We start from the raw sequence: 72,089 nt of genomic DNA on the forward strand, positions 1-72,089 counted from the left end.
ACATACGATGGAATGTTAGTGAAAACCATGCCCGATGAATGCCCATCAGGGGCGAGCCCCTTTAGCAGTGCCAAACTCTTAGGTGCATCGCCAACCAATGAATTGTTTGAGAGATCCAAGTAGCAAAGGTGGTGAAGCTCACCAATCCACGATGGGATGGTGCCCACCAATTGGTTGCCGGACAAATCAAGCACCTCCATTTTCTTGCATTGAGACAACCATTCCGGAACCCTGCCCTTGAGAGCACAATCACCAAGGGCCAGCACCTCGAGGCTCTTGAACCCGCCAATAATACCATCGCCTAGTAGCTCCTCACCACCGAAATTCTTGGTGAGAATCAGCGTGGTGAGGTTCTGGCACCCACGCAACACGGTGAGTACCCCTGAGATGTTTTGAAAGTTGTTGGAGCCAAGGTCGAGCTCCTCGAGCCGTGCAAGGCCTGCAAGGGAGGTTCCTGGGATGGGCCCCACAAGGCCGCGCCTGGGGAGGTGCAGTGCCGTGACACGGCCACTGGCGGCATCACAGCTCACACCTTCCCAGCTGCAGCATGCGGCGCCGAACCACGTGGCCTGGAGGAGGACACCCCCGCCGCTGAGGTTCCTAACAAAGTCTTGCAGCGCACGAAGGTCGTCGGGGTGGCACGAAGTCGCGTGCGCCTCGGGCAAGAGAAATGCCAAGAAGAAGATGGGGAGGAGCAGTAGGCAGCATTTGGCCATGGGATTCATTGAGGTCGAGTGAGTGATTGGCAAGTGCTCCCTCTTGGTGTTGTACAAACTGCTAGGGTGATGAATGGTGTCTTATAGGGTGTGCGTTGCAGCAAGTGGTAGTGAGTGGCCAGGCCACGTACTACAAGTAAGTGCCCGCCACACTTAATTTTGATTTTGGTGCTTGAAGATCTTTTTTTTTCGATGCTTGATGATCTGTGTCGACTCTTGAGTGAAATTCGTGGGTGGCAGCTCCTCTTCCTCATCTAGCTTATATTTACTTGTTTGTGGCCCATTCATGTTTGTCTACTCTTCTTCTTATCTTAAGCTGGCCGACTACTGATGCAAGGATTTGTTTTTCTTATATCAACTTGTTCAAACGCGTCACCTTCCTCCTAATTGAAATTATTAATGTGCGACAGACGATGAATAGATTGAATGTTTCTTCTCGAACAAAAAAGTCCACCGAGAGTTACCACTCAACCGGTAGCTGGCGTAGCACACAACTGGCTCTTCTCTCCGTTCGATTGTGGCTGTCTAGAGTCTGTGTCTGTGTTTTTCGTTTAACTGAGATAGATTTAGGCTTTTATTTGTTTTGTTTTTCTCTTGGCTCACATGATTGAAATTGGCTTGGTCGCTCTACTTGTTGTGTGCATCGGAAAACAATGGAGAGACTTCCCATCAATAAAATGATACTTGATTAAGAAATATGAGTCCCTGAAGAAAAAGGGTGGGAGGGCGGGAAAAAGAAAGGCAACTTGGGACGGATGAAACAAACACCGTTGAGAAAACTTAGAATTGATCACGCGAATGTTGAAATGACCGGATCCACTTGAAGAGAAGCACGTCGGTTGGAAGAGAATTGGCATGACATCTCGATGATCAAGAAGGCTTAGTATCCACATAGAAATATGAGAGCACCGCTTAGGGGAGGTATGGAATCGACACTTGACATTGAAGCAACTCGAATACCACGAAACAAAACAAAAACAAATGATTTGACTTGCAAAATAAGACGGAAACAAACATATGACAGAGATTTCGCCCAAAGTGTTCGTGATGAGGCCCACGGGCACGACGTACAGCGGACGTCACGAATGACAAACAAGACGTCCCCGAATCGGCATAGCCAAGGATTCTTTAAGACGTCTCGCGACCACTGTAAATCGACCGTGAAAAGCGAACCACTAGACATTGGACCCCAATCTCAAATCATACATCTGTCGAAAAGATATTCTAGGAGTTACTTGAATTCCCACTTATAAACTCCTGAAACTTTCTAGTTATGCAATCTGGTGTTGGGGATACGGGGGACGCAATATATCTCACCCAAACTAACATTACCTAGATCCAGCTGTATCCATCCGTCAACACATAACCAAGAAACCTTAGGAAATCGTTTACCTCAACCTTCGAAAAGCATCCGTTATACGAGTAATGGCAATACTCCCGAACTCCCGCCTCAGTACTGGGTGGCGTCGAGGTAATCTCACCAACAACTGCATAAAAGAGATTTTCGATGTCGGCGAAAAAAACTCAGGTATTCCCCGGGACACTGGCACAACCCCTAAATGGAGGCACCAAGAACAATGTTCTCGTCACAAAACCATCGGAACGATTCCAAGATACCCGCATGATAAAAAAAATTAGTGAAATTTGAGGAGAGGAGAGTCAAAATTTCTACGTCAGGGGGCCTCACCAGAGCGACGAAGGGACTGAGGAGTAAAAGAATCCTACTCTCTGATATATAATCCTAAGACTCAAAACATTTTTTTCTAGACTCAACAACGCCAGCGATTCGATCAAGCAGGGGGCTCCTAAGTCGGGGATGGCTCTGAATACCAACTTGTAACACCCACGATGCGGCTATATCTCCCATGTGTCGAGGCACGACTTGGAGAGATAACCGCATGGTGGTTTTGTCGCAAGAAGGGTCATCTTCACACAATCCCATTTAATGAAAAAGAATGAGATAAAGAGTTGGCTTACAATCGCCACTTCACACAATACATAAATTAAACATACATCATTCAGAGTACACACATATGTCCGACTACGAAACCAAAATAAGTGAAGACAACCCCAAATGCTAGATCCCCGATCGTTCCAACTGGGCTCCACTACTGATCATTAGTAAACGAAACATAGTAACGGCCAAGGTCCTCGTCGAACTCCCACTTGAGTTCGGTTGTGTCACCTGCACTGGTATCGTCGGCACCTGCAACTGTTTTGGAGGTATCTGTGAGTCACGAGGACTCAGCAATCTCACACCCGCGAGATCAAGACTATTTAAGCTTATGGGTAGGAGAAGGTAGTGAGGTGGAGCTGCAGCAAACACTAAGCATATATGGTGGCTAACATACGCAAATAAGAGCGAGAAGAGAAGCAACGCAACGGTCGTGAAGCTAGAAGTGATCAAGAAGTGATTCTGAAACTACTTACGCACAACCATAACACAAGAACCGTGTTCACTTCCCGGACTCCGCCGAAGAGAGACAATCACGGTTACACACGCGGTTGATGCATTTTAATTAAGTCAAGTGTCAAGTTCTCTACAACCGGACATTAACAAATTCCCATCTGCCACATAACCGCGGGCACGGCTCTCGAAAGTTTATACCCTGCAGGGGTGTCCCAACTTAGCCCATCACAAGCTCTCACGGTCAACGAAGGATATTCCTTCTCCCGGGAAGACCCGATCAGGCTTGGAATCCCGGTTACAAGACATTTCGACAATGGTAAAACAAGACCAGCAAGACCACCCGACTGTGCCGACAAATCCCGATAGGAGCTGCACATATCTCATTCTCAGGGCACACCGGATGAGCGAAGTGTACAGGTACCAACGTAACCCAAGTTGCCAAGGGACGGTCCCGCACGGTGCTCTAGTTTGGACCAACACTTAGAGAAGCATTGGCCCGAGGGGGGCTAAAATAAAGATGACCCTCGGGTTAATTACTCCCAAGGAAAAGGTAATAGGTTGTTAGGCAAATGGTAAAACCAATGTTGGGCCTTGCTGGAGGAGTTTTATTCAAGGCAAACTGTCAAGGGGGTCCCATAAATCACCCAACCGCGTAAGGGACGCAAAATCAAGGAACATAACACCGGTATGACGGAAACTAGGGCGACAAGAGTGGAACAAAACACCAGGCATAAGGCCGAGCCTTCCACCCTTTACCAAGTATATAGATGCATTAATTAAATAAGAGATATTGTGATATCCCAACATATACATGTTCCAACATGGAGCAAACTTCATCTTCACCTGCAACTAGCAACGCTATAAGAGGGGCTGAGCAAAAGCGGTAACATAGCCAAACAACGGTTTGCTAGGAAAGGTGGGTTAGAGGCTTGACATGGCAATATGGGAGGCATGATATAGCAAGTGGTAGGTAGCGCGGCATAGCAATAGAGCGAACAACTAGCAAGCAAGGATAGAAGTGATTTCGAGGGTATGGTCATCTTGCCTGAAATCCCGCTAGGAAGAAGAACGAGTCCATGAAGTAGACGAACCAACGTAGTCGAACGAATCCTCACCAACGCAACGTAACCGGAACTATCAAGGAGAAGCACAACCGAAAAGAAGCAAACAACATGGTAAACACACAAGCATAAGCATGGCATGATGCACAACCAAGGATGATGCATGTCCGGTTTAAAGATGCATGGCATGGCAAAGTGCAACAAACAATACTACCAATTAAGTGGAGCTCAATATGCAACGAGTTGCATATTGACGAAACACCACATTAAGTTATTTAGTTCTCTCTCGATTATGTACCCAACAATATTAAATTTTGATTAACATGGCAAGAGGTGAAGCATAGTAAAACTATCTATTTAAGCAAGTTTAAATGAGGCCGGAAACAAACAACATTTCCGGAAGATCCTCATATGCATATTTTGGAATTGGTACTGTTCTGCCCTAAACCATATTTTAATGTTGTAAGCAGTAAAACAAAGTTCACCAAGTTAATCTATGCATTTTTCTAGACAGTTAGTTATGAAATAAAGCATTTTAGCATGGCATTTGTGCAAATTAAATGTAAACTGCAACTTAAACATTTTTAACATGGATGAAAGTTGGATATTATGAAACTAGACAGAATTCTAAGCATTTTACATATATGAAGTATTTTAAACCGATGCACAGTTAATTAGTTATTGAATGCATGAACATGAGGTTTTTTTTGTAAAACTGGCACTCTCTGGAAAAAATAGCTAAATCGCAGCAGCATGAAAAAATACACAACGGGCTGAATCTGGTTGGCCCAATCGGCGGAAAAACAGAGGGGCGCTGGGGTGTGGCCTCACCCATGGGCTTCGGCCCGGTTCGATGGAGAGGGAGGCTGGAAGGGGCGCTGGGCCTTGGTCAACGCGGGGCTGTGGTCGACGAGCGAGGCAGCGAGCGCTGCTCGACCTGAAGCAGGGGACGAAGGGGAAGCAGAGGCGCAGGATTGCGATGGCGCTGGTGGCCTCCGGTGGTGTGACGCGATGACCTGGAAGCTGGGACGCAGGGCCTCGCCGGATCTGACGGAGACGGCGATGAACAGAGCAGGGCGGTGACGATGGCTGCTGTTATAGAGAGAGATCGAGAGTGAGCGGAGGCAGGAGTAAGAAAATAAAGGAGAAGGGAGGAGCAGGGGAACGGCGGCCTGGACCTAGATGGCGACGCGAGGACTTGACGTGGGGAGCCGGTCTGACGAGGAGGCCAGGGATGGCTCGTTCTGGCTGGAGCCGAGGCGTGGAACGAGGCAGGATGGAGCTTCAGGTTCGGGTGGCCATGGCGGGGAGGTGCTCCGGGAAGACGATGGTGGCGGGCGGAGGCGACCTCCGGTGACGCGGGAGAGGTAAGGGAGGCCGGACGGCGCAACGGATCCAGGCGATGGGGCGGTGGTGAAACTCCTAGGCCATGGCGGCCTCCTTCGGTTCCCTGTCCAAAACGAGAGAGAGAGAGAGAGAGCTGAGAGATAGAACGAGGCAGGGAGAGAGAAAAACAACGGGGAAGCAGAGGAAGCCGGCGCTCATCTGCTAGTTTGGTCGGCCGGCGGCGGGGCTGTCGGGGTGGCCGTCGTGGTGCGGCTGCAGCAGGTACGGGGACGAGAAGGAGCTGCTGGTTGGGTGGATCGATGGATTGGGCAGCGCTGAAAACGAGGGAGATGGTCGGGTCGGCTGGATCGGGAGGGATCCCGAGGAAAACGGAGTGGCGACGGCGCGAGGGAAGGGTGGACGGGACAGACTTGACTAGGGTTTAGGCTGACTATAAATAGTAGGTTGATTTTTGGGTAGGCGCTAGCTCATCCCTACGATCATAATCGGACGGATGGGAAAAAATAGGTAGGAAGTCCAAATAATAAAACAGAGATGTCTTATAGACGTTTGGGGATGATCCGAATCCAACGGTCATGACTGCCCGGGTCGGGTTCGGAGAAGTTTCGGACACGCACGCGAGGGGTTTGAGTATTGTGTAGAGAGGGTCACACGGTCGGGCAACAAAAGAATGGTCGGTCTTGAGAAAGGTCAACAGAGACGAGGAAGAAGCGGCAACTAGCAACGGGTGCAAGTTTTAGAAAACATGCGATGCAATGCGGATGATGCCATGATGAAATGGAACAAACAAATAAATACACACGACGATAACGAAAAAACAAGGAAGGCGTCTGGAGCATCGGTCTTGGGGCGTTACAACACTCCGCCACTACAAGAGGATCTCGTCCCGAGATCTAGGATGGCACCGGAGAGAAGCAGAAAAGAAAGAGAAGAGGTAAATCTAAGTTGCTTCTTGTACAAACGAGTGAAACCAAAGAACCTTGAGAGGTTAAACAATTTTGATAAAAGAATACAACAGAGATGAACGAGATTACAAACACTCCGTTAGAAAAGGGGAACAAGGAACATTATGAGAACCTTGTGGGTTGAAAGACATGAAACAAGGGCTTAACGAACCAAAAGAATATGAAACCACACCAGTATAACGAGATAGCCAAGGAACAAGAATGACATAATTTTGCCAGCACTCCGGTTGAAAAAGAGAAGGAAAACTTGATAAGATGAAAATAAATTGAAGAGATGACACAACACTCCGGTTAAATGGATAAGCAAGGAAAGAAGATGATCTTGACAAAACAAGAAGATGGATCGAAGCGAGCAATATCACAATGCCTCCGGTAGAAATGAAAGAATGCAATGAAAAGAACGGAGAAGAAAACAACATGTTCTACCTTAAGTGAATTTGAGAGAGCATCCTTAAAAGAAGGATAGAACGGAGTTGTTGAAAGATCAACAAAGAAAGGATATGATCTTCGTGGGCTTATGGAGACATCTCAAAACTTGAGGTGAAATTCTGCCACTAACGAAAACAATTGCTTGCTTGAGATCAACAAAGAGATGAAAACTTCTCTCGCCGAGAGGATAGGAGAAAACTTGGATCATTGATAGACACCACAATTAGCAACATTCCTTCGAGAAGGATTTAAGTGAAATCTATACCAAGATAACTCCAACAAAGAGATTATTATGGGTTGAAACAACTCATGGACGAAGAAAATATGATGGGTTTAAATATCTCATTCTTGAAAGCTTGTGAATCATGAAACATGAAGAAAATTATCAAGAATGACATAACACCACCTCAACAAATAAGAGAGAAAGAGTTGCACTTCGGAATGCAAGATGAAGAATACTTGAACTCCCCAAAACAAAACATGTGTTGAGCACCATGTTTATTTTTGAGTATAGCTTGGCGGATCATAACTTCGAGAGAAATCGTGGAGAGAAATTGAAGAATGAAAAGAATCCTTGATGAACCACCATGTAGAGCCTCGATGAAGAACTCCGGTAATAAAAGGATGATAAAAGGAAGAGAAGTTGAGAACACAAGGTGAAGCTTTGCGATGATTTAGATGGAGCTTCGCGACGAGATAATGCAGAAAACTTGGAACTCCGGAAAAGAAAAAATAAAGGATCTCGAACCGAGAATGTGACATGATGAACAACTCTGGAAAGAAGAAATTAGATCACTTGGATGAAAGAAGAATAAGAATTATGTCTTGCCTATCCTTCACCAATTTAAATTGATGACAAGCAACGGATTTGGCATACCACTTATTCTTCTTGAGGGATTAAGGATAGACATAGCACAAACTTGGGAAAAGCTTTAATAAACCACCGGTAGGATTCGGAAAGAACGAATTAATTGATACGATAACAATGGAAGAGGAATGTTGAAAGAACCACCGTAAGAATTGAAAATGAAAGTAGCAAAGGCACAATTCACCGGGAAGAATTGGAAAACGAATGAAGATACTTGAGGGGATTTAGATACATCAGAATGAAGAGATCATGAACTGATTAGAGGATATTTGAACGATTCACCCATACGATTTGGAGAACGATAGCTACACGCTGAGAATGAATAATTATGAGATGATGGGCTCCGGAGAATCAAACTGAAAAGACTCCTGAATTGCTCCGGATGGGTGAAAAGAATTCTCACAATCAAAACAATTATGAGGATGGCACGAAGCTAGAACCATGAATCTTCACAAGAGCGAACACGATTTAGAGGAAAACTCTTCTTCAGACTTCAAAAGCTGAGAATGACGACGAGAAACACCACCATGAATTGTTGAGATACTCCGGGATGAAAAATATAAAGGTTGGACCAATGATGAAAAGAATTTGAAAGATCTTGGAGAAAGACATTTGACTGATGGTAATTCATTCTTACGTTAAACTTTGAAATGCATTTGAGAATAACTCCAGAAAAATAGAAGAGTCAGGTAAGATCCTGGGAAAAAGACCTGTGGGTTAGGGCCCACTCAAAAGATACACCGTTGAACAATTTAAAAGAGAGATTGCCCCGGTTGAATTGAATGGCTTGAATGAGATAACAACCTCGAAATAGCTTGAACGGATCTTGAATGAAAACACGAATCTCCTGAGATATCTTCAACACTCAGGAACAAATGAATAGCGAGAGGTGAAATATTAAGAGATACACCGTCATACGAAAGCACTTGAAATGGGGAAGGGGATAAGATCAACACCTGCAACTTGAATTGAATCTACCGGAAAGAGTACGAGAATGAAGAATGATACACTTGAAGCTTCGTTAGTATCTTCCTGAGAATCACCGGATAAGAACATTGACGGAAAAGAATGGAGAGACTTCCCATCAATAAAATGATACTTGATTAAGAAATATGAGTCCCTGAAGAAAAAGGGTGGGAGGGCGGGAAAAACAAAGGCAACTTGGGACGGATGAAACAAACACCATTGAGAAAACTTAGAATTGATCACGCGAATGTTGAAATGATCGGATCCACTTGAAGAGAAGCACGTCGGTTGGAAGAGAATTGGCATGACATCTCGATGATCAAGAAGGCTTAGTATCCACATAGAAATATGAGATAACAGCTTAGGAAAGGTATGGAATCAACACTTGGCATTGAAGCAACTCGAATACCACGAAACAAAACAAAAACAAAGGATTTGGCTTGCAAAATAAGACGGAAACAAACATATGATAGAGCTTTCGCCCAAAGTGTTCGTGATGAGGCCCCACGGGCACGACGTATAGCGGACGTCACGAATGACAAACAAGACGTCCCCGAATCAGCATAGCCAAGGATTCTTTAAGACGTCTTGCGACCACTCTAAATCGACCCTGAAAAGCGAACCACTAGACATTGCACCCCAATCTCAAATCATACATGTGTCGAAAAGATATTCTAGGAGCTACTTGAATTCCCACTTATAAACTCCCGAAACTTTCTGGTTATGCAATCTGGTGTTGGGGATACAGGGTGTAAGGGCATATTTATCCCTAAGATGTTTTGGTGATTGATGACAATGCTTTTGCGGACTAATCGTGTGCATTGAGTGTTTTCAGAGATTCATCCTTTTGGCACGAGACGATTCCCTCCCCTCGGAGCTTGAAGCGAAGACGGTGTAGTCCTTTCAAATTAGTTTGGTGGACTAGTTTCATAGGGATCATCGTACTATCAAGAGGGGGTCCGCTTTGGAAAGGCTAGGGCGGAATCATCACGTACACTTCCTTTGCCCCCCCCTCCGAGCCTTTCCGCTTCTATGATGGGCTCGTTCCTCTCTTTGGTGTGCCCCCTCTGGTCCCAGCGGTAGTACCGCGGGCCGGAGCGGTAGTACCGCTTGGGTGCTATAAGCGGTAGTACCGCGCCAGAGCGGTAGTACCGCTCTGGAGCGGTCGTACCGCTGGTAGCCCCAACCATAGTACCGCTGCGGTCTCGTGCTAGTACCGCCTCAATTCGAGTGGTCTTTTTTCGTGCCGGATTTTACGGTACTAGCCACGGCAGTGGGGGCTGTAGTACCGCTCGCATGCGGTAGTACCGCCCTACCACCGTGGGAGTACCGCTCTGGGCCCAGCGGCAGTACCGCGAGGGGGAGCGGTAGTACCGCTTATAGGGGCAAGCGGTAGTACCGCTGGCCAAGCGGTAGTACCGCTCTCTGCGTGGCTGAAGTGGGGGTAACAGTTGGATTGTTCCCCCCACTATATAAGGGGGTCTTCTTCCCCAAAGTTGACTTACCTCTTCCCCCAAAAGCTCCATTGTTGCTCCAAGCTCCATTTTCGCCCGATCTCTCTCCCTAGCCAATCAAACTTGTTGATTTGCTCGGGATTGGTTGAGAAGGCCACGATCTACACTTCCACCAAGAGAAATTTGATTCCCCCCACTTATCCCTAGCGGATCTTGTTACTCTTGGGTGTTTGAGCACCCTAGACGGTTGAGGTCACCGCGGAGCCATAGTCCATTGTGGTGAAGCTTTGTGGTGTCGTTGGGAGCCTCGAATTAAGTTGTGGAGATTGCCCCAACCTTCTTTGTAAAGGTCCGGTCGCCGCCTTCAAGGGCACCAATAGTGGAATCACGGCATCTCGCATCGTGTGAGGGCGTGAGGAGAATACGGTGGCCCTAGTGGCTTCTTGGGGAGCATTGTGCCTCCACACCGCTCTAACGGAGACGTACTTCCCCTCAAAAGGAAGGAACTTCGGTAACACATCCTCGTCTCCACCGGCTCCACTCTTGGTTATCTCTTACCTTTACTTGTGCGCGCTTATATTGTGTTGTATCCCTTCCTTGCGTGTGTGCTAGTTGTTGTTGCATCATATAGGTTGCCCACCTAGTTGCATATCTAGACAACCTCCTTTGATGTGAAGTTTAAATTGGTAAAGAAAAGCTAAAAATTGTTAGTTGCCTATTCACCCGCCCCCTCTACTCAACTATATCGATCCTTTCAATTGGTATCAGAGCCTCGTCTCTTTATTAAGGACTTTACCGTCCAAAGAGTACGGTTGACGTCGTAGACGGTGTGGAGGAGCACTCCGGTGTGAATCCGGTCTCGTCTACGGGAGATGGGGGAACCGCGGTCTCTCGTGAGGAATTCAATGTGGCGTTGGACACATTGAAAACCTCCATGACGACCGAGGTCGAAAGCATGTTAATAAATTCTTAGAAGGGCTTAAACTTTCCACTGCACCGTTGAAAGTGGGTGATCCGGCTAACAAGGTGACGGATGCTACCTCCGACAAGGGGGAAGCTACTAGCGAGAATGCTCCTTCTTCTAGTGGTAAAAATGGGACCGGCATCTTTGCCCATGTGGAACCTCCACCTGTCTATGGTGGACCGCTCCCTTCCACTCATTTGAATCATGCCGGCCCAGCCCCTAAGATTGAGAAGAATGTAGATTTTGATTCTTGGGTCTATCGTTTTAAGCGTCATTTAAATCATGTGAACACTAACCTTTGGAGAATCATTGAAGAAGGTTTTTATCCGCATGACCGAAGTAATTTCACTCCTAGAGAAGTTGTGGATCATCAATTCAATGAGAATGCTCTCTTCATCATCCAAGAAGCAATCCCACCCGAAGATCTTCCTCATCTCCGGCCTTACACCGTGGCCAAAGATGCATGGCTCCAAGATGTTTCCCTCTATCGGGGAAGCGCAAGCATTCAACGCTCCAACTATGAAGTGGTGCAAGATGAAGCCGACGAGTTTGCAATGAAAGAAGATGAGGAACCTCGTGAGCTTTTTCGGAGAGTAACCAAACTCGCGGTCTCGCTCCGAGATCATGGAAGTAAGGACACGGATGACAATTGGATCAAGCGCAAGTTCCTCAAGGCAATGATGCCCTACCACAAAGCCATGTCCTCCGTAATTCGTCAAAGGCCGGACTTTCACACCTTGTCCTCAAGTGAAGTGTTGGATGAGTTTGTGGCTATGAGCATCTTGGACAAGACCGTCGACAATGCGGTTCTTCGCTCTCAAAGAGTTAAGAAGCCCAACCTTGCTCTAAAGGCCAAGGTTAGTATGGAGGAAGAGGATGAAGAGGAAGAAGAGGAGGGCAACCTCGAAGATACGAAGTATGCCTATCATGAACACATGGCCCTTGCTTCAAGGAAATTTTGGAGCAAGAAGAACACAAGGCCAAACTTCAACAAGAGCAATTCAAGTGGCGCAAAGGGCAAGCAACGAGTGAGAACTTGCTTCAATTGTGGCAATGTGAGCCACTTTGTTGCGGAGTGCCCTTACGAGAAGAGGGAAGACAATGGTGGCAAGCTCATTAGAAAGGACAAGGCCAAGTCGTTCCCCAACAAGAGCAACTTCACCAAGAAGACTCCTCCCAAGGCATTAGTGGTACAAGAAGAGTACAACAAGGATGATGACGATGATGAAGATGATGAGTCGGTTGCCATGGCCTCCGTTGCCATTGCGAAGACTCCACGGATGTCTCTCTTCGACTCACCCAATGAGAACATCACCGCCAAGTGCCTCATGGCTAAAGCCACCAATAAGGTAACCTCCAACATCAAAACTACCATCATTAATCATCCTTCTTCGACGGATAGCATTGATGAACATGAGGGGACAAATGTGGAGGAAAATGAGTTTGAGACCTTTATGGGTAAACTCAAGGGTAAATCCAAGAAGCACTTCGTTGCTCTCTTGGAACAACTTGGTGAAGCCAATGACATGATCGAGGCTCACGAAGATACCATCTCTAAGATGGAGGGGCATAGTCGTGACTATGCCGATGAGATTTCGGATCTTTCCAATGCTCTTGACGAAGAGCGTGGTCTTCGTTTGGCTCTTGAGGAGTCATACAACGATGATCATGCTAAGTTAAAGAAAGATCTTGATCATGCTCTTGTTGCGTCTCGTGTGCTAAACTCCGAGAAGGCAAAACTTGGGGTTGATCTTGCTAGACTTAAAGAGGAGTTTGACATTCTCGACAAGGCTCACAAAGTCTTGAAGGGCCTTCATGCTAGCCTCAAGGAGTCTCATGATCAACTCCAAGTAATGCTAACTAAGGAGAAAGCCACCTTTCCTCATATGGTGTTAATTGATAACGCAAATGCTACTAACCCTTGTTGTGAGCATGTGCATCTTGTTGAGGAGAATGCTAAGTTGAAGGAGAAACTTGAGAAAGGCCTTTTGTCATGCATACAAGGTGAGAAGAACCTCAACGACCTTTTGAGAAACCAAAAGGAAGTTGTGGCCAAGGAGGGGATTGGGTTCGCACCCAAGCCCAAGAACAAGAAGAAGAATGACAAGACCAAACGATCTCCTCCTCTCAAGCAAACTTTTGTGAAGGAGGGAGAGGGTGCTTCCAAGGAGAAGAAGAGCAATGTGAAGGGTGACGGTGTCAAGAAGGGCAATACCACCCCATCCAACAAAGCCGGCGACTTTAATCCTTCTTATGTGTTATGCCGTGCAAGTGATGGGCATGTTTATGCCAAATTTGTTGGTTCTCCTCATGAGTATATTGAATGGTCCATTTGGGTTCCTAAGACCCTTGTTACTAACATCAAAGGACCCATTACAAAATGGGTACCTAAAACCAAGCATTGATCTCTTGTAGGTGTTTGCTTCCGGTGGGGGATCATGGTTGCTCGATAGTGGAGCTACAAATCATATGACCGGAAGCAAGGACTTGGTGGTGGACGTGCACAAGATTCCATCTATGCCCACCAATGTCGAGTGGGGTGATGCCTCGTCTTCTAAGGTATTGGGACTCGGCAAAGGTGTCATTTCTCATGATCTCACGATCGAGAAGGTCATGCTAGTTGAGTCCCTTGCATACAATTTACTTTCGTTCGTCAACTTGCTACCATGGGCTTTGCCACTTTCTTTGATATTGATACCGTGGCCCTCTTGTGGAGCAAGACTCTTAAAGTAGCCTTTGTTGGGCATGTCGAGAACGGTCTCTATGTGATTAAATTTTCGGAGCGACCCACTAAGACCGCGACATGCCTAATGGCTAAAGTTGACGTGGGATGGCTTTGGCATCGCCGTTTAGCCCATGTCAATATGAAATCTTTGCAAAGTCTTCTCAAGGGGGACCATGTCCGTGGACTAACGAACGTTAGTTTTGCTAAAGATCGTGCTTGCAGTGCTTGTATCTTAGGAAAGCTTCATGAGAAGGCTCACCCTCCCACGACTCTCATTTACTCGAAGAGGCCTTTGGAGCTCCTTCATTTGGATCTCTTTGGGCCTCCATCCTTTGATAGTCTTGGGGGTAGAAAGTATTGCTTGGTAATTGTGGATGACTATTCAAGATACACATGGGTGTATTTCTTCAAGAGGAAGAGTGAGACCCAACAAACAGTCATTGACTTTGCAAATGAAGCCCAACGTTAACACAATGCAAAGATCTTGACAATAAGAAGTGACAACGGCACCGAGTTCAAGAACTACACCTTGGATGAGTTTCTTAGTGATGAGGAGATCAAGCATCAATATTCCGCACCTTACACCCCTCAACAAAATGGTGTTGCGGAGAGGAAGAACCGGACATTGATGGATGCGGCAAGGACCATGATGGCGGAGTTCAAGTCTCCATACAACTTTTGGGCCGAAGCCATCAACACCGCGTGTCATGCTTCAAATCGGCTCTATCTCCGCAAAGGCTTGAACAAGACTCCATATGAGATACTCACCAGTAACAAGCCCAACCTCAAGTACTTTCGGGTGTTCGGGTGTAAGTGTTTCATTCTCAAGAAAGGTGTTCGTTTGTCTAAATTTGAGACTAGAGCTCATGAGGGCATATTTGTTGGTTATGCTACAAACTCCCATGCTTACCGTGTTCTCAATAAGTCCACGGACTTATTGAGGAGACGTGTAACATGGAGTTTGATGAGAATAACAGCTCCCAAGTGGAGCAAAGTGGTACTTGTGATGTAGGTGATGAAATTCCTCCCCAAGCCATAAGAAGAATGGGTGTTGGTTATATCCTACCCATTGAGGAACCCCTTGTGGCCGAAGGAGAAGGACAATGCTCCACTCAAGTGGAGCCATCACCAACCCAAGACCCACACGCTTCCGAAGAACAAAGTGAAGGCCCTCAACCTCATGAACAAGATCAAGGGCAAGATCAACCTCAAGATGGTGGTGATCCACCAAATGATGCCCGAGGTCAAGTTCTTGCCCTCGAGCAAGTTCAAGTTCAAGAACAAGCTCAAGACGACGCTCAAGATGATCAAGTAACCCCTCCTCAGTTCACTTCCGAGGAGGAATTGGAGCGTCGTGCCGCTAAGATCGCTTCCAAGCTCACCACCAAAGGTCATCTCATGGAGAATGTGGTTGGAAGCCTAAGAAAGGGGGTAAGCACCCGTAAACAATTAGCAAACTATTGTGAACATCATGCGTTTGTTTCTTGTGTCGAACCCCAAAAGGTTTATGAAGCGCTCTAGGACCCGGATTGGCTCAATGCCATGCATGAAGAACCCAACAACTTCGAACATAACCAGGTGTGGAAATTAGTGCCAAGGCCAACCGGGAACCATAATGTCATTGGAACCAAGTGGATATTCAAGAACAAGCAAGATGCTCATGGGAACATTGTTCGCAACAAGGCTCGTTTGGTGGCACAAGGCTACTCCCAAGTCGAGGGTATCGACTACGGTGAAACCTTTGCCCCCGTCGGTCGCCTTGAATCTATTCGTTTGTTGATTGCTTATGCTTCTCATCATAATTTCACGTTGCAACAAATGGATGTGAAGAGCGCTTTTCTTAATGGTCCCATAAGTGAGTTGGTGTATGTCAAACAACCCCCCGGGTTCGAAGATCCCTATTTCCCCGATCATGTGTATCAACTCCACAAGGCGCTCTATGGCCTTAAACAAGCCCCACGTGCGTGGTATGAGCATCTTAGGGAGTTGTTACAAGATCGTGGATTCGAAATCGGGAAAATCGACCCCACTCTTTTTACTAAGAAGGTAAAAGGGGAGTTGTTTGTGTGCCAACTATATGTTGATGATATTATTTTTGGTTCCCCTAACAAAGCCTTCAATGAAGAATTTGCCGCTCTCATGACCTCAAAGTTCAAGATGTCTATGATGAGAGAGTTGAAGTTCTTTCTCGGATTCGAAATCAAACAAAGAAGAGAAGGAACCTTCATCAACCAAGCCAAATACACTCAAGACATGCTAAAGAGATTCAAGCTAAGTGATGTCAAGCCGGCTTCCACTCCAATGCCCACCAAGTGCCAACTTGACATTGATCCCAATGGTAAAGCGGTGGATCAAAAGGTATATCGCTCCATGATTGGATCCTTGCTTTACCTTTGTGCATCTAGACCGGATATCATGTTGAGTGTGGGAATTTGTGCACGGTTTCAAGCCGCACCTAAGGAAATCCACTTTGTGGCGGTTAAGTGAATCTTTCAATATTTGGCTCATACCCCAAACTTTGGCTTATGGTACCCAAGAGGAGCAAACTTCAAGCTTGTAGGTTATTCGGACTCCGATTAGGCGGGAGACAAAGTGGATAGGAAGTCCACTTCCGGAGGGTGCCAATTTCTTGGTTGCTCTTTGGTAAGTTGGTCTTCTAAAAAGCAAAGTTGTGTGTCTCTCTCATCCACCGAAGCGGAGTATGTGGCGGCCGGGAGTTGTTGTGCACAACTCTTATGGATGAGGCAAACTTTAAAGGATTACAGTGTCATTTGTGACAAAGTGCCTCTTTGGTGTGACAATGAAAGTGCCATCAAGATTTCTCTCAACCCGGTGCAACACTTCAAGACGAAGCATATTGAGATTCGGTATCACTTCATCCGGGATCATATTAGGCGAGGGGAGATCGAGCTCAACTATGTCAACACTCATGATAACCTTGTAGATATTTTCACGAAGCCATTGGATGAAGCAAGATTTCGCGAGTTAAGGCATGAGCTAAATATCATTGATTCGAGCAATGTGGTTTGAACCTTTGCACACCCCTCACATTCATCATGCATTCCTGTCTAGGTGTAGGCATGCACTTAGGGGGAGTGTTGTTCTCTCAATGAACTCTTCCTCCCCCCATAATGCATAAACTAATCTCACTCTTTCACATTAGCCATTTTTGATGGTACTTGTGCTTCAAAGACGAGCTTTGGTCATGGGCCCAAGGATAATTCTTCGCGGTGCCATACCAATTGACTCAAACATAGGTGGCCTCGGCCACCGCCCTCTCGTATAGAGGCGTGTGGTTCCTGTTCTCTTGATGGTGCTCTTGTTGGTCTTCTTGCCGTCGTTTCCCGTCTTTCGTTTTGCGCCATAGGTGTTGAGTCTTGTTTTGAGTTGCGCTGGGCGGTACTACCGTTGTGAAGGCGCGGTACTACCGTGTCACGACCGGTTTTTCAATAAAATAATTATTGAGAGACCAATCCCTTTTACGGACCAGTAAGGAAGAATTCCTTCTCACTGGTAGACAATATCTTGGTCACAGAAGAAAAATACCAGGAGTACTGAATATAATACAAGGTTGAGCGGAGGATGCCCAACAATTTATTACATGCACGCCGCTAAAACAAGACGGCGGATAGGGTGGCATACTACTAACTTACGATAATAACGGTGGTGGAAATATCACCGCAAAGCGAGTGATATGACTCCTGAAGACTACAGCTCATCGAGCGTCGGAGTGAGGCTCGAGGAGACTTATTGCGGGTGGCGGAAGCGTATATAAAACAAGTGACCAATATCCGGGATCGTGCAGGACTGACTGGGACTCCTCTAGGCGTTGGACGCGCTATCAAACTCTTCATCCAAGAGATCGCCTTCGTCAACATCTGGCCAAATCAACAAGCCAGGTGAGTACTATGAAAGTACTCGCAAGACAGTTCGGACATAAGATATAACAAATGTAAACATGAAGCATATGAACAATTTATCCAGTGCGTTCAGACATAGAGATAATTAAATACTGGGTGCCAAGCGAGGGTCTGAATGACGCCTCGAGCGGAAACTGCAGAATAGTAATACTGGTGCCAAACGAGTGTCTGAATGACTCCTCGAGAGGAAAATGCAGAATAATAATACTGGTGCCAAACGAGTGTCTGAAAGACTCCCCGAGAGGAAAATGCAGAATAATAATGCCACAGTCGGGCGTCGGGGCGACACCACATAAAGGGCTTATAACAAAAATAAAGGCAGTGCGTGCCACAGTCGGACGTCGGAGCGACATCACATAAAGGGCTTATATTTAAAGCAAGAAGCAAGAACGCGCCACAGTCGGACGTCTGCGCGACGTCGCATAAAGGGCTTATGTTGCAGTTTAATAATTCAATACTTCGGGAACATAAATTATCACAAGCACGAGACAAACATAAAGTTAGTCCATCCACAGGAATAACAATAAATCTGGATTTACCACTTGAGCTTGTTCACCGGGGACAAGTTTTCCACGCGGATAGATATGGATATACTGATCACTCTACTAGATCATGGATACGATGATTTGGAAGGATTTGACTCTGCAGAGTTTGTACTTAAGCACAGCCAACGGATTTCAGTAGTCACGGGGACTAGTTCCGTTTACGGTGTTTTGGAAGAAACACGTCTGACCAGTACACACCCAATTTAGCATTCCGAAGCCAGGGATCACCCTCAGCAACGTTCATGAAAAACCTTGAGACGGGGAGGCTACAACCTCGTGTAGCATGGGATCAAATTTCTATACACGCGCTCTAAGTGGGTGCCCCCCCCTCTCGGTCCCAACCGGAAACACCCATGCCTCCTGACCGGATGACTGGCTTTAATCCTGGGCCAAGGTACCATCATCCCGGCCTCTCTGTTTGGTGTGTACACGGAAAGAGGTTACCAACTTACTAAACCGCATCCTGGCAAATGAAACATGTGGTAGCACGGGAGGGGGAAAGAACGATAACGTGACTCCGTCCACGTTAACGTCGGAAAAAGTCGGATGACGCAAGGCTGGCATGCTACAACAGTACCACCTTGCTGCCCTTCATGTCACCACATGATTAGGCCATCTCTCATCAGAGATCATCGCAACTTCGGGACATGCGGGTAGTTGCCTTACAAGCAACGAGGTATTTATCGACACTCACATGCCACGCACAAACTTTCAAGCAAACATGCAAAACACTCATCATATCAAATGTTCAAACATGCTTGCCTGGTTCGGAGAAGTCGGAGTCTAGCTCGGCGTAGTTCGCGGCTCCATCACTTCTCCCGGAACCTACGGCAATAACGAAAACGGGTACTAACGTGAAAACCAACGCGTGCACAGAAACTTCTCCAAAAAATTTCCAAATAAATCTCATAAAAAACTAGACAAATTTTAAGAATGTCAGAAAAAGAATCACTCAAAAATTCCTTTTTATTAAAAAGTTATAAAGGTTTCTGTCCAGGGACCCATCTGTAATGAAACAGAAAAGTCCCAGGGTTTAAACTGAGAAAACAGAAAACGCTTCAATTGGAAATGCGCAAGCTCAAGAGGGAAAGCGTATTTTCCCGAAGGCGCCAACAGAAAACGTTTCGCGTGGGGAAACAGAAGAGAGGCTGACAGGGGGTCCCACGTGTCAGGTTTAAAAAGCTCGCCGGCGCCCGAAGACTGCGGTGGACGCCGGCGTCGAACCACGGCGAGTTAGGAGGATCGGAGGGTACCAAGAGCTTCAGCTTGTTCTTCCGCGTCGGTGGGTGGTGGACTCGACCAACGGGGAGCACCACGTCGACGGCGACACTTTCTCCGGCGGACGGCGGTTCGGATGAGGGTGGAGAACTCCGGTGGAGGGCTGCAAAGACCGAATTGAAGCGCGGGTCAGAAGGAGGGATGCATAGAGAAGCTATTGGCAAGAGATGGGAGGCGGAGGTGCACACACGGGGGCGAATCGAGCTGGATCCCGTGCCGGGTCGCGGCGGCCGGAGTCGAGGAAGGAGACCTCCTCGGGGCTCTTCCAGTGGCCAGGCGTGCTCTAGGTGGAGTGCAGGGATGATGTGTGCTCGAGTTGAAGCTCGGGGCCGCTATTTATAGGCGGATCGACGGGGTGGCCGTGAACGGAGAATCTCCGGCGAGCGATTACGGCGATGCAGTGGATTGGCAGGAGGTTTGAGTGGCCAGGCAGCATCAGTGGAGGTTACTGGTGCCATCCCACAGCTAAACGGAGTTGGTCTTGGCGTAATGGCGTCGGTCCACGGTGAGATGGCCGCACGGGCTCGACGGCGGCAGAGAGCGCGCTCCGCGCCCTGCGGTTCACGACGGGAGTGGCAGCGGGTTCGGGGGAGTGGAAGGCTACGCGGCGAGCTCCGGTGGTTTGGGCGGCGCTGGGTGGCGCTGTCGGCGCCGTGCCTCCCGCTGGCGGCCGCAAAGCCGCCGCTGGCGTGGGTCACGGGGCGGCGCACCTTCTGCTGCTCGTCGCCGACGTCCGCAAGGTGCCAGGCACTCGTGCGGTGCAGGAACAAGGGGGAGGGGACGAGGAGCAAGGCGACATCGAGGCACTGTCGAGATCGACAACCAGCTCTGAAGAAAACGACAGTAGCACTGAACTGAATCTCTAAACTTTCTGAACTTGACAATGACAGTGCACTGCAGGTGTTCGACAGAAAGATTTGGCAATGAGATGAATTTTTCTGGAGCTGGCACTTGGTGAGGTGACCACTCAATGCACCCAGAGGCTGCCTGATTTTTCTTGGAATTTTTGGAAAAGAATTTGAATGAATTTCACCAAATTTGACAAATCTGGTCCAAACTTGCAGCAAGTGTAGTTTGAAAATTTTGAATTGAAGACCAGTGGATCTTCCTGGATCCTGGTTGAGGGTTCATAGGACTAGGAGGGGAAAAAGGTTTGGGGGCAAAAATCAAAACAGAAAATGGAGTTCCTTTGTAAATCACCAAGGGCTAGAATAGAAGACAGAAATTTATTTGAATGAGATTTGAATGGGAAAAGAACATAGGGGAGGTTCAACTTGCTGGATTAGATGCCAAACATGATCCAAACATGAGGGGAGGTTTTGGAGAGTGGGTTTGCACTAAGGCCATGGCAAGAGAGAAAGGTTGAAAGTGGCAAAGGATTATTCCAAAAGCCATAGTGCAAATTTCAAAGAGATTTCCAAAAGGCATTTTCCCAAGTGAAAAGCATTTTGTCTTGAGTCTAAAAGAAAAGCAAGAACCTCCAAGACCAAAAACAGATCTTGGGTGAATCCAAATAAAAATTTTGCCATAAGAAAAATATTTGAGAGGGAGAGTTCTTTTGAAGAAAATTTTAAATCACCTTCCTCAAGTCAATAAAATTCTTTTGAAAAATCCAAATAAAAACTTGGGTGTCACATACCCATTTGCTTCGTCCCCTGGTTCCTCTTCCTCTCTCTCCAGCGCCATCTCGCCGCGGGAGGGCTCCGGCGGCCCTCCGTCTCCGGACCGTTCCTTTCCATTTCCTTCGTTGGAGTCGATCCCCACCTCGTCCTCTTGCCATGGATGCCGGTATTGCCCCCGTTCCTCTTCTCTTCTTGTCTAGTTTTCAGATCTTGCGTTTTAGGGGCAATAGTAGTTGCATCTCTAGATTTTTGGCCAAATCTAGGCTTGAGTAGGTTGGAGAAGGCAACTAGACTCTTTGGATTGATGTTTGGTAGGTTTAGTTTTGAATTTGGCATCCCCGGTAGTGCCGGATCTGACCACGGCAGTAGGGATTCTCCGTGCCCCGTCTCGGGCGGTACTACCGCCCATCTGGCGCGGTACTACCGCTGCGGGGGCACGGTACTACCGCTGGTGCGGTACTGCCGCTGTGCAGGCACGGTACTACCACCGGAGCCCAGTTCCATCGTTTCCTACCACATGTTGATCCATATTTGTTCTGCTTATTTGGTTTTGATCGCTCCTTCTGGTTGTTTCTCGTGTCCATGTGTTTGGTTCCAGGTGATGAACATCATGAGCAGCAAGTCCGCCGTGTCAACCCCGGGCGTTCAACGTCAAAGCGGTACCGCTCATCTGAGACTGCAGGTGGTTCTTCCAGTGCTCCACCGCCGCCAGTGGGTGCTTCCTCAAGTGCTAATCCTCCTCTCAAGAAGAAGACTGCCAACCGGCCGAAGCCAGGTGGCAAGAAGGTGACTGAGATGTCTAGCAAGGAATTCTGGGACAGGCGTCGCCGCAACCCATATGAGGAAGACCAAGAACCCAACCTTGTCAATCGCCCGTTCTGGAACCGGTTTCAGTATGCCACCTACTTTGATGTGATCAAGGCTAAGAAGAACCTCTTTGTCAATGTTCATTCCATCAACACGGATTCTATGGAGAAGGACCCTGAGTACTTTGGTGATGCCCTTCAAATGTGCTCTCAGTTGAACATTCTCAGGATCATGCAGTTCGACAAGGACTTTGATGCAGATTTGCTGGCACAGTTCTTTGCCACTGTCCACCTAGGAACTGATGAAGACAGGACTCTGACTTGGATGACTACTAGCTGTCAAGTGGTAGGCCTTCATGGGGTTGCTTGAGGTGGAAGATCAAGGGCTCAAGACTCCAGTCGGTTTTCGTCCTCACCAAAATGTTACCTCCACTCACAAGCAAGCCCTCTGGCCCTACTGTACTCGGAAGGTCAACCCTGAGACCAGGAAGGAAACCTATGAGTTGTCTGCCTATCTGGACATCCTTCACCGTATCTTCCGCGAGACTCTCTTCCCTCGTATCGGGAATCTGGACATGGTACACTCTTATCTCGTGGACATGCTTCTCTTCTGCCAGCGTGATAAGGAAGCAAACACTGGCGAGTCCCTGGACATCTCTCATGTCATGTGGTCTGAACTTCTTGCTGCTATTTCTGAGCGCAAGTGCCCGATTTATGGTCCGTTCATTATGTTGCTCATTGAGAAGGCCTGGAGACGTACCTATCCTGAGGAGCCGCTGGAAACTGGAGAGTTGGTTTCTCATGAGATCAAGCGTCTGCGGAAGAAGGATAATTGGGGCATTCCTAGATCTGGAGTTCCATCTTCTGCTGCTGCCATGGAGATCGAGGGCGAGGCTGATGCCGATGATGACGATGAGGACTATGTGCCTTCTGGGACAGAGCCTTCTGTGGCAGAGCCCTCTTGGGCAAAGAAGCTCAAACACAAGATGAAGAAGCTGTTCTGCATGGAGTCTCACGGTCAGTACATGACTCATGTGGCTGAGAAGAAGGCAAGGGGACGTCATAAGGAGCTCATGCGTCAGTTGGGTGCGACAGTCACCAGCGGCTCTGAGGATCAGATCACTGAGGAGGAGGAGTGGATCCAGCAGCACTGTCCGTGGACCGATTCAGATGCCGAGCAGTTTCCGGCCGAGGACGGCGGCGCAGATGATCACGCAGAGCCCTGATGTTCGAGATCCTCAGCTTGCTCTCACCTGGAGCCGTAGGTTTGCTCTTTGCCCCTTTTGGTGTCTCGATGCCAAAGGGGGGGAGAGTTTAGGGATTTGCGTCGTTGTGTTGCGAGTGTGTCGTCTTTGACTTTGTGCTTTCGTTGTGTGTCGTCTTTGACTTTGTGCTTTCGTTGTGTTTGCTACTTTGGGCTGTGTTTGGTTTTGTGTTCAGTGAGACCTTATTTCAAGTCATATGGTGTGAGACATATGCTACCCTATCCTTTTCATATCTTGATCTTTGTCTCTAGTCATTTGGTATCTCATGAGTTGCATGCTTTATTATGTTATATATCCTGCTATCTTGTATCTCGCTTAGGTTGTTGGTCTCTAAAATAAAGGGGGAGTGTTGATCCTAGTATGTGTGTCGTGCAGTCCAAAGCACTTATCTTGATGGCACACATCTAGGGGGAGCCCGTCTATATTTTAGAGATTTGGGGTTTGCTTATGTCCTTTGTCTTTTCCCAGTTGTGCAAATCCCGTATTGTCATCAATCCACAAAAAGGGGGAGATTGTAAGGGTATATTTATCCCTAAGATGTTTTGGTGATTGATGACAATGCTTTTGTGGACTAATCGTGTGCATTGAGTGTTTTCAGAGATTCATCCTTTTGGCACGAGACGATTCCCTCCCCTCGAAGCTTGAAGCGAAGACGGTGTAGTCCTTTCAAATTAGTTTGGTGGACTAGTTTCATAGGGATCATCATACTATCAAGAGGGGGTCCGCTTTGGAAAGGCTAGGGCAGAATCATCACGTACACTTCCTTTGCCCCCCCTCCGAGCCTTTCCGCTTCTATGATGGGCTCGTTCCTCTCTTCAGTGTGCCCTCTCTGGTCCCAGCGGTAGTACCGCGGGCCGGAGCGGTAGTACCGCTTGGGTGCTATAAGCGGTAGTACCGCGCCAGAGCGGTAGTACCGCTCTGGAGCGGTAGTACCACTGGTAGCCCCCAGCTGTAGTACCGCTGCGGTCTCGTGCTAGTACCGCCTCGATTCGAGTGGTCTTTTTTCATGTCGGGTTTTACGGTACTAGCCACGGCAGTGGGGGTTGTAGTACTGCTCGCATGCGGTAGTACCGCCCTGCCACCGCGGTAGTACCGCTCTGGGCCCAGCAGCAGTACTGCGAGGGGGAGCGGTAGTACCGCTTATATGGGCAAGCGGTAGTACCGCTGGCCAAGCGGTAGTACCGCTCTCTGCGCGGCTGAAGTGGGGGTAACGGTTGGATTGTTCCCCCCACTATATAAGGGGGTCTTCTTCCCCAAAGTTGACTTACCTCTTCCCCCAAAAGCTCCATTGTTGCTCCAAGCTCCATTTTCACCCGATCTCTCTCCCTAGCCAATCAAACTTGTTGATTTGCTCGGGATTGGTTGAGAAGGCCACGATCTACACTTCCACCAAGAGAAATTTGATTCCCCCCACTTATCCCTAGCGGATCTTGTTACTCTTGGGTGTTTGAGCACCCTAGATGGTTGAGGTCACCGCGGAGCCATAGTCCATTGTGGTGAAGCTTTGTGGTGTTGTTGGGAGCCTCCAATTAAGTTGTGGAGATTGCCCCAACCTTGTTTGTAAAGGTCCGGTCGCCGCCTTCAAGGGCACCAATAATGGAATCACGACATCTCGCATTGTGTGAGGGCGTGAGGAGAATACGGTGGCCCTAGTGACTTCTTGGGGAGCATTGTGCCTCCACACCGCTCTAACGGAGACGTACTTCCCCTCAAAAGGAAGGAACTTCGGTAACACATCCTCGTCTCCACCGGCTCCACTCTTGGTTATCTCTTACCTTTACTTGTGCGCTTATATTGTGTTGTATCCCTTCCTTGCGTGTGTGCTAGTTGTTGTTGCATCATATAGGTTGACCACCTAGTTGCATATCTAGACAACCTACTTTGATGCAAAGTTCAAATTGGTAAAGAAAAGCTAAAAATTGTTAGTTGCCTATTCACCCCCCCCCTCTAGTCAACTATATCGATCCTTTCACAGGGGACGCAATATATCTCACCCAAGCTAACAATACCTAGATCCAGCTGTATCCATCCGTCAACACATAACCAAGAAACCTTCGGAAATCGTTTACCTCAACCTTCAAAAAGCATCCGTTATACGAGTTATGGCAATACTCCCGAACTCCCGCCCCAGTACTGGGTGGCGTCGAGGTAATCTCACCAACAACTGCATAAAAGAGATTTTCGATGTCGGCGAAAAAAACTCAGGTATTCCAGAACTGCAACAATAAAATTGTGATGACAACACCTCGGAGCTCAACTCCCCGGGACACTGCCACAACCCCTAAATGTCAGGAGGCACCAAGAAAAATGTTCTCGTCACAAAACCATCGGAACGATTCCAAGATACCCGCGTGATCCTAATTTTTTTTTAGTGAAATTTGAGGAGAGGAGAGTCAAAATTTCTACGTCGGGGGGCCTCACCAGAGCGACGAAGGGACTGGGGAGTAAAAGAATCCTACTCTCCGATATATATAATCCTAAGACTCAAAACATTTTTTTCTAGACTCAACAATGCCAGCGATTCGATCAAGCAGGGGGCTCCTAAGTCGGGGATGGCTCTGAATACCAACTTGTAACGCCCACGATGCGGCTATATCTCCCACGTGTTGAGGCATGACTTGGAGGCATAACCGCATGGTGGTTTTGTCGCAAGAAGGGTCATCTTCACACAATCCCATGTAATGAACAAGAATGGGATAAAGAGTTGGCTTACAATCGCCACTTCACACAATACATAAATTAAACATACATCATTCAGAGTACACACATATGTCCGACTACGGAACCAAAAGAAAAGAAGACAACCCCAAATGCTAGATCCCCGATCGTCCCAACTGGGCTCCACTACTGATCATCAGGAAACGAAACATAGTAACGGCCAAGGTCCTCGTCGAACTCCCACTTGAGTTCGGTTGCGTCACCTGCACTGGTATCATCGGCACCTACAACTGTTTTGGAGGTATCTGTGAGTCACGAGGACTCAGCAATCTCACACCCGCGAGATCCAGACTATTTAAGCTTATGGGTAGGAGAAGGTAGTGAGGTGGAGCTGCAGCAAGCACTAAGCATATATGGTGGCTAACATACACAAATAAGAGCGAGAAGAGAAGCAACGCAATGGTCGTGAAGCTAGAAGTGATCAAGAAGTGATCCTGAAACTACTTACGCACAACCATAACACAAGAACCGTGTTCACTTCCCGGACTCCGCCGAAAAGAGACGATCACGGTTACACACGCGGTTGATGCATTTTAATTAAGTCAAGTGTCAAGTTCTCTACAACCGGACATTAACAAATTCCCATCTGCCACATAACCGCGGGCACAGCTCTCGAAAGTTTATACCCTGCAGGGGTGTCCCAACTTAGCCCATCACAAGCTCTCACGGTCAACGAAGGATATTCCGTCTCCCGGGAAGACCCGATCAGGCTCGGAATCCCGGTTACAAGACATTTCGACAATGGTGAAACAAGACCAGCAAAACCACCCGACTGTGCCGACAAATCCCGATAGGAGCTGCACATATCTCGTTCTCAGGGCACACGGGGTGAGCGAAGCGTACAGGTACCAACGTAACCCAAGTTGCCAAGGGACGGTCCCGCACGGTGCTCTAGTTTGGACCAACACTTAGAGAAGCATTGGCCCGAGGGGGGCTAAAATAAAGATGACCCTCGGGTTAATTACTCCCAAGGAAAAGGTAATAGGTTGTTAGGCAAATGGTAAAACCAATGTTGGGCCTTGCTGGAGGAGTTTTATTCAAGGCGAACTGTCAAGGGGGTCCCATAAATCACCCAACCGCGTAAGGGACGCAAAATCAAGGAACATAACACCGGTATGACGGAAACTAGGGCGACAAGAGTGGAACAAAACACCAGGCATAAGGCCGAGCCTTCCACCCTTTACCAAGTATATAGATGCATTATTTAAATAAGAGATATTGTGATATCCTAACATATCCATGTTCCAACATGGAGCAAACTTCATCTTCACCTGCAACTAGCAACGCTATAAGAGGGGCTGAGCAAAAGCGGTAACATAGCCAAACAACGGTTTGCTAGGAAAGGTGGGTTAGAGGCTTGAAATGGCAATATGGGAGGCATGATATAGCAAGTGGTAGGTAGCGCGGCATAGCAATAGAGCGAACAACTAGCAAGCAAAGATAGAAGTGATTTCGAGGGTATGGTCATCTTGCCTGAAATCCCGCTAGGAAGAAGAACGAGTCCATGAAGTAGACGAACCAACATAGTCGAACGAATCCTCACCAACGCAATGTAACCGTAACTATCAAGGAGAAGCACAACCGGAAAGAAGCAAACACCATGGTAAACACACAAGCATAAACATGGCATGATGCACAACCAAGGATGATGCATGTCCGTGTAGCGACCCGACCCGAATGGATCAAGTCTCTGTGCTTAAGTGTCATCCCTGGATCCGTATGCTGACACACACAGTACTCGAGGATTTATAACAGAGGTAAATCACATGTATAAAGTAACATAAATACTATTACCTCAATCCAAATAGCGGAAGTAACAAGGTTGTGGATTCCCATCAACACCAACGGCAAAGTTGAGTGTAGAAATCGTAACCCTAACGTATCACTTACTCGTTGTACGAACCTGCAACATGAGACGTTGCAGCCACAAAGGGTCAGTGCATTGAATGTACTAGCAAATTCACACCATAGGATAATGAATGAATAATAGCTATCACTACATGCATATTTGGCTGGTGGAAAAGCTCTATGGTTACTGTTTTGCGAAAAGCCAATTTTTCCCTACTGCAAAGGAATAAATTTTATTTAACTATCATGGTGGTTGTTAAACATTGAGAATGGTTGACAGCATTCTCAATCCCAATTAAGTATCATCATCAAAACCCAACAAAATTAATTAAAGTAACATGATGAGATTCACATGAAAATCCAGATACTAGATACTCAAGTTGTCCATAACCGGGGACACGGCTAATCATAATTAGTTTTTACACTCTGCAGAGGTTTGCGCACTTTTCCCCACAAGACTCGATCCCCTCCGTTGGGATTCTTGCACTTCATGGTGTTTGAGAAACGGATGACCGAGAGACAGTCTTTCAGAAGCGTTAACTCCCTACTCCGGGTAGACAGTACCACCTACATCCCCTACATCTGATAGTCTACCTCTTCAAGAGCTCACACAACCTACCCAACTATGCTAGAGCCCATAATAGCTTGTGGCTGCACACGGAAGTTTCTAGCATGAATAATCTCATGATCCCTTTGAACCTGGGTGGCGGTCTAAAAGAAAAACAGGCAATCCTGGAATACCACCAGGTACCTCAATCCACCCAGATGTGTGTTTTAGTTGCCACCTTAAGTTTGACCATTAATTAACAATCTCACATCTGTCATGGTAACACTCAAACCCAATCCACGTCTACTAGCATAGCACTACCTCATCTACTTCCCAAACCCACAAGTTAAGAGATCCTCCTCATGCAATGTTTGAGGGTGAAACTAATGCATAAAAACTGGGTATGAAAGGGATATGATCAAAGTGTGAACTTGCCTGCAATGTTGATGAAGATGATTCGCACTCAAAACTCTTGATAGTTCTACTCGTCACACTCCGGTCAATCTATCCCGAGCAAGCAATAGTAACCATACATAAGCAATCAAGCAAAAGAATCGAAGAAAAGATCACGGAAAACTTCAAAAACAAGCAAATAATTCTTGCAACATAAAACAGTTTCTAACAGTACCAAAATTAGGTGGATTTGGCCTTATCAGAAAGTTTAGGTCAAGAGCTTCGCTTTGCAAAAAGAGTCAACTCAAACGGAGTTACGGAACTTAAGTTATGAACAAAAGAAGTTTGAATATGAATTTGAACAAATTTCGAAATTTGAAAATTTCAAAAGTTGACGTGACAGTTTAACTGGATAGGTGAAAACAAGGCGAAATTATAGGCGCTGGTTTCATCTAATTTGGATGAACGAGTAAAAAGTTATGGCTATTTGACAAATCAGGGCCAATCTGTTTTGCAGAAGAAAAATAGCTACGGCTAAAAAAAATTAGGTCTAACGCATAAATATAGAGAACGAATAAATATACCTAAAAGACGACTTCGGAGTGGGGAGACAACTTCCAAAAGTCCCACCGGAGAGGAGAAATATATTTTTCTTTAGTAAATCTAGTCAATCCAAAATATTGATTTAAACCGAATCGGATGATTTTTGAAGTCTCTATGGGTGTATATTTATTGGTGGAAAAAAGATTTAAAGGTCAAAGGCTAGGCAATGTGGGACTAAACATAGACGAAAAACAAAAAAAGAGAAGAGAAAAGCGCATGGGCCTAAAGCTTTGGCCGGCCGCGCGCGTGCGTGCGGTAGTTTTTTTTTTCAAACACTAAAAGAAGGAAGAAAGAACAAAATTAAGAAAAAGAAAAATAATTTTTTTCTGCAAACATAACCAAAAAAAATAACATGGGCCGGCATGGGTGCACTGTGCACGTAGGCGACGGATAAAATTTGGGCGGCACGTACAGTTTTTTTATTAGAAACAGAAAGGAAAACTGTATAACGAAAACAAAAATAAAATTGTACATAGGCATATTATATATCAAAATTTTCAGAAAAAGATTTTCTACGACATGCTCATTTTCTAGAGTCAATAAAAATATAAAACAAATTCAGATAAAGCAAAGAGTGCTACTGCTGCAATAAAACCTCATAAAAATCATTTTAAAAATACCGAAATGATTTCAAATTAATTTTTCTCTAATTTTCTATTTTAGGGAATCATGTTACTATATTTTCCATATATTTTTATTTGGAGAAAAATAATTTGAATAAAACCCAAATACTCCAAATTGATAATAATTTCCAAAAGGACTTTAAATTAGATCCTTTTAAACTTCCAACTCATATTTCATATGTTTTGAAGAAGTCATTTTATCTTCTCTCATGAAAATCATTGAGTTGCTTGAAGTTTCTAAATTGGAAATATTTTCAAATGATATTCAAATATTTTCAACACCCCTTTTCATTTAAATAAATGGAAAAAGTCATGTCATCTTCTCTCCAGGGTTTTGTGATGAAAAGAATTTGAATTCATGGAGATCATAAAAGAAAAATGAAAGTTTGGGAAAGTCCTTTTATTCCCTCTCATTTAACTTTCAAAAGATTTCGAATTCACTCACTTTCAGTCAATCAATCAAACAATCAATCCAATCTGTCTGTTTATTATAACATTCCAAAATTTAGAATTTTGGGATGTTACAAACCTACCACCCTTAAAATGAATCTCGTCCTCGAGATTCGGAGAGGCTAGCAAGAAATAGGTTAGGGTCGGGGTCTTCTCAAAATCCATCGACCATCACAGGGTCTCGGGTGCTACCACCCTTAGAAGCATGGTTACGGTTCCATCAAAACTCTTATAATCCATCCTTATTTGTTGGCAGTGTCGATCTTCTCAGATCGTAAGGATAATGGGCTCTTCCGGTAGTGGCATAACCTTTTTCCTCAATTCTTGTGTATCCTTTCATCTTGGTATGGTTATTCCGAGACTGGGTCTTCTTAGCTGACGGGTCTAGCGCCAATGCTAAACAACTTTCGATATCTCATGGTGGTCAACAATTTATGGTTTCTCCTGCAGGAAAATGGGTCTCGCTGAACCTCACCGTATATCCTACGATTGGCACAGCTGCCTTGTACAAGGGAAAAAATACTTATACCATTCTAAGGTTTAAACAAGGTTTAATATCATCGTCTCTCTACTATAGGTAAGTCACTCAGATTTACCATCCCATATAGCAAGGCGAATAATAAGAGTAAGTCGGTATGGTGATCAATCCATCCCGCACCCAAATCATTACCTTGTATATGGTTTAGCGAATCTCGCATTCTAACACTCGGTCATCCTCACAAGCATTGCAGAATTTCTCTTGTCAACGAACCAAGTTCGGATAAATCCATGGATTCTGCAAGCCAAACAAACATCTATCGTTCCTTCCCAACCCTCAGGTTTTGCGTAACTCCTATAAGATCGTTTGTCGATAAAATCGTAACTTCTTTCAGGGTTTTTCCTTCAGCAAGAATGTGCTTGCTTCTTGGCAGGTCCTGGGGCCTGTGGGTTATGGCCCATCTCATCACTTGTAAAGCTTGAACTCATCATCGGGGCAACGGATCTCTAATCCAACATCCAACTTCCAGCTCCCTGGCATACTTAAAATCCATCCAATTGTATTGTCTCCCTTCCTTCTATTGACACCAAACTAGGACATGATTACTCAGACTCATCATGGAATTTCCCTTGATCCATATTTCCAACATCATACCTCCTTTATATCCAATAGTAATTCATCTCTTCATCCTCGTGGGATATCCCACATACCGAGATAAAAACTTATACTTATGAAGTCCATACTCCACTTCGTGGAACATCATTATCCTTTCCAGGGTCAAGCATCCTTACAGGGGAATATTGGCCATCTCTGCATGGCACTTCTTCAACTGGGAAACGTGAAACACATCATGAACTCCTGACAGTCCTTCGGGTGACTCCAACTTGTTGGCCACTTCTCCCATACGCTCCAAAACTCGGTATGGTCCTACAAATCTCGGAGCTAACTTTCCCTTAACTCCAAATAGTTTAACTCCTCGCAGAGGGGACACACGAAGACATGCTCTGTCTCCAATTTCATAGACTACCTCCTTGTGTTTTTAAGTCTGCATAATTCTTCTGCCTGGACTGAGCTACCTTCAGTCTATCTCGAATCAACTTAACATTCTCTTCTGACTCCTTGATCACATTTGGTCCAAACAACTGACGGTCTCCAACTTCATCCCACATCAACGGTGTCTGGCTCCATCTCCCATACAAAGCTTCAAAAGGGGCCATCTTCAAACAAGCTTGGTAACTATTGTTGTATGAGAACTCCGCGTAAGGTAGATTATCATCCCTACTAGATCCATAATCTAGCGCACACGCTCTCAACATGTCCTCCAGAATCTGATTGACTCTCTCGGTCTATCCATCTGTCTGCGGATGAAAGACTGTACTGAACTCTAGCCTAGTACCCAAAGTCTGGTGCAGCTGATTCCAAAACTTTGAGGTAAACTGTGTTCCTCTATCTGATACGATGGTCCTCGGAACTCCATGCAGACATACGATCCTGGTCATATATATCTTGGCCAACTTCGCACATGTATAGGTGGTTTTCACTGGGATAAACTGAGCCACTTTGGTCAAGCGAATCAACTACTACCCAGATAGAATCATATCCCGATCGGGTTCTGGGAAATCCGATAATGAAATCCATGCCAAGCTTATCCTACTTCCATTCGGGTATCGGCATAGGCTGTAGTAACCCTGCTGGCTTCTGATGCTCTGCTTTTACTCTCTCTGGCATACATCACCTATGACTATATACTCCGCAATATCCTTCTTCATACCAGTCCACCAGAAACGCTCCTTCAAATCCAAATACATCCTGGTGTTTCCAGGGCGAATCGAGTATGGTGAGTCATGAGCCTCCTGAAGTATTAACTTCCTGATCTTTGCATTATTGGGCACATATACACGGTCCTCGAACCATAAGGTGTCGTGCTCATCCTTACAAAAACCTTTGGCCTTTCCTTTGCTCATCCTCTCTTTTACCTCAGCAATCTCTTTGTCATTCTTCTGAGCTTCACGGATCTTTCCCAATAATGTAGACTGAACTTCCATTGCTGCAACAAAACCCTTGGGAACAATCTCCAACCGAAGTTCCCTGAGATCCTCGGCTCACTCCTTTGGCAATCCTCCGCTTATGAGGGTATTCGTCCTTGTGTTCTTTATGGTTGTGTCCTATTTCTCCACAAAGCTTGTATGCACAAGGTTTATTCATATCCTTTCCATAAGGCCTCAATTTCTGGGACACAAGCCAAGACTTTGGCAAAGTCAACTTATATTCTTTCCAAGTGGTTACTCCTTGCCATCCGTTGATGGTTTGGTACATCCTCCACCAAGTAGCAGCACCTCTTTCAAAACACTGAAGAGCATGCTGGGCCATATATTTTCCGACTATAGGGTTATTCTCCATATGATCCTCCATGTTCTGAATCCATCGGTCTGTCTCCAATTGACTCATTGGTCCAGAAAATATGAGTTCATCTCCATTCATCCTCTATTGGGTCCATGGGTTTGGGGTGAGATAAGAGAGATAGAGAGGGATGCACACAATACAAACAAAAGTTTTGAAAAGACAGATTTTTATTTTGTGGCTGTCGGAAAACAACAAACAAATGACAGCTCACAATCGTCGCATCTAACGTAGGTATATAACAGGGGTTTGGTCTTCTAAGGGTCAATAAATTTTCAACAACGCTGAACTCTTCAAGTCTTGTTCATGTCTCCAATGGCTTCTTCAGATCATGCTTGTCCTTCTCAAGTTCTTTTGCCAGATCATCTCTGTTGACGTGAAGACTCGAGTGACGTCCTTTAATATTTCTGGATTTGCGTTCCACACTTCTGGTTTTCAACATCCTTGGCATGAACCATGGTCCTACCGTTCATCAGTTTCTTGACGAATCTCCGGTATCTCGAGGTTTTGCTCTTCCAGCTTGGCTACTTTCTACTTCTGAGTCCTGAGTTCTTCACGGAATGCTCCTTGTCAAATATAGCTTCCTGAAGGTCCATATTTAAAATCCTTGATGTAATACTCCAGATCCTGTCGATACACCAGCTAAGGTTAAAACTGCATCCTTTGCTTGGCAGATGCTCCATCAGCCTTCTACCATCCAATCCTTCCGAAGAAATGCATGCTTAACTCAGCACGGTGACAATAGCATAAGCGGGCGATAACATCATGGATAGCCATGTTTCTGCCCTTGTCATTACCATGAGCTATCATTCCATAGTTGATATCCCTTGCCTTAAGGTTTTCTTGACAAAATCTTTGAGTTCTAATGCTCTATGTTCCGGTCTTTCTCCGATACACCTTGATCTCGGGTATTTACGGCTTCCATAGTCTGACAAAATCCATAAGGGTAGCCATTCCTAGGTCATACAAATCTTCAAATTCTCCTAGTCTTCAGAGTCTTCAACCGTTGTAGTTTCCATTTACACGGTAAAATCTTCTTCATTCCAAAGTGGTCTTAGTTGTCCGATATCTTGTACTTCTTGAAGTGGTCTCATCCGTCGAATCTTCGAGCTCAAAAGGGGAAAGGGGTATAGTCTCACTAAAAGGGAACATTTGAATATGCTCAGAAAAGAAGAGAGGTAAGAGATCTTTTTGAAAAGAAAGTTGTAGAGAAAAATCTTTTCCTATGGGCTTGCCAGTTTCTAGGGTCACGTCCTACAGTCAACATGTGCTCTGATACCATCTTGTAGCGACCCGACCCGAATGGATCAAGTCTATGTGCTTAAGTGTCATCCCAGGATCGGTATGCTAACACACACAGTACTCGAGGATTTATAACAGAGGTAAATCACATGTATAAAGTAACGTAAATACTATTACCTCAATCCAAATAGCGGAAGTAACAAGGTTGTGGATTCCCATCAACACCAACGGCAAAGTTGAGTGTATAAATCGTAACCCTAACGTATCACTTACTCGTTGTACGAACCTGCAACATGAGACGTTGCAGCCACAAAGGGTCAGTACATTGAATGTACTGGCAAATTCACACCATAGGATAATGAATGAATAATAGCTATCACTACATGCATATTTGGCTGGTGGAAAAGCTCTATGGTTACTGTTTTGCGAAAAGCCAATTTTTCCCTACTGCAAAGGAATAAATTTTATTTAACTATCATGGTGGTTGTTAAACATTGAGAATGGTTGACAGCATTCTCAATCCCAATTAAGTATCATCATCAAAACCCAACAAAATTAATTAAAGTAACATGATGAGATTCACATGAAAATCCAGATACTAGATACTCAAGTTGTCCATAACCGGGGACAGGGCTAATCATGATTAGTTTGTACACTCTGCAGAGGTTTGCGCACTTTTCCCCACAAGACTCGATCTCCTCCGTTGGGATTCTTGCACTTCATGGTGTTTGAGAAACGGATGACCGAGACACAGTCTTTCAGAAGCGTTAACTCCCTACTCCGGGTAGACAGTACCACCTACATCCACTGCATCTGCTAGTCTACCTCTTCAAGAGCTCACACAACCTACTCAACTATGCTAGAGCCCATAATAGCTTGTGGCTGCACACGGATGTTTCTAGCATGAATAATCTCATGATCCCTTTGAACCTGGGTGGCGGTCCAAAAGAAAAATAGGCAATCCTAGAATACCCAGGTACCTCAATCCACCCAGGTGTGTGTTTTAGTTGCCACCTTAAGTTTGACCAGTAATTAACAATCTCACATATGTCATGGTAACACTCAAACCCAATCCACGTCTACTAGCATAGCATAACAATATAAGCAAACATAGAAGTAACTCCCAAGGGTTTGATAATAAACAGGGCAATAGGTACTACCTCATCTACTTCCCAAACCCACAAGTTAAGAGATCCTACACATGCAATGTTTGAGGGTGAAACTAATGCATAAAAACTGGGTATAAAAGGGATATGATCAAAGTGTGAACTTGCCTGCAATGTTGATGAAGATGATTCGCACTCAAAACTCTTGATAGTTCTACTCGTCACACTCCGGTCAATCTATCGTGAGCAAGCAATAGTAACAAAACATAAGCAATCAAGAAAAATAATCGAAGAAAAGATCACGGAAAACTTCGGAAACAAGCAAATAACTCTTGCAACATAAAACAGTTTCTAACAGTACCAAAATTAGGTGGATTTGGCCTTATCAGAAAGTTTAGGTCAAGAGCTTCGTTTGCAAAAAGAATCAACTCAAACGGAGTTACGGAACTTAAGTTATGAACAAAAGAAGTTTGAATATGAATTTGAACAAATTTCGAAATTTGAAAATTTCAAAAGTTGACGTGACAGTTTAACTCGATAGGTGAAAACAAGACGAAACTATAGGCTTATGGCTATTTGAAAAATCAGCGCCAATCTGTTTTGCAGAAGAAAAATAGCTACGGCTAAAAAAAATTAGGTCTAACGCATAAATATAGAGAACGAATAAATATACCTAAAAGACGACTTCGGAGTGGGGAGACAACTTCCAAAAGTCCCGCCGGAGAGGAGAAATATATTTTTCTTTAGTAAATCTAGTCAAACCAAAATATTGATTTAACCCGAATCGGATGATTTTTGAGGTCTCTATGGGTAAATATTTATTGGTGGAAAAAAGGCTTAAAGGTTAAAGGCTAGGCAATGTGGGACTAAACGTAGACGAAAAACAAAAAAGAGAGAAGAGAAAAGCGCATGGGCCTAAAGCTTCGGCCGGCCGCGTGCGTGCGTGCGGCAGTTTTTCTTTTCAAACACTAAAAGAAGGAAGGAAGAAAAAAATTAAGAAAAAGAAAAATAATTTTTTTCTGCAAACATAACCAAAAAAACAACATGGGCCGGCATGGGTGCACTGTGCACGCAGGCGACGGATAAAATTTGGGCGGCACGTACAGTTTTTTTTATTAGAAACAGAAAGGAAAACTTTATAATGAAAAGAAAAATCAAATTGTACATAGCCATAATATATATCAAAATTTTCAAAAAAGATTTTCCACGACATGATCATTTTTCTAGAGTCAAATAAAATATAAAACAAATTCAGATAAAGCAAAGAGTGCTACTGCTGCAATAAAACCTCATAAAAATCATTTTAAAAATACCAAATTATTTCAAATTAATTTTTCTCCAATTTTCTATTGTAGGGAATCATGTTACCCTATTTTCCATATATTGTTATTTTGGAGAAAAGTAATTTGAATAAAACCCAAATACTCCAAATTGAAAATAATTTCCAAAAGGACTTTAAATTAGATCCTTTTAAACTTCCAACTCATATTTCATATGTTTTGAAGAAGTCATTTTATCTTCTCTCATGAAAATCATTGAGTTGCTTGAAGTTTCTGAATTGGAAATATTTTCAAATGATATTCAAATATTTTCAACACCCCTTTTCATTTAAATAAATGGAAGAAGTCATGTCATCTTCTCTCTAGGGTTTTCTGATGAAAAGAATTTGAATTCATGGAGATCATAAAAGCAAAATGAAAGTTTGGGAAAGTCCTTTTATTCCCTCTCATTTAACTTTCAAAAGATTTCGAATTCACTCACTTTCAGTCAATCAATCAAACAATCAATCCAATCTATCTGTTTATTATAACATTCCGAAATTTAGAATTTTGGGATGTTACAGTCCGGTTTAAAGATGCATGGCATGGCAAAGTGCAACAAACAATACTACCAATTAAGTGGAGCTCAATATGCAACGAGTTGCATATTGGCGAAACACCACATTAAGTTATTTAGTTCTCTCTCGATTATGTACCCAACAATATTAAATGTTGATTAACCTGGCAAGAGGTGAAGCATAATAAAACTATCTATTTAAGCAAGTTTAAATGAGGCCGGAAACAACAAACAACAATTCCAGAAAATCCTCATATGCATATTTTGGAATTGGTACTGTTCTGCCCTAAACCGTATTTTAATGTTGTTAAGCAGTAAAACGAAGTGCACCAAGTTAATCTATGCATTTTTCTAGACAATTTACATATATAGTTTATTTAAAATGGAGCTACGGTTATTTAGTTATGCAATAAAGCATTTTAGCATGGCATTTATGCAAATTAAATGTAAACAGCAACATAAACATTTTTAACATGGATGAAAGTTGGATATTATGAAACTAGACAGAATTCTATGCATTTTACATATAAGAAGTATTTTAAACCGATGCACGGTTAATTAGTTATTGAATGCATGAACATGAGGGTTTTTCTGTAAAACTAGCACTCTCTGGAAAAAAAATAGCTAAATCGCAGCAGCATGAAAAAAATACACAACGGGCTGAATCTGGTTGGCCCAATCGGCGGAAAAACCGAGGGGCGCTGGGGTGTGGCCTCACCCATGGGCTTCGGCCCGGTTCGGTGGAGAGGGAGGCTGGAAGGGGCGCCGGGCCTTGGTCACTGCATGGCTGTGGTCGACGAGCGAGGCAGCGAGCGCTGCTCGACCTGAAGCAGGGGACGAAGGGGAAGCAGAGGCGCAGGATTGCGATGGCGCTGGTGGCCTCCGGTGGGGTGACGCGATGACCTGGAAGCTGGGACACAGGGCCTCGCCGGATCTGACGGAGACGGCGATGAACAGAGCAGGGCACCGACGATGGCTGCTGTTACAGAGAGAGATCGAGAGTGAGCGGAGGCAGGAGGAAGAAAATAAAGGAGAAGGGAGGAGCAGGGGAACGGCAGCCTGGACCTAGATGGCGACGCCAGGACTTGACGGGGGGAGCCGGTCTGACGAGGAGGCCGGGGACGACTCGTTCTGGCCGGAGCCGAGGCGTGGAACGAGGCAGGATGAAGCTTCAGGTTCAGGCGGCCATGGCGGGGAGGCGCTCCGGGAAGACGATGGCGGCGGGCGGAGGCGACCTCCGGTGACGCGGGAGAGGCGAGGGAGGCTGGACGGAGCAACGGATCCAGGCGATGGGGCAGTGGTGAAACTCCTAGGCCATGGCGGCCTCCTTCGGTTCCCTGTCCAAAACGAGAGAGAGAGAGAGAGAGAGAGCTGAGAGATAGAACGAGGCGGGGAGAGAGAAAAACAACGGGGAAGGAGAGGAAGCCGGCGCTCATCTGCTGGTTTGGTCGGCCGGCGGCGGGGCTGTCGGGGTGGCCGTCGTGGAGCGGCTGCAGCAGGTACGGGGACAAGAAGGAGCTGCTGGTTGGGTGGATCGATGGATTGGGCAGCGCTGAAAACGAGGGAGATGGTCGGGTCGGCTGGATTGGGAGGGATCCCGAGGAAAACGGAGTGGCGGCGGCGCGAGGGAAGGGTGGACGGGGCAGGCTAGACTAGGGTTTAGGCTGACTATAAATAGTAGGTTGATTTTTGGGTAGGCGCTAGCTCGTCCCTACGATCATAATCGGACGGCTGGGAAAAAAAATAGGTAGGAAGTCCAAATAATAAAACAGAGATGTCTTATAGACATTTGGGGATGATCCGAATCCAACGGTCATGACTGCCCGGGTCAGGTTCGGAGATGTTTCGGACACGCACGCGAGGGGTTTGAGTATTGTGTAGAGAGGGTCACACGGTCGGGCAACAAAAGAATGGTCGGTCTTGAGAAAGGTCAACAGAGACGAGGAAGAAGCGGCAACTAGCGACGGGTGCAAGTTTTAGAAAACATGCGATGCAATGCGGATGATGCCATGATGAAATGCAACAAACAAATAAATACACACGACGATAACGGAAAAACAAGGAAGGCGTCTGGAGCATCGGTCTTGGGGCGTTACACTCCAGCAGTGCATCAGTGCAACTAAAATGTAGGAAACATAAAGAATGTCATATAATTCTTAGAGCAAGTCACTCTTTCGAAAGGCGGGGACAATCCGACAACAGTTCACAAAACACATCACAGTAGCTACTGGCAGCTTATGTCCTTAAGATTATGCCCCACCAATTCGATATTAATAACCATCTACTTTGTTGATTTATCCATGTCACAAGTAGAAGGAAAGGCATCTGCTATTACACTATGAAGCTGATCTGAAAAGGAAGACATGTATCTCACATCATATAAGTAACCTTTAGCAAGCTTGTCTATCATGTCAAAAGCCTTATTGAGTCTGAGCCTTAGATAACCAAATTCTCGTTACATTTGTCCAGCCGTGTGTAGTTCAGATCCTTCGCCACAGTGTTTGTGGCGTTTTCCATGTACCTAATGGCCTCAAAGCGTCAGAATCTTCCGCCATTGTCTCATTGTGAGAGCAAACACAAGTAATCGACATTTGGGTTGGACAGCGCTGTTTTGGACAGTGGTGTTGAAAAGAATGGTTACTCGTCGTGTTCTGTAAGTACCCCTTTTGATGGTAAATGGCCTTTGGAAGCCCAGGCTGCTCTAATAGGAGATCAAGCATCATTCTACCTGGATCCTTACAATGCTCGCCTCAACCTGTGTTATAAAAAATTGCAGAAGAGTCACTTCTAATTGTAAAGTTGACATAATTCATGGTCTTGCTTATATCCAAGTGTCAATTTTGATGTTTCCAGTTCTGATGTGAGGCAAATGAAAAAGTAAGATTGAATAAGAATAAGTCAAACACAAAGTCGAAGACGTGTTTGCTGCAATAATCGGTGATGTATATCAGGTCATCGCTACCCATCTCATGATGCAAGAGTGAAAGCTCGTCACTATTTGTACTTGCACTTACATAACAAAAGTAAATGTAAAAGTTTTAAATAGCGGAAAATGCAAGAGAGAGTGGGATTACTATAGGCTCAGAGACAACATGCCAACAAATTAATTGACATGCCCTCTTTTGAACCTTGATGCGAGCATAAACAGTGAAAGCCACATGGCATAATATTTTAAACTGAACTGAGCATCCGACAGTTCGTCAACAAATAATTCTTGAGCCAACCAAATTTATGCCATTACTGAAACAACACATGCACCCCAAAATCCAACCATCCATGGAAACTAGAGAAGTAGCAAATGTTTTTTTGTATTTCTCACATGACAAAGATCGCCATCTGATTGTGTCTTGTAATCAATACCCCACCATTGCCTTATGATGCTTATACTACTTAATGGTAAGACCTATTTCCATTGCGCATTAGATAATGCCCTCTTGCATCCAGTGTGATATTTTATCAAAGAAAGACCAAGCATGCAAGCATTACTGGTAAACAAAAAAGTTCATAAAGATATGGTATTCCTTCAGGGAAGCCGTACGCCCGGTTTTTCAAAATATGCAAGTAATAGACATGCAAAAATTGATCATTCAGCAGCAAAACTTTATAGGAAACAAGATTTACGGCTGATTTATTCTACTATACTGGCTGGAGAACTTCACCAAAGGAATATATAACATGTGAAATATTGAATACAAGTTAGAATCGAAGAAGGCATCTTAGACTTCATACACAATGTATTTCTTGTAAAGGTATACTTCATATCGATAAATATGAGCGGCTACCTAATACTTGGTTTCCTGAATTCTTAATGTCTCCATTTGCAAGCATCTAACAGGTGCTGCTGTTCCAGCTTAGAAAGCCTCAAAATGTTCACCTTTGCTCAAATAGAAAGAATGCATACTACGATACATCATTCTGGAATTCAATTAGTCAATCAATATTTATTCTCAATTTGGAACAGAATTAGAATTAGGGGGCAGGAAACTAAAAAACACACCACCAGCTGCTACTCGCGGATTGTCGTTTGCTTCAAAAACTAATTTGGAACAGAATTACAGATAGGGGACATGAAACTCAACAAATTTGATACGGCATGCTTGAACCCTAAACCCAGACTTGGCATTGCCATTCTTAAATATGATAGTGTTGTCGTACCGGGATACAACATTGTTCCTTCTAGATCTGACAGTGTTGTTGGTCCTAGTTATGACATTTGGGAGATGCTTAAGTTGTTGGTCCTAGTTAATAAATTTGTGTTTTAACTTGGAATATAACATGTCTATAGAAAGCATCTCTTCGACATACAGTGTGTTTTTATAGCATTTTTAAAAACTAAAATATAGTATCAACCTGGTTTTTACTGGTTTCTGCGTGGCTGCAGCAGCTCTGGAGCTCATATGAATATGCGTGGCTGTAGCAGCTCTGGAGCTGATATGAATATGACGGATAGTGATTGATCGTAATACTTCTACTGGTTTGCCCAAGAAAAATATTGAAGGCGTGGACATGCTGCTGCTGCTACCTTGTTTTGTTGTATGGATCAAAGCAAAGTACAAAGCAAAGAACACCGCCCAGGTCGCAAGGAATAATCTAATCTAATTAATATATTAGAGATCACAGCTCAAATAATTAAAACAAACAAACCACTCAAGATCGCGTCTTCTCGATACACAATAAAACTTAGCATACAAACCAAACCATGCTATTACAATACATATACTTACTACAACTTATACGAGGCATAGGGCACATCTTGTGTGGCAACTTATGTACCTTATTTATTGAACCATCTCATCGGCCTCGGATACTAGGCATAATCTCTCCCCCTCCCTCCTCTCACTTATAAAATCATTAACCTCATGTTATTACTTTGTTGTTTCCAGATACAATATGGTTCATCCCAGATACAACATTGTTGCTCCCGGATACAACATTGTTACTCCCCGATACAACATGGTTGATCCCAGATACGCCATTGTTGAACCCAGATACCACACTACTTCTCCCAGTTACGCCATGCCTACTCCCGGATACAACATGCTTACTCCCAGATACGACATGGTTGTTCCCAGATACCGTGTTTCATCCCCATATATAGCATGGTTGTTCCCTGATACGGTGTTTTCATCCCCAAATATGACTGTGTTGTCATTCCCGGATAAAACATTGTTGCTCCCCGATGTTACAAAGTTGTTGGTCCCTGTGATGACATTTGGGAGCTCGTTAAGTCGTCGTCCGAGTGTGCTTCTGTTATGCTTCACATACGATGGAATGTTAGTGAAAACCATGCCCGATGAATGCCCATCAGGGGCGAGCCCCTTTAGCAGTGCCAAACTCTTAGGTGCATCGCCAACCAATGAATTGTTTGAGAGATCCAAGTAGCAAAGGTGGTGAAGCTCACCAATCCACGATGGGATGGTGCCCACCAATTGGTTGCCGGACAAATCAAGCACCTCCATTTTCTTGCATTGAGACAACCATTCCGGAACCCTGCCCTTGAGAGCACAATCACCAAGGGCCAGCACCTCGAGGCTCTTGAACCCGCCAATAATACCATCGCCTAGTAGCTCCTCACCACCGAAATTCTTGGTGAGAATCAGCGTGGTGAGGTTCTGGCACCCACGCAACACGGTGAGTACCCCTGAGATGTTTTGAAAGTTGTTGGAGCCAAGGTCGAGCTCCTCGAGCCGTGCAAGGCCTGCAAGGGAGGTTCCTGGGATGGGCCCCACAAGGCCGCGCCTGGGGAGGTGCAGTGCCGTGACACGGCCACTGGCGGCATCACAGCTCACACCTTCCCAGCTGCAGCATGCGGCGCCGAACCACGTGGCCTGGAGGAGGACACCCCCGCCGCTGAGGTTCCTAACAAAGTCTTGCAGCGCACGAAGGTCGTCGGGGTGGCACGAAGTCGCGTGCGCCTCGGGCAAGAGAAATGCCAAGAAGAAGATGGGGAGGAGCAGTAGGCAGCATTTGGCCATGGGATTCATTGAGGTCGAGTGAGTGATTGGCAAGTGCTCCCTCTTGGTGTTGTACAAACTGCTAGGGTGATGAATGGTGTCTTATAGGGTGTGCGTTGCAGCAAGTGGTAGTGAGTGGCCAGGCCACGTACTACAAGTAAGTGCCCGCCACACTTAATTTTGATTTTGGTGCTTGAAGATCTTTTTTTTTCGATGCTTGATGATCTGTGTCGACTCTTGAGTGAAATTCGTGGGTGGCAGCTCCTCTTCCTCATCTAGCTTATATTTACTTGTTTGTGGCCCATTCATGTTTGTCGACTCTTCTTCTTATCTTAAGCTGGCCGACTACTGATGCAAGGATTTGTTTTTCTTATATCAACTTGTTCAAACGCGTCACCTTCCTCCTAATTGAAATTATTAATGTGCGACAGACGATGAATAGATTGAATGTTTCTTCTCGAACAAAAAAGTCCACCGAGAGTTACCACTCAACCGGTAGCTGGCGTAGCACACAACTGGCTCTTCTCTCCGTTCGATTGTGGCTGTCTAGAGTCTGTGTCTGTGTTTTTCGTTTAACTGGGATAGATTTAGGCTTTTATTTGTTTTGTTTTTCTCTTGGCTCACATGATTGAAATTGGCTTGGTCGCTCTACTTGTTGTGTGCATGTGCCTGTTTTAACGAATGAACACACAAAAAAGTAGATAAGCCACAAAGAAAACATATGCAAGAAGAGAATCAACAAAAAGATGACTTAGGCTTTCGTTGGGCCACAGCGACATGGTTCGTCCTGGACACAACGGTGTTACTCCCAGATTCGACATTTTTGCTCCTCCCGGATACGCATGCTTGATCCCAGAGATGACATGGTTGCTCCTAGACTTGGCATTGCCGTTCTGAAATATGACAGTGTTGTCGTTCCTGGACACGACATTATTGCGTCCAGATCTGACAATGTTGTTGGTCCTAGTTATGACATTTGGGTGATGGTTAAGTTGTTGGTCCTAGTTGATAAATTTGTATTTGAACTTGGAATTTAACATGTCTATATAAAGCATCTCTTTGACATACAACATTTTTTATAGCTTCAAAACTTCAAAAGATAGTTTCAACGTGGATATTCTCTCGGCGCGGCTGTCATAGGTATCTTTGATTTGTAATTTGCATTCGACCAGACGGCCAAAGACGTGGGATCGATGCATGGACAGTTATCATGGACGTACGTACATACAGTGAGAAGAAGATATGGAATGCGTCTAGTGCAGTGTAGTGCATGGACAAAAGATATGGCACGCCGGCATGGATTTGCAGCAAAGCATAACCTAGGGAAAAGTATAATCTTGTGAGACATACATACATAAGTTTAATTTGGATATGTCATACAAGCTAGTATTAAAACTCTTGATACATCAGTTTTTCCCTGAATATATGAGTGTCTTTATTTATTCTTTTCGGATCATGCATGATAGTACTTCTTCTGACACCATGGAACGGACGGACGCGGCAACACGCGCACTTATACCATGATATGTACAGTCATTAACCTCAGGTTACGACTTTGTTGTGCCCAGTTACAAAATGGTTCTTACCGGACACGGTATTGTGGCTCCCAGATACAACATTTTTACTCCCGGATACGATATTTTTGCTCCCACCTACGTCATTGTGGGTCCCAGATACGATATTGTGTTTCCCAATCACGACATGGTGGCTCCCAGACGCGGCATGGTTGCTCCCGGATACGACGTGATGATCCCCAGTTACAACATGATTATTCCCATATACGACCTGGTAGCTCCCGGATACGGCGTTGTCATTCCCAAATATTACAGTGTTGTCGTTCCCGGCCATAACATTGTTGCTCCCAGATCTGACAACGTTATTGGTCCCAGCTATGACATTTGGGGCATGCTTACGTTGTCGGCCATGTTTGCTTCTTCCGCTACGCTTCAGATAGAATGTCATGTTAGTGAAATCGATGTCCGGTGAACACCCAGAGGTGTTGAGGCCCTTAGAACCCTTGGGTACCTCGCCAACCAATGTATTGTTGGAGAGATCCAAGTAGCAAAGATGGTCAAGCCTACTAATCCAGGACGGGACGGTGCCGACCAATTGGTTGTGTGACAGGTCAAGCACCTCCATTTTCCTGCATTGAGACAACCATTTCGGAACCCTGCCCCTGAGAGCACAATCACCAAGGTCTAGCACCACGAGGTTCTTGAACCCGCCAATAATACCATCATCGGGTAGCTCCTCACCGCCGAAATTCTTGGTGAGAATCAGTGTGGTGAGGTTCTGGCACCCACGCAGCACGGTGATCGCCCCTGAGATGTTGTGCAAGTTGTTGTAGCCGAGGTCGAGCTCCTCCAGCAACACGAGGCTTGCGAGGGAGGCTCCTGGGATGGGCCCCACGAGGCCACGTCCGGGGAGGCGCAGCGCCGTGACGCGGCCGGTGGCACCGTCACAGCCCACGCCATCCCAGCCACAGCATGTGGCGCCGGACCACGCGGTGCGAAGGAGGACGCCCCCCCTGCTGAGGTTCGCGGCGAAGCCCCGTAGTGCTTGGAGGTCGTCGGGATGGCACGAGGTCGCGCGCGCCTCGGGCAAGAGGAACCCCAAGAGGAAGAGGAGGAGCAGCAGGCAGCATTTGGCCATGGGATTCATTCAGGTGGAGTGAGTGATCTCTGTTGGTGGTGTGGTGTACGAACTGCTTGAGTGTTGCATCGTGTTCTTATAGTAAATGTGCGTGTGCGCTGCATGCAGTGAGTGCCTGCCAAACTTGATTTGATTTTGGTGGTGCTCCATATGTGTCTGTCGACTGGAGTGAAATTCATGGGTGCTCCTCCTCCTCGTCTATCTTCTACGGAGTACTGCTTTACTTCCCATCAAGGAAATAAAAACTTATACTTTACCTGTCGACAGAGAGCACCTGCCTGCCTGGCTGATCAAATATAGTTTCTTGTCTTGTTTTTTTTTTTTACTTTTTGCATTGCGGGGATAAAGTAAAATAAAATAATGCTTGTTGACACTAGCTTGTTTTCTACTAAAATAAAATAAAATAAATTCGCTGTATCTTGTTCTTGTCAACCAAACTTTGTCCAAGCGTCTTTCTTTGATTAGCCTCCTTAATCGCAACACAATATTGCTACTCTATGTATCTAGTACACCCTCTGTAAACTAATATAAAAGCGTTTGGATCACTAAACTAGTAATCTAAATGCTCTTATATTAGTTTACGGAGGGAGTATATGCTACTAGCTAGGTCGAGATTAGGTTTGAATTCCTCCAGATTCCTTCTTGACTGGATGCGATCTCTAAACCCTATCCTATCCTTTTCTGGCAAGCTAGCGAATATTTTTGTTTTATATATACTTTTGCTGTTCCGTTGTTTCTTTTTCTTGATAGTGGAACCCTATCCTATCCTTTGCTAGGATTGTATGGAAAAGAAAAATAAAATGCCTCAATTATCATACCAAAGACATAGAGTTGGTTTTTCCGCACCGCAAAAATACATAATTCGAGTACTGGTAGTTTTTTGGAAAAGGAGGATGACCCCCGGTCTCTGCATCTCGGAGATGCATGCGGCCATTTTATTGATTATTCTGAAGGACCTTACAAAGTAGAACAACAATATGCCTGAATCCGCCATCTTGGCAACATCTGTCGCTACTCCTATCCAAATGATGAAGGGGTGCAAGCTGGGCCACATACCCAAACCTCTCACCTAAGCCTAACATCTAAAACCAGAGGCCCCGACTGAGCTATCTGCCGGGTCCGGGGCTCAAACCGGTCCGAGGCACTCACATGTGTCGTCACCGCCATCTTCCAGGTCCATCTTCAGAGGAGATTGAGGTGACAACCTTGGCAGGTCCTCCGCCATCGACGCCACCACGACGCCAAATGACGATCTCCACCTACGCAAGCCTTGGCAGGTCCTCCGCCATTGACGCCACCCACGACGCCAGCCGATGACGTCCACCTACGCGAGTCCATCTCCAAGCAACAGACGTAAATCCATGCTAGGTTAGGGCCGCACCAACGCCGTCGCCCACCACCCACAAGCGCCAGCCAACCCCAAGGTTCCCAAAGTGGTGCCTTCAAGAAGGGAACAACACCGTGAGCACCGCCGCCGCCCAACAAAGTTAGGGCTTTCGCCCGGGAGACCTAGGGGAAGGTGAAGTGAGGAGATCAGTCCATACCGGCGCCTCCAAGGAGGGGAACAGCGCCCTCAGGCGTCACCGTCGGTGATGAGGACATAGACCTGGGGTAGGGTAATTGGCCTGACCTATACGTCCTACCTAAGGTCCTTGTCCTATAAGCAAAGAAGTTCAAGAGTAAATAGAGGGGACCCAACAAAGGTGTCGAGTGCAATCCACTCGACCTACCATTCACTCAGAGACCCCTCCTTAATTATTTAGGTCACTCGACCACTAAACCACTCGACGTGCAGAAGACCTAAAGCCACTCCGCATAGCAACGTTCGGGCATTTACTCATATACTTAATGATCATTTATAGCACTTTATTACAGACGTTACCTGTAACGCGCTCTCTTTATGTACATTGAACCCTGTGTAACGGAGGGGAGCTGGGGTCTTGGCGCACTCTATATAAGCCACCCCCTCCTCTGGGACAAGGGTTCGCACCCCTGTAAACACACACATACATAATCCAGTCGACCGCCTCCAGGCTCCGAGACGTAGGGCTGTTACTTCTTCCGAGAAGGGCCTGAACTCGTAAAACTCGTGTGTACAACTTCGCCATAGCTAGGATCTTGCCTCTCCATACTTACCCCCCTATTCTACTATCATTCTTAGTACCACGACAGTTGGCGCCCACCATGAGGCAGGTGTCTTAGCGACTTGTTGGAGAAGTTGCAATTTTTCCGATCCCCATCATCATGGTTTCTGGCGGAGGATTGGCCAAGGGCCGCGAGATCCGTCTCGGCGCGCTCGTGTTCATCGCCGATGACTTCGCTTGGCTCCAAGAGGCTCCACTCGACATCGAGGCGCTCCCTGTCCACGGGGCAACGCACTTTCGCGCGTGCGTGCGCGTCGTCCTTCTGCGGCAGCCATCGACTTAGTATCGGTCGGCCCCTGTGGCGACCTCGCTCCCTGCTGTTCGCTGGCGCAAGCGTTCCGGTCGGTCGCGGCTCCAGCGATGGGTGAGGCACGCGGTGGCTCGCCAGTCGGCCACCCTACAAGTCGCGGCAATCGAGCCCGACGAAACTCTCTACGGCCTGTTCGACTAGCTCTGTCGAGACGACATCCGAGTGCGACAACAGTGACCCCGCGGCGGAAGTCCTGATGATCAATGGACCGCGCAGCCCTCCTGGCTTCCCCCGTGACGATGGTGGCGATGGCGGAGGTGATCCGTCGCACATCCACGAGGAGTACCGCCCCTAGCCCCTCTCTTCGCAACAGAGGGAAGAGCTTCGTCGCTGTAACATGGATGCGCTTCACACTCCTATCGTTGGAGAAACCCTCGAGGCCCGGGCCTTGGAGGAGGTGCGCCTGGCCAACTTGGCCGAGCGCACTCGACTGGAGAACCTCCAGCACGCACTCGACGAGCGTGCTCGGTAGCGGATTCCTGAGTCCAGTCGACGACAGCTTTTTCCGCCTCCAACTCAGGTATACCGAACTTCGATTCAGAATCTCACAGCTGCAGCCCGAATAGCAAAGTCGATTCAGTCTTCCAAGTCAGAAGCTGGCAGAGGTTTGATGCAGATCCGGGCTTTACTCCGGGTAGCGGGAGAGCAGAACGCAGCAGTGCCTCAGTCGCGGAATAGGATTCATAGCAGATCTGTGATGGCAGACACAGTTCAGTCGGCTCACAGCCCAAGATCGCCTCCAAGGCATGAGGGACGTGGAGATCGGCGAGATCAGTACAGAAACCGTGAGCAGTATGATCACCGACTCGACCACGATGATCATCGTCGAGCGCCCACGCTTCCCCCAAGGAGTGGGTCATACGTGCCTCGACAGCACGATGACAGACGCCCTCACAGTGGTGGGCGAAGGATTCCAGTCGACCCCCGAGAGCCGGGCTTTGATGCGAGATCTATTCTCGTTCAGGGTCTGGTTGACAGGAACAGAGCTCGCAGAGAAGGTCATGAAAGGGACTATCCGACTGGCAGCAGAGTGCATGTCTCAGGCCCAGAGTGTTCCAGTAGAGCCACCAGGGCCGTAGTGATTGCTCCCAACTTCAGGTTGGCGACTGGAGTCAACAAGTTCACTGGTGAGTCCAAGCCTGACACTTGGCTTGAGGACTACCGAGTGGCTGTTCAGATTGGCGGCGGCAATGATGAAGTGGCCATGAAGCACCTTCCTTTGATGTTGGAGGGCTCGGCCAGAGCGTGGTTGAATTAGTTAGCACCTGGCAACATATATAGTTGGGATGAACTCGCCCGAGTGTTTGTTAGAACCTTTGAAGGTACATGCAAATGGCCAGCAGGGCTAACAGAGTTGCAATCCTGTGTGCAGAAACTGAATGAAACCTTGAGGGATTATATCCAGAGATGGATCACGTTGCACCACACAGTGGAGAATGTGTTGATCACCAAGCAGTTTGTGCCTTCAAGGAAGGTGTCAAGTATCGAGAATTGAACCTCAAGTTCGGTCGGACCGGGGATATGTCTTTGAGTCGGATGATGGAGATTGCCACTAAGTATGCTAATGGTGAAGAGGAGGATCGACTCCGGAGTGGCAAGCACAAAACAGTTGCCCAAGAAACCGGAGGAGGGAATTCCAGTCGGAAGCAAAAGCGCAAGGCCGAGCCAGCTGCTCCTGGTGAAGCCTTAGTCGTGACTCAAGGAAAGTTCAAGGGGAAGCCCAAAGGGCCGTGGAACCCCAAGAAAGTGAAAGATCAAGATGGAAATGATGTGTTGGATTTGCCATGCCACATTCACACCAAAAAAGATGAAGAGGGTAATTTCATTACCCTAAACATACCACTCGACAGTGTCGGCTCCTGATCCAGCAGTTCCGAGAGAAACAACCCAAGGAGAAGGAAAAGGAGTCGGACAAGGGTGAGGATAAAGAAGAAGACGATGATGGTTTCCCCAACGTCAATTCCACTCTGATGATTTTTGCTGATGTTAAGAGCAAAAGTCGACTAAAAGTCATTAACAGAGAAGTGAACATGGTCGCTCCGGCGACACCCAGTTATTTGAAGTGGTCTCAGACTGCCATTACATTCGACCAGTCTGATCACCCAGCACGCATAGCCACCCCTGGGAGGCAAGCGTTGGTGGTCGACCCAGTTGTTGAAGGCACTCGGCTGACTAAGGTACTGATGGATGGTGGTAGTGGCCTGAATATACTTTATGCTGAAACCTTGAAAGGGATGGGCATTCCGATGTCCAAACTCAGTGAAAGCAATATGAGTTTCCATGGGGTTATACCTGGCAAAAAGGCTGAATCACTCGGCCAGATCGCCCTCGATGTGGTTTTCGGTGATTCCAAGAATTACCGCAAGGAAAAGTTGACGTTTGAAGTCGTGGATTTCCAGAGTGCTTATCATGCTATTCTGGGTAGGCCTGCTTATGCATGTTTTATGGCTCGACCATGTTACGTGTACCTCAAATTGAAGATGCCTGGTCCCAGAGGAGTGATCACTATCACTGGCAATCGGCAGAAGCCAGAAGAGTGCTTCCAGAAGGGCTCAAAGATCGCCGATGCACAAATGGCAGTAGTAGAATTGCAAGAGTATCAGAAAAATGCAGACCCGAGTGATTTGCTAGGAGCCAAGAAGCCTGCCACAGACTCTGCATTTCAGTCGTCCGGTGAAACGAAGCCGATTCACATTCACCCGACCGATCCCAATGCTGCTCCGACTCACATCTCGACAACGCTCGACAGCAAATAGGAAGAAGCGCTCATCCAGTTCCTCCGTGAGAACTGGGACATCTTTGCATGGAAACCTTCTAACATGCCGGGTGTACCCAGGGGACTGGCTGAGCATCGTTACCGAGTCGACCCGAAGGTAAAACCAGTCAAGGAACATCTTCGACGGTCCGCCGTACAAAAGAGGAAAGCAATTGGTGAGGAAGTAGCTCGGCTCCTGGCAGCTGAGTTCATCCGAGAAATCTACCACTCCGAGTGGCTCGCCAATGTAGTCATGGTCCCCAAGAAGGACGATTCACTTCGCATGTGCATTGACTCCAAGCATATCAACCGGGCCTGCCCGAAAGATCATTTTACTCTCCCCCGCATTGACCAAATCGTCAACTCGACTGCGGGGTGTGAGCGATTGTCTTTTCTGGACGCCTATTCCGGGTATCATCAGATCCGACTGTATGGACCCGATGAGATAAAAAACAGCTTTCATCACTCCATTCGGGTGCTTCTGTTATGTCACCATGCCATTCGGCTTGAAGAACGCCGGAGCCACATTCATGAGGATGATTCAAAAGTGTTTGCTCACTCAAATCAGTCGGAATGTGGAAGCATACATGGATGACATTGTGGTCATGTCACGTAAGGGTTCTGACCTGCTGGCTGACCTTGCTGAAACTTTTGCCAATCTCAGAGGGTATGATATCAAGCTTAATCCATCAAAGTGCACATTTGTAGTTCCTGGCAGAAAATTACTCGGTTTCCTCGTTTCCGAACGAGGGATCGAAGCTAACTCAGAGAAAGTTGGTGCTATACTCCGGATGAAACGCCATGTGCGTGTGCACGATGTCCAGAAGCTTACTGGTTATTTGGCCGCCTTAAGTCGATTCATTTCTCGCCTCGGTGAAAAGGCATTGCCTCTTTACCGACTGATGAAGAAGTCTGATAAGTTCGAGTCGACTCCTGAAGCTGATGCAACGTTTGTAGAGCTCAAAGCCCTGCTTTCCACCCAGTCGGTGCTTGCTGCCCCAATCAGCAAAGAGCCTTTACTGCTTTACATTGCAGCCACTGGACAAGTTGTCAGTACAGTACTCACGGTCGAGCTGGAAGAAGAAGGAAAAGCCTATAAAGTTCAGCGCCCAGTATATTATGTTTCTGAAGTTCTGACTCCATCAAAGCAAAGATATCCACATTATCAGAAGCTTGTTTATGGGATTTACATGACCACGAAGAAGGTTCCACACTATTTCTCTGACCACTCCATTACAGCCGTCAGTGACGCTCCATTATCAGAGATTCTTAACAACAGAGATGCAACTGGTCGAGTGGCAAAGTGGGCGATTGAACTCCTTCCCTTGGATATCAAGTTTGAGGCAAAGAAAGCTATCAAGTCCCAAGCAATAGCAGATTTCCTCGCCGAGTGGATCGAACAGCAACTGCCGACTCAAGTCCACTCGGAGCACTGGACCATGTTCTTTGATGGCTCCAAGATGCTGAATGCTTCCGGCGCTGGGGTGGTACTGGTATCCCCCCGAGGAGACAAGCTCAGATATGTTCTCTAGATTCACTTTGATTCCTCCAATAACGAAGCTGAATATGAAGCACTCTTATATGGGTTACGTATGGCCATTTCACTTGGCGTCCGTCGCCTCATGGTCTACGGCGACTCAGATTTGGTAGTCAATCAAGTGATGAAGGAGTGGAACGTTAGAAGCCCAGCTATGACTGGTTACTGTAATGTAGTGAGGAAGTTGGAAAAGAAGTTTGAGGGGTTAGAGCTCCATCATATACCCCGACTGAAAAATCAAGCAACTGATGATTTGGCAAAGATAGGTTCTAAGAGGGAAGCCATTCCCAGCAATGTGTTTTTGGAACACATTCATACACCTTCAGTTCAAGAAGATCCTTTCACTGAAGAGCCCCCGCAGCCTAAGAGTGCCATAGATCCGACTGAAGTTGAAGTCCCAGTCGTGGTCGACTTGATCATGGAGGTTTTGGTCATCACCCCCGACTGGACAGTGCCATACATTGCGTATATCCTTAGGAGGGAACCCCCAGAGGATGAAGAGGAGGCTTGATAGATCGTCCGTCGATCCAAAGCCTTAACTGTGATAAGAGGACAGCTGTTCAGAGAAAGTGTAACTGGAGTCAGCCAGAAATGCATAACACCAGAAGAAGGTCGAGTGATCCTCAACGACATCCACTCGGGCACCTGTGGCCACCATGCGTCCTCTCGGACCATTGTGGCCAAAGCATACCGAGCTAGATTTTATTGGCCACGAGCAAATGAAATGGCGAAAGATATAGTCGACAAATGTGAAGGCTGCCAGTTTTACTCCAACATGTCCCACAAGCCTGCATCAGCCCTGAAGACCATTCCACTCGTTTGGCCCTTTGCTGTTTGGGGATTAGATATGGTTGGACCCCTGAGGACTGGTAGGAGCGGCTTCACTCATGTGCTTGTAGCAGTCGACAAGTTTACCAAATGGATTGAAGCCAAGCCTATCAAGAATCTTGAAGCCAGTACTGCCGTCAGCTTCATCAGAGAGTTGACATTCAGATATGGGGTTCCACACAGCATCATCACTGACAACGGGTCGAACTTCGATTCTGATGAGTTCAGAGCCTTCTGTGCTTCCCAAGGCACTCGAGTCGACTATGCTTCAGTCGCCCACCCCCAGTCGAATGGACAAGCGGAAAGAGCAAATGGCTTGATTCTCAAAGGACTGAAACCCTGATTGATGCGTGATCTCAAGCATGCAGCAGGCGCCTGGGTCGATGAACTTCCATCAGTTCTTTGGGGATTGAGGACAACTCCCAATCGGTTGACTGGCCGAACTCCATTCTTCTTGGTCTATGGAGCTGAAGCTATTCTACCGAGTGACTTGTTTCACAATGCACCCCGAGTCGAGCTTTTCTCTGAAGATGAAGCAGAACAGGCCCGGCAAGACGCAGTTGATCTCCTAGAAGAGGTAAGAGAGATGGCCTTAATCCGGTCGACCATTTATCAGCAAGACTTGCGTCGATTCCACGCCAGAAACGTGAGAGGTCGAGCATTTCAAGAGGGAGACTTGGTTCTTCGAGTGGATCAGCAGAAACCACACAAGCTCGCCCCTGCTTGGGAAGGTCCCTTCATCGTCACCAGAGTGCTCCACAATGGGGCATACCATCTTTACAATGTCGAACATCAGAAAGACAAGCCACAGGCTTGGAATGCGGAGCTGCTCCGCCCCTTTTATACTTAAGCGCTCATTCTATTGAGTTGTAATAAGAAATACATTTGTAGTTTGTTTATTAGAGACAAGAGTTTTACAGTCTTCTAAAAATGATTGTCGCTGCTTATACTTGTGTCTGAAATCCCCCAGTGGGTGACTTTGCCGCGGATTCGTTTCGCCTAAGTTTATAAAATCCTACCGAGTGGTGAGCAAGCTTCTCACTCGGGGGCTTAGCCGCGAATCCGTTTCGCCTAAGTTTAAAAAAAATCCCACCGAATGGTGAGCAAGCCTCTCACTCGGGGGCCTAGCTGTGAATCCGTTTTGCCTAAGTTTGAGAAATCCTATCGAGTGGTAAGCAACCCTCCCACTCGGGGGCTTAGCTGCAGTCGCCTAAGTTTATAAAATCCTACCGAGTGGTGAGCAAGCCTCTCACTCGGAGGCTTAGCTGCAGTCCAGAACTCGCCTAAGTTTGAAAAATCCTACCGAGTGGTGAGCAACCCTCCCACTCGGGGGCTTAGCTGCAGTCCAGTACTCGCCTAAGTTTATAAAATCCTACCGAGTGGTGAGCAAGCCTCTCACTCGGGGGCTTAGCTGCAGTCCAGTTCTCGCCTAAGTTTATAAAATCCTACCGAGTGGTGAGCAAGCCTCTCACTCGGGGGCTTAGCTGCAGTCCAGTACTCGCCTAGGTTTGAAACACGTCCCTATCCGCAAGGACGGCGAGGTGCAGGTCGACTGCAACCTTCTCCTCGGAGCTGCGCCACAAGTACAATGTACGCTCCATCCTTATCCGCAAGGACGGCGAGGTGCAGGTCGACTGCAATCTTCTCCTGGGAGCTGCGCCACAAGTACAATGTACGCTCCATCCTTATCTACAAGGACGGTGAGGTCCAGGTCGACTGCAATCTTCTCCTGGGAGCTGCGCCACAAGTACAATGTACGCTCCATCCTTATCCGCAAGGACGGCGAGGTGCAGGTCGACTACAACCTTCTCCTCAGAGCTGCGCCACAAGTACAACGTACGCTCCATCCCTATCCGCAAGGACGGCGAGGTGCAGGTCGACTGCATTCTTCTCCTGGGAGCTGCACCACAAGTACAATGTATGCTTCATCCTTATCCGCAAGGACGGCGAGGTGCAGGTCGACTACAACCTTCTCCTCAGAGTTGCGCCACAAGTACAACGTACGCTCCATCCCATCCGCAAGGACGGCGAGGTGCAGGTTGACTGCAACCTTCTCCTCGGAGCTGCGCCATAAGTACAATAGCTGCATCTCAAGTGCAAAGATTATTCCGAGTGAAGAGCAAATTCCACTCGAAGGCAAACACAAGCATATTCAGAGATAAACCAAGTTCATATAAATCCTAAAGTTCTGGATGACGGATCAAAAGTATTCGAGCATCAAGCCCGAAGAAGTTTAACGATTACACAATCACTCGGCATTCCGAGGCAAATAAAGGTGGAGCATAATGTTTGTCGGTCACGCGTCAGGAGAAGGATTGGCTGGGTCGCAGAAACTGTCAAGGTCTATGCTGTCTGCAATGCGAGTGGCGGCGTTAAGGAAAGTGTCCATGAAGGACTGGAAAGTGTGCCTCTTTGTGTTAGCAACCTTGAGCTCCGCCAGCTTGTCTTCTTTGACGTCTTTGTAGTGAACTCGGACCAGGGACAATGCGACATCAGCGCCACAGCGAGCAGATGACTTCTTCCATTCTTGCACTCGGTCAGGTATTTGATTTAGTCGAGCCATCAGAGACTCGAGGTCTTGAGACAGTTCAGCGTCAACCTGAGTCATCGCTGCCTTCAGGCGGGCAAGATAAGCAACCGCGTTGTCCATGCGAGATTCCAACCGCAGCACGTTCATTGCAACATCATCCTTGACTGGACAATTTATGGGATCGAGACCCGTCTCGACCCGCCCAGTTTCCGCTTCAAAGTCCTGGCAAAGCTCTGCACAGTTGAGTAAATGGTGAGTCGACGATATAATCAGGCCTGACAGTCGATCATAATAAGTCAGTCAATCATCAGTACCTTCAAGTTTTAGGACCAGCTTTGCAGCAAGCTGGCCCAGATAAGACTCCAACTCGCCCTTCTTGGCCTTGAGGCTCCCAAGCTCGTCAGTCAGCTTGTCCTTGTCTTTCTTTAGTCCCTCGACCTCCCGATTGGCGTCAGAAACAGCAGTCTTCAATTTGGAGTTCTCTTCTTCTAACTTGCCCACTGAAGCAAGCTTCTTGTCAGCAAGCATCGTTTTCTCTCGCGCTTCCTTCTGTGCAGCAGCAAGATCCAGATCCTTCTTCTCCAAAGCCTGCTTCATTTTCTCTAAAGAAATAACATTCTTTAGAAGGGCTTGGAGTTGACGGTTTTCACTACATACATCTGCTCGAGTGGAGTCACTCGGTTCAAAAAATGGAAAGGAAAAGTGCCAGCAGTGAGATAGACAGTTGACGATTAGTTACCTCCCATGGCAGCTACTTCATCACGAGCGGTCTTGAGATTCTTCTTCGCCAATTCCAGATCAAGGTTGAGGCTGATTTGCTGCTTGTTCATTGTAGAAAGCTGAGCCCCAAGATCACAAGATTTCTGCAGTATAAGCCATATCAGTCGACTGAGATAAAAAGACATCACAGTGATAGCTACTCTAAGACTACCGCTGAATCAAACATTCAACGGCAGTCTCGGGGACTACACCCAGTGGGTGCACTTAGCGTGCCCCCACTGGTTTGAATAAACACTCGACATGGTCTGCCCAGCGCGAGTTTTTTTTTAAAAAGCAGTTCTCAGACCATAGTTGACTGCCCGCAGTCAACTATGGTCTCGGGGACTACACCCAGTGGGTGCACTTAGCGTGCCCCCACTGGTTCTGGTTTCATTCGACCTGGTCCGTCCAGACTGAGTGACAAAATTCAGATTCTCAGACCACAGTCGACTGCCCGCAGTCAACTCTGGTCTTGGGGACTACACCCAGTGGATGCGCTAAGAGTGGCCCCACTAGTTCAAAGATTCAATCCAAGATGACTCAAATTGACTTGTGCAACTTCAAAACAGTCACACCCGAGTGTGTGATCGGATGAGAAATATGATCAATCGGAAATCAACTAACCTGGACATTGGTCTGCAGAGCAGCTCCGGCGTTGAAGGCCACCTGACTGGCCTCATGCACCACTTTCATTTGCCCCATCACAAGGTTCAACTGAAGAAGAGCTTCCTTGGCGGCAGTCGGTGGGTCGTCCGGGGTTTGATACGTAGTGAAAAGCGATGATGACAGAGCAGTCGGAGCAGCCGCTGGGTTTGATGCGTGGAGTTGTATTGGTGCAGCAGAAGTCTGAGCAGCTGATCCGGATGGGCAATCAGTCGACAGCAGGATAGCGAAAGTGACGTTGGTACGAGCCGGATCTGTCGATCGCCCGACTACCGTCCCAGGCATCACAGTCGACTGAGGAACCTGGGCCTCTGGCGCTTTTCCGCTCAGTTCCTTGTGCCTCCTCCTCCTTCCCCTCAACGGTACTTCTTCTTCATCGTCCGAGAGCACAACAACGTCCCGTGGAGCTGCAACAAACAGAGAAAGTCAAAGAGATAGCTGACAAACAATCCAGTTGTCCAAATAAATTCGAGTCGGGCAGACTTACTGGCTTTGGAGGTAGCCGCATCATCGGTTTCCTTGTCGTCTGGGGTCTTGTCGATATCCATATCAGTCGCGGCCGAGGCCAAGCTGTGAAGGTTCATCATCCACTCCGTCAGTACAAGAGAATCGGTCGGAACAAGAAAATACGGGAAGAACATTTACCCAGAAGCAACAGGAACGTCCATCTTGATTCTAGGCAAGGTCTTCTGAGCCTTCGAAGGATTGATCTTGGGCTGCTTGGTGACCTTCTCAGCCAATTCTGGAGTCGAAGACCGAGCGCGCTTTTGAGAAGGAGCACTTGAGGCCACAGCCTTGCCGCGCCTGCCCGTGGGATCATGGTGCTGCTTGGATCGACGCTCGGAACGAGGTGGTGAGTCGGCTACCTCCTCATCGTCCGACTCATCGCTCTCATCTTCATCATCGTCGGCTAGTGACTCCCACTCGCCGCTCTCCTTCGTGCTGTCTTCGCCCTCATGGTCCTGCTCCAGAGCTTGTTCGCCATTGGGCATTGAGTACATCTCTGTGTAAATCTACAAAACAAGGAGCCGAGTGGAAATCAGTCAGATCAATAAACAGTCAGAAAACACATCCAAATTCAATCAGTTGTAGTGGCCAAACCTTGTCTGGCTGGTTGCTGTCGCTGAAAGGGTTGACTCTCCTGGCGCCCCTGGGGTTGTCCTTGTTCTCGGTGATGCCCCTTAGCCACTGGGCCACTGTTTTGGCCGCCACCTCCTCCGGATGAACCCGAGCGGTGTTGCCAGCCCCGGAGTACATCCACATGGAGTGGTCACGAGCTTGGAGTGGTTGAATGCGCCGACTGAGGAACACCTCCAGCAGATCCATGCCGGTGACACCTTGGTTGATCAGCTGAACTACTCTCTCAACCAGCATGCCCGTCTCCGCCTTCTCCGCGGCGGACACTTTCAACGAAGATGGAGTCTGAACACGATCAAAAGAGAAAGGGGGAAGTCCAGTCGACTGGCCTGGGGTCACGATATCCTGGTAGTAGAACCAGGTCGACTGTCAGCCCCTGACCGACTCAGGAAGAGTCATCGAGGGGAAGGAACTCCTCTTCGTCTTCTGGATACCCAGACCCCCTCACATCTGGATAACATGGGTTTTCTCGTTGTTCGAGTTCTCTTTCTTCACTGTTTGGGAGCGGATGGTGAAAATGTGCTTGAAAAGACCCCAGTGCGGTCGACACCCCAGGAAATTCTCGCACATGGACACGAATGCAGCACGGTATGTGATGGTGTTGGGAGTAAAATGATGGAGTTGAGCCCCGAAGAAATTCAAGAAACCTCGAAAGAAGGGGTGTGGAGGAAGCGAGAAGCCGCGGTCGACATGAGTGGCGAGCAGAACACACTCACCCGGTCGCGACTGCGGCTCCGTTTCCCCCTCCGACAGCCGCGCAGACTCATGGACGATCAGCCCTAACTCGACCATATTGTCCAAGTCTTCCTGCCGAAGTGAGGATCGGATCCAATCTCCCTGGATCCAACCCAACGGCAGCCCCGAGCGCGATGAAGATCCCCGATTCGTCTTCTTGCTTTTCGCCGCCCCCGTCGCCTTCTTCGCGTGTTCCAGCCCGCTGTTTTCTCCTTCCCCACGGTGGCGGAGCAGTGGCGTCGAGAGTGGAGAAGCCGAACGAGGTGAAGGAGCAAGAGGAAGAAGAAGGAGAATGGGCACGCACAGTGCGGACGCCTCGGCCTCGCCGCTTTTAAAGGCCAACTTCCGAGTGGCTGACGCGTGGGCCCGGGCGATCCTGTCAAATCCCTTAATAGTCGCACACGGGATACATGGCGAAAAAGGTGGCACGGGAATCGAAACGTTCTATTTATCTACTCCACTTACCACGACGCGCTCCGCCTGGCACGCTTCCACCAAAATTTCAAATCCCGCGAAATTCGGGATCCTCTACAACCGATGATGCCAAAGATTCCATGTCAAAGATAACACTCGACGGATGACGTTATAAAAACCAGTCGACAATTTGTGAATCGATCAAGGCGACTGAAACGAAGCCAAAGTTCCAACAACTGGCCTCCATTTGGAGATGAAAGCAAGAGTCAAAGCAAGGTCAACTTCAACCTTCTTTTCACTCAGACCTCAATCCATTCGGGGGCTAATGATGAGGACATAGACCTGGGGTAGGGTGATAGGCCTGACCTATACGTCCTACCTAAGGTCCTTGTCCTAGAAGCAAAGAAGTTCAAGAGTAAATAGAGGGGACCCAACAAAGGTGTCGAGTGCAATCCACTCGACCTACCATTCACTCGGAGACCCCTCCTTATTTAGGTCACTCGACCACTAAACCACTCGACGTGCAGAAGACCTAAAGCCACTCCGCGCAGCAACGGTCGGGCGTTTACTCATATACTTAATGATCATTTATAGCACTTTATTATGGACATTACCTGTAACGCGCTCTCTTTATGTACATTGAACCCTGTGTAACGGAGGGGAGCTGGGGTCTTGGCGCACTCTATATAAGCCTCCCCCTCCTCTGGGACAAGGGTTCACACCCCTGTAAACACACACATACATAATCCAGTCGACTGCCTCCGGGCTCTGAGACGTAGGGCTGTTACTTCTTCCGAGAAGGGCCTGAACTCGTAAAACTCGTGTGTACAACTTCGCCATAGCTAGGATCTTGCCTCTCCATACTTACCCCCCTATTCTACTGTCATTCTTAGTACGACGATAGTCGGCGCGGTCGGTCATGGCCGGCCAGGGATTTCGCCTGAACTAGATCCCCGCCACCAGCAACGCCTCCTGTACAGAACCGGCGACCAAGAGGAAGCGCGACCCGACCAGGCTGGCCCGCACACCGAACAGGGGAGGAGGGAGGCGCTAGATCGCGTGCACCGACCACCACAGAAGCCACTGCCGGCCGCCAACGACCACCGGATCCCACTGCCTGCGTGGCCGGGACACCAGATCAACCGCCCGCACGGCTGCTAGCCTGCCGTGCCTTGCCAATGGAGCCGCCGCTCCAGATCCGGGGTTTCCCACACAGAAGCAGGGCTACCGAGGCCCCACCGCCACCATCCTTGGTGCCCCGGGCTTGCAATGCGGCTGCCTCAGGCAGCGGTGAGGAAGGGAAGAAGGGGGGTGAGGAGGAGGGGCGGCTAGGGTGAGCTCCGGGCTCTAGATAACTGCTGGATGCTTCCCGAGAAGAGAGGTTTAATCATTAATCAACAAACCTAAGAAGAGAGGTTTGCATCCGACAATTATCATACTACCATCAATACGCTTCTCGCATTAGAGTACACTGCATAAGCCATATGTTGCAGGAGAAAGACCTCCCTCTGGGTCTACCGTTTTAAAAAGACAGATGATAGAAACTGTGCTAGACAGTGGCTTCATTTCCTCTCCTCTGCAATCCCCTCCAGATGAAACTTGTCTACTTCTGGAACATTTGTAATACTCTGCTGTCTTGTTTGAGTGGTAATATATTTAGGTGGGGAAGCTCTCCTCCCCGATGACCATTAAAAAAACAAGAGAAAGACCCCGAGAAAAGCTTTTGTGCGTATAAACTTGACCGTCAAAGGCTTACGATCGGGTTGATTGGACATATTTGAAGCCAATGATGCAAAAGATGGGCTTTGTTCAGCATTTGGGTGGACTAGATAATGACATGCGTCACCTCAGTGAGATAATCTATTAAATTTAGTGGAACCGTCTTGGACTCGTTTGCACCGATGCGCCGGGCTTCGACAAGGTGATCCTCTTTCCCGGTTCTTGTTCATATTTCTTGCTGACAGTCTATCTAGATTGCTCAAGGGTGCTGAAAAGAGCCAGAGATACTCTGCTATAAAGATCCGTCGTCGAGCCCCAGGTGTCGCCGCCGCACCAGGATGCTACCGTCCCGGCCGCAGCTGCGCTCCGCTGCACCCCCGACGCGCATCCACCCATGACACCTCAGCATGCGCCGCCTACGGGCAGCCGGGCAGGTGAACCACCCGTTCTAGATATGGGTTGGGAAGCCCACTGTCGCCGCCCCGCATAGACATGCTCCGCCACACCCCCGACATGCAGCCACCCGCGCCGCCGCACCAGGACGCCACCGCCCCGCCACCCCGGTCGGAGCCGTGCTCCGCCACACCCCCGACACGCAGCCTCCCGCGCCGCAGCACCAGGACGCCACCGCCATAGCTTTAGCCGCGCCACAGAATAGCGTGCCTTTGCTCGATGCCACTGTCCCACGCAAGCCCGCACCGCGAGGAAGGGGAAAAGGCCCCGCCGCCACCGACGTCGGCGAGGAAGAGGGAGGGGCAGGGAAAGGTTGGAGGCAGCGATGGTAGGGTTCGTCCCCCCCTCCCCCCCCCCCCCCGCCCCTCCCGCCTGCGGGAGCGGGTTGGGCGAGACGAGTGTTGGCTGTTTTTCATATCTCAAGCAACAAATCTCTGCCGACCACTTGTTGTTTGACCATGTGGTATCTAGATATGTTTGGGATGTAGTGAGTGAACATTTTGGTACTAGTCTAGGACCTAACTATCGCAAGTGGAGTTTTTGCATCGAGCTCAAATGAGCTCGGGTGAACAGTAAACTCAAAAAAATGTTTCTTTAAGAAAATCCGAATTCCTTTGTGGAAAACTTTGACAAATGTTGTAAGAGCTTGCAATGTTTTATCATGAAATCACATTTGAGGAAGCCGTGGCAAAAAAATTGATACTGATTTTGCTTTTTTGCCACGACCTCCACAAATCTGATTTCGTCATGAGATTTTGCCAGCTCTTTGTAAAATTTTGCAATAAAAATTCAGATTTTTTGAATATTATTTAAATGTTTTTGAAGTTACTGTTCATCTGGAGCTCAGGTGTAGATGGGGACTTTCGCTAACTATCTTTGTATTACTAAGTTATGGATTTGTAATAAGAACTCTTCCTACCCCTTAATGTTGCATGTGCTGCCTCTATGTGGTGTACAAGAAGATCAAGGGAGCAGCCCTGCATCCGTGGTGGTTGCCACATCCCTCATCTACCAGCAATGATGGGAATCTCGTGTTAACTTTATAGCGTGTTTGGCTAGAACGAGGAAAGGGAATGAGAGTTTACACATGGGAGTTTAGTAAGGGATTAGCCGTGGGAAATTGAATTTTAGTCTCAATTCCAGGTTTGGTGTGCGGCAGGAATTAGTAAATGAAATTTGAGAGAAAATAACTTCCCACATGAATTAACAAGGGGAGGCTCGGAAGAGATATGTGGGAATTGATCTCCTTAATTCCATTTCCCCATCCCACCTCAATTACATTGCTGAGGGAGTCCTGGACTAAGGGGTTCACGGGCCGCCGGTCCCCTGCTGGTGGGCCGGACTGATGGGCTGCTGTGAAGCCAAGCTAGGACGTGGACTCATGACCGGATAGGAGATCCTCTGAGCCGTGGTGTGCCTTCCTTGTAGAGATTTAGCGTGAACCTTCCTTATTGTAACCGATCGTATGTAACCCTAATCCTAATGGTGTCTATATAAACCAAAGGGTTTTTAGTCTTTTTATGGCTAGAGCAACATCCAACACCCCATCAACCTAGGGTTTAACTCATCTGATCTCGAGGTAGATCAACTCTGTAACCATACCATACACATCGAATACAATCAAGCAGGACGTAGGGTTTTACCTCTTCGAGAGGGCCCGAACCTGGGTAAACACCGTGTTCTTCGTCCCCTGTTCCCCATTGATCCTAGATTCACAGCTCGGGACCCCCTACCCGAGATCCGCCGGTTTTGACACCGACATTCACTGGTACGCGTCGGTGCTATACAAATGATTTTTAACCCCTTTCCGTGACGGCATTTGGAACCGTCGCCAAGTGAGTGTGGGCGATAGGGGGGTCCTTCCCACACGACCCAGAAATCGTCGGGGATAGGCCCTCCTGGGACACAGGCTGGGGCAAAATGAGCTGGTGTGTGATCGGGCGAGGCATAGAAACCCAATAATTTCCGTTCGTATGTACATCCCACACGGTGAATCCCAGAAAAACATTTCCGTTCGTATGTATATCACACACAGTCAATCCAAGGAATACGTTTCCGTTCTTATGTATATCCCACACAGTCAATCCATGGAAAACGTTTCCGTTCGTATGTATATCACACACAGTTAATCCAAGGAATATGTTTCTGTTCTTATGTACATCCCGCGCAGTCAATCCAGGGAAAACGTTTCCGTTTGTATGCACATCCCACACAGTTTTATGTGTAGGTTCGTGTGTGAAAGGTGTAACTATCACACACGCTCTGCCTTGGTTAACTGTTTGCTTTTATCAACTACATCACACACGATTTGATGAAGAAAACTGTGTGGCATTGGGCTATCCATCACAAGCGCTTTTACTGCTAGAACCGTTTGCAAAGTTTCATCACACATTTAGCAGGTTTATTAGTTTACAATTAATAATTCCAGTATTACACAAATTCACGTTTCATATCGAACAGCTGTTTGCCAATTTCATATCAGGCACATAAATATATTTTAACATCCCAGTACGATAGCTACATGAAAACAACACAGTACAACATATAGCTAGTTCAACTTCATAAGAATAATATTAGAACAATATATTCATTTCCCTAATCGAGATCATCCAGGCTCTTCTTATTCACCTCTACTTTCAGTTCAGTAAGAACCTGTTTTGCACTTGCCAACTTTGAAAGTGCCTCCTCCTTCGCCAACACCATCTTAGCAAAGTCTGATTTAAAAAATCCGAGCTCATTCTCCACCTTCCTCTTTTTATCCCGCATCTTCAAATATTCTTCAGCGTTGACAACACTTTCTCTGTTCTCTTCCTCATACATGCTCCAGAGCTTAGCTAGGCACATCTTCAAAGACTGTGGCCACTCTTGATCAACCCACTCCAAATAAGAACACTTCCGTTCATCCTATAATATTTAAAATTAGATCATTAACAATTGTAGGGGAAATGGATTTATAGCAACATAGAAAATCACCAATGCTTATTTTGAAAAACTGAAGAAACATGTTAAGTATGACATATCTTCTCAAAAAGATCAATGTGCAAATGAATTAATTGCTACTGAGACAACAACCAAATTCTGGAACATCAGAAGCTATAATTAACTACAACAACGCTACAAGTTCTTACTCATGTATAATAAATAACAAATTAAACATTTCATGAGGAAGGTAAATATAACTGCAACAACATAGCGAAAGTGTTTGGATGACAGCAAATTGATACTAATAGGTGTGTACATGCACAAATTTAGTAACATAGAACTAATAGCACTAAGGCGTCCACTCTGTATGCCAAAACTGGTGTAAAGACAACTATTGCTACATCTCGCACTGCTGCCCTGCACTGGCGAGCCGATGCAGCGGAAAAAAATAGGGACCCGGACTCCAGAGAACCTCGTTGCTCCGATGCCCAGTTCCTTCGTGCCATAAAGATTTAGTATTTTACTGCTTGGTTGCTCGGATGTGTGGACCAAAGTTGGCTGCACAAACTGTTGAAGCAGTGCCAAATAATTTTCTAATGGCACCGCTGATGAGATGGAAACAATTTTAGATACTAGGTACAAACTGTGACACTGTACTAGGATGCGTTTGGTTGAAGGTGTGGTATGAATGGGCTGGGGCCGTGACAGTGTCTGAATCACATCTAACTAATGATTTGTAACAACGAAAGAGGGTGTAACCTTCTCTACACATGCCAGAAACTTCCTTCCAATGTCCACAGATTCAAACGCAACTCGCTTCACGCATGGAGATTCATGGTGACAACGAGCAGATAGATCTTCAGCCACCCCGCTCCATTTGTTGCCCGTGATGGTCCTGGGGAGCTACAAGAGGAAGAAATGACTCAAATCGACCGCCGGGTAAAAATCCTTCATTCCAAGTCATAGCCCGAGAGAGAGAAGAGAGGCATACACGGGTGGTGTAGGAGTTATCACGAGAGGAGGAACCGCTGGAGAGGTCTTTGAAGAAGACCATGGCGACCCCGGCGGTAGGATGCGAGATCGCGAGAGCGAGGAAGCGGCTATAGCTTAGGAAGGAATGAAGGAAGGAAGGAAGGAAGGAAGGAAGGAATGAGGAAATAGGGGAAATGTGACTTGTGGTCGGGGAGAAAAGGGGGTGGGGAAGGGGGAGGGGAGCGGGGGTAGATATTTTGGCAGTAGGCAAAAAAATTTGAAATGTGGAGGGAAACTTTGCGCACGGTGCCGCCGGACCATTCACTCTGAACGATTGTGTGCATCGCAAATGATTCTTCTGCTTTACGCGCATGGGATGAGTTTGATAATTCAAATTTTGGTGGAAATTTCCCCGGGTACGTCATTGCATAATTTAACATCGCTTGCTAATTTGGGTGCACAAAAGAGTGTACAACAGACAAACCACACTTATTGAATCGAGCAATTATAGTAATTAAACAGAGCCGGTTAACCTAAACATTGCTCTAACAAAACACCAACATTAAAAACAAAGCCTAAGTATGCATTATTTTAACAAATCCGCCGCCGCACCGGCCTATGCATCGCCGGTGTGAGATGAGACGTTGATGACTTGTCCTGGCAACATGCCGCCGTTGGTGGACTCCACGTCCCCCCTGCTGAAGTCGACCGCGTCCTTGTCCTCGTCCTCGGCGCCGCCCTCAAGGTTGTAGTACTCGTAGTAGTGGCTGCGCCAGAGCTCACATTGGTACTCCATCACCGATTACTCGACGAACAGACTCTTCTCTACCTCGACCTCGGCCACGCGCAACTCCTCCTCCTGGCGCTCCTCGATCTCCGCCGTCTCCTACATCTCCAGCTCCCGCTCGGTGTCCTCATGAGGAAGCAGGTGCTCCATGGCCACCGCCGTCTTTTCAGACATGGGTTGCATGCTGGAGTCCGAGGTGGCCTGGAATATCTTGACGTGTGCATCCTCGATCTTGGCGTGGATGGCCTCGACCCGGGCCAGGGCGACATCGGCGGCACGGACGCCAACTCGAGCGCTCTCGGCGTTTGCAGCCGTTGTCGCAGCAGCAGCTACCCTCTCGGCGGAAGCGGCCGCGCTCAATGCGAATGCGCCGGCACTCTCAGCGTAGGCGGCGGCGCTTTCAGCGCAGGCGGTGGCGCTCGGGAGGACGCAGCCATCGTACGGGAATTCACGAAGCGTTTCCATGGCGTCATCTTTGAAAGAAGGGGGTGCGGGAATGGGGATCGGGATTCATGCATTCGGGGTTGCCGGCACTGGAGCGGACGAGCCGACGAAGCTTAAGGAGGAAGACTTAAATAGACCCAGATATTTTCATCGCAAACGGGTCCTAGAAAACAACTGTGTGATGTTGTACATATTTTTTATTAGATGTGAAAGACGAATTTGGAGTAAAGTGGCAACGGATGGTGTTTTAAATGTACGAGAAAATTTGTAGTACTAATACATCTGTCATGTCAAATTTTGGAAAATTTCAGGGGTCATTTGACCTTTTAAGATATTTAAGTGATTTTCTAACCATTTAATGACCGTAATTGAAATTTGAACTACATGTACATGCAACAGCTAACCATAATGGTTTGAAAAGTCATATTTTGTGTACTTGTGTGCGATTTAACTCGATGTGCAGTAAATTGGAAGGAATTATCAAACATATTGGTGCAACGGCTATGACACAATTAAGCATGGAGTGCCATGGCATTTAAATTCCAAAAAAATAAAAAAAATATCAGAAACACATGAAACCTTGGTTGATGTAATGTCATGCCACCAAGATGATGTGGTAAAAAAATTGGCATGTGTGACAAAATTTTGGACGCACACCCCTCACAAACCGGAGCAACTCACTAGAAGGCTCGTGGTTCCGAGAGGGAACAATGCATGTTTGATGACGAACGGAGATAGCTTCCTCTTACAGCCTTTAATTTTTTTCTACGTGTAACGTGCACTAATACAACTGTCATGTGAAAATTTGGAAAAATTTCATGGGTCATTTGAGCTTTTAAAGACATTTAAGTGATTTTCTAGCCATTTAATGACCATAATTCAAATTTGAACTACATCTACATGCAACGGTTAACCATAACAGTTTGAAAAATCATATTTGTGTACTTGTGTGCGAGTTAATTCCATGTGTAGTAAATTAGAAGGAATTTTCAAACATATTGGTCTCACGACAAGGACACATGCATATGTATGCATGGAGTGCTTGATACGTCTCCAACGTATATACATTTCCTAACACTTTTCCTCTTGTTTTGGACTCTAATTTGCATGATTTGAATGAAACTAACCCCGGACTGATGTTGTTTTCAACAGAACTACCATGGTGTTGTTTTTGTGCAGAAATAAAAGTTCTCGGAATGGAATGAAACTTTGCGAGGAATTTTTATATAATAAATAAGAATTTCTGGAGCCAAGACCTATCGAAGAGGGGCAGCTGGGTGGGCACAACCCACCAGGGCGTGCCCCCCTCTCCTCGCGCGCCTAGGTGGGTTGGCCCCACCTGGTGGCCCCGCAGACCCTGAAACCAACGCTATAAAATCCTATTTTTTCGGTAAAAAAATCAGGGAGAAAGAATTTTCATGATCCACGAGATGGAGATGCCATCACCTCCTATCCTTCATTGAGAGGCCAGAACTGGAGTCGTTTGGGGCTCCGGAGAGGGGGGTCTTCTTTCTTCATCATCACCGACACTTCTCCATCGCCAATTCCATGATGCTCCCCACCGGGAGTGAGTAATTCGTTCGTAGGCTCGCTGGTCGGTGAGGAGTTGGATGAGATTCATCATGTAATCGAGTTAGTTTTGTTAGGGCTTGATCCCTAGTATCCACTATGTTCTAAGATTGATGTTGCTATGACTTTGCTATGCTTAATGCTGGTCACTTTGGGCCCGGGTGCCATGAACTCAGATCAGAACCGTTTATGTTATCACAATTATATCGATGTTCTACATCTGATCTTGCAAGTTATAGTCACCTACACGTGTTATGATCCGGCAACCACGGAGTGACAATAGTAGGGACCACTCCCGGTGATGACCGTAGTTTGAGGGGTTCATGTATTCACTATGTGTTATTGCTTTGTTTCGGTTCTCTATTAAAGGAGGCTTTAATATCCCTTAGTTTCCAATATGGACCCCGCTGCCACGGGGGGGGGGGGGGGGGGTAGGACAAAAGATGTCATGCAAGTTCTTTCCACAAGCACGTATGACTATTTAGGAAATACATGCCTACATTATATTGACGAACTGCATCTAGTGCCGTATCGCCCAAGGTTATAACTGTCTCATGATGAATATCATCCAACAAGTCACCGATCCAATGCCTACGAATTTATCTTATATTGTTCTTGCTAAGTTACTATTGCTATCATCACTATTACACTTGCTACAAAATTACTGCTATCAATGTTATTGTTACCATTGCTGCTGTCACTACTATTAAAACTATCATATTACTTTGCTCTTGATTACTTGCTGCAGATAATTAATCTCCAGGTGTGGTTGAATTGACAACTCAGCTGCTAATACCTTCAAATATTCTTTGGCTCCCCTTGTGTCGAATCTATAAATTTGGGTTGAATACTCTACCCTGGAAAACTGTTGCGATCCCCTATACTAGTGGGTTATCAAGTACTTTTCTGGCACCGTTGCCGGGGAGCATAGCTATATTTGTTGAGTCAGTTGGGATTATTGTCATATTATCACTATGAAGAATCTGAAGGATCCTAAGACTAAGATTTATCCCTCTAAGACGAGGGGAGGTAAGGAACTGCCATCCATTTCTGCTTTAGATTCACCTTCTGTTATAAGTAAACTTGCAACACCACCACATGCTATCAATTCTAATGTATCGCAAATTATTGATGATGCTACTTCTGCTATGGATAATGCTTATGATGATGCTAGTACCTTGCTTTAATGAAGTGCCACTTGGTGACTTTCTTGATGAACAAATTGCAAGAGTAATACAACATGATGTTGTTGAATCTGATGATGAGCTTGAAACTGAAACTCCTGAAACACCTGTTAGAACTAGCCATCCTAGATATGAATTGCCTAAGGTACCGGAAGGTTATATTATGAATGAGGAGAAAACTAGAGATATTCTTGCTTGTAAGGATAGAGATGATCCAGAGAAATTACTATGCAAGTATAAAGAAAAATCTCTGAATGCTAGAATGAAATATGATCCTAAGTTTGCTACTTCACCTATTTTTATTGATGATAAGGATTATGAATTCTCTGTCGACCAAGAGTTAATTACTTTGGTTGAATCTTATCCTTTCCATGGTTATGAAACTGAAACTGTTGTGGCACATCTTACTAAGTTGAATGACATAGCCACCCATTTTACTCATGATGAGAAAACTCGCTATTACTTTATTCTCAAATTACTTCCTTTCTCATTAAAGGGTGATGCTAAAGCTTGGTACAATACTCTTGCTCCTGGTTGCGCGCGTAGTCCTAGGATATGATTTATTACTTCTCTGAAAAATATTTTCCTGCTCATAAGAAACAAGCTGCCTTATAGGAAATATTTAACTTTGTGCAAACTAAAGAAGAGAGTCTCCCACAAGCTTGTGGGAGGCTTTGCCAATTAATTCATGCTTTGCTTGATCATCCTCTTAAGAAAAATGAAATACTTGATATCTTCTATAATGGACTAACTGATGCTTCTAGGTACTTCCTAGATAGTTGTGCTGGTTGTGTTTTCAGGGAACGAACTGTTGGGCAAGCTGAAGAATTATTGAACAGCATATTGAAAAATTATGATGATTGGACTCTTCGTGAACCACCACCTAAACCCACTCCGAAGAAGAGGGGTATATTATATCTCAATCCTGAAGAGATGCAAGAGGCAAAGAAATCTATGAAGGAAAAAGGTATTAAAGCCGAGGATGTTAAAAATTTACCTCCTATTGAAGAAATACATGGGCTTAATACACCACCACCACCTAAGGTGGTAGAGGTAAATTCTATAATGAAATTCAATTATAATGACAATCCTCACAATATGCATCCTAGCCAATGCCGTTATGAGTTTGAGAATCACATTAGAAAACAAGATCACTTCAATGCAAATGTTATGAAACAATTGAAATACAATTCTGATATGATTGCTCGCTTGAATGACTTGTTATTTAGAATCTCAAATGATGTTAGAGGTGTTCGAAAGCATGCTTCTATGGTTCAAACCCAGTTAGAACAAGTTGCTAAATCTCAAAGAGAATTGCTTGATGAAATGAATAATAATATACATGACTTTGCTGTTAGAGTTGCGACTAGAGGAGGTAAAATGGCTCGGGAACCACTTTATCCTGAGGGACACCCAAAAAGAATTGAACAAGACTCACAAAGAAATAACACTAGTTCACCTAGTCCTTCTAAAAAGAAGAAGAAGAAAAATGATAGGACTTTGCATGCTTCTAGTGAACCTGAAATAGAGAAAGCTCCTGATAATGAAAATGAAACTTCTATCTCTGATGCTGAAACAAAGTCTGGTAATGAACATCCACCTAGTGATAATGAAAAAGATAATGCTGATGTTCATGAATATGCTCAACCAAATGAAAAAGAACCAGATAATGATGTTGAGATAGAACCACATGTTAATCTTGATAACCCACAACCTAAGAATAAAAGATCTGATAAAAGAGACTTTGTGGCTAGAAAAGACGGTAAAGAAAGAGAACCATGGGTTCAAAAACCTATGCCTTTTCCACCTAAGTCAACTAAAAAGAAAGATGATGAAGAATTTGAATGCTTTGCTGAAATGCTGAGGCCAGTCTTTTTGCGTACTCGCTTGACTGATATCTTAAAAATGCCTCCTTATACAAAGTATATGAAAGACATCATCACTAATAAGAGAAAAATACCGGAAGCTAAAATCTCCACTATGCTTGCTAATTATACTTTCAAAGATGGAATACCTAAAAAACTTGGAGATCCGGG

At 46.4% G+C, this 72,089-nt stretch overlaps 2 protein-coding genes and 1 pseudogene across 2 annotated transcripts in view; all 3 read right to left on the reverse strand.

The window, feature by feature from the left end:
• Positions 1 to 757, reverse strand: part of LOC123126317 (phytosulfokine receptor 2-like) — a 1,261-nt gene extending 504 nt beyond the window's left edge. The window contains exon 1 of the mRNA XM_044546682.1: positions 1 to 757. This exon is cut by the window's left edge and continues 504 nt beyond it. Coding sequence (XP_044402617.1) covers positions 1 to 725 — 725 coding nt within the window. The 5' untranslated portion in view covers positions 726 to 757.
• A 41,475-nt stretch (positions 758 to 42,232) lies between these two features.
• On the reverse strand, positions 42,233 to 43,601 carry LOC123126318 (phytosulfokine receptor 2-like; annotated as a pseudogene).
• Positions 43,602 to 44,884: 1,283 nt separating this feature from the next.
• On the reverse strand, positions 44,885 to 46,200 carry LOC123126319 (phytosulfokine receptor 2-like). Its single transcript, XM_044546683.1, has one exon. It carries the CDS (start codon positions 46,198 to 46,200, stop codon positions 45,082 to 45,084), a length of 1,119 nt encoding a protein of 372 aa, XP_044402618.1. The 3' UTR covers positions 44,885 to 45,081.
• Between the last annotated feature and the right edge of the window lie 25,889 nt (positions 46,201 to 72,089).

This window comes from Triticum aestivum, chromosome 5D (assembly GCF_018294505.1).
Source record: "Triticum aestivum cultivar Chinese Spring chromosome 5D, IWGSC CS RefSeq v2.1, whole genome shotgun sequence".
Taxonomy (NCBI): Eukaryota; Viridiplantae; Streptophyta; class Magnoliopsida; order Poales; family Poaceae; genus Triticum; species Triticum aestivum.

Bases quoted from the DNA above. Each gene is read 5' to 3' on its own strand.
- LOC123126319 (XM_044546683.1), bottom strand. From the start codon at position 46,200: ATGAATCCCATGGCCAAATGCTGCCTGCTGCTCCTCCTCTTCCTCTTG.